Here is a 72,089-nt window from a genome sequence, read left to right on the forward strand (position 1 = left end):
ACTTATGGCAGTGGTTCTCAAACTTGTTCCGCCACTTGTTCAGGGAAAGCCCGTGGTGGGCCAGGCCGATTTGTTTACCTGCCGCGTCCGCAGGTTCGGCCGATCGCGGCTCCCAGTGGCCGCGGTTCGCTGCTCCAGGCCAATGGGAGCTGCTGGAAGCAGCGCGGGCTGAGGGACGTACTCACCACCGCTTCCAGCAGCTCTAGGAAAAGGTGAGGTGGAGAAAAATATATACTTAGAATTTATTATAAGTTGTTTTATTATCTTATTGTTTTTCCTGTTTGGTGCTTTGACCATATGTTATTAAGTGATCAGAATGAGTATTAAATTGTATGTATATGTACCTGGGGTGATTTAACTACAATCTGTTACCCTACTTCTGTGAAATGCTAACTACATAAACTATCTCAAAAGGTAAGAGGTAGAGTTGAGAAGAGGACAGAAATTACATTTCATGAAAGATTTTGGAATCTTGCTTTGTTCTGAATTTGGTAAGAAACCTGAACATTTTGAAATATATCACACACATACCTCCCCCCAAAATATTTTGGATTAGTCAAAACACTTTAAAATGTTATGTACAATTACAAAACTAAAAAAAATAAAGTCATTTCAAAACAAATTCTTAATTCTGAAAATGTCAAAGTGAGACATTTGAACATTGACAGAATTTGTATCCTCCCCCAGTTTTTCTTAACTAAAATTTTGGTAAATTGGCATGATTTCACAAAGCATTTTGATGGAATTGTATTTCCCACAGGAAATGGTTTTTCCAACCAGCTCTAACAAGAGGTAGAGATGTAGTAAGCGTTTGCACAAGTCTAACTCGAGAATTCATCACTTTCCTGCTAGGGTGAGCAGGTGGTTTTATTTGAGTTAAATTTCACAGCTGCCTCAGAAGTATGCTTATTCCATTTCCACAATCACTTCTTTGTATGCACAGAAATTTACATTTGTGCACGCAAAGAAGAAGAGTTTCTGTTAACATGGAGAGAGTAATTGTATGTAGCAATACATGTCTGGGGGCGTGTAGCAGGCATTTCTTTTCTTTTTGGGGGGAGTATACTCTTAAATCTAACTTCATTGTTCTAAGTAAATTACAGAAGCAAAAGGGGGAAGAAAACAGGAGGTGATACAATGTTTCTGTTTTCTGACAAAAAGTAACTTTCACAGGAAGAATTGAATAAGTTCCAAGCCAACTATACCGTATAAATATATTGTTCAAGCATGTGGTTTGAAGCAGGTGCCCACAAAGAAACGTATACTAATAATTAATCTGTGGGACATGTAGGAAGAGTAGACCAGTTTAGTAAATCAAATCTAAACTTTAAAAGAATGATTAATAAATAGATTTTGCTTTACCACTGTGACAAAGTTCCTGCTCTACCTTGGTGGGTCTTGCGCTTATTGGCGGATTTGCTCACCTTGGAGCTTCACGGCAGCCCTAAGCTTGGCCATTTTTCTGAATTCACAGTCCAGGTCGACTCCTCCTGTGTCTGACCAGGAGTTGGGAGGATTTGGGGGGAACCCAGGCCCGCCCTCTACTCCAGGTTCCAGCCCAGGACCCTGTGGAATGCAGCTGTCTAGAGTGCCTCCTGGAACAGCTGTGCGACAGCTACAACTCCCTGGGCTACTTCCCCATGGCCTCCTCCCAACACCTTCTTTATCCTCACCATAGGACCTTCCTCCTGGTGTCTGATAATGCTTGTACACCTCAGTCCTCCAACCGTCCGCGTTCTCACTCTCAGCTCCTAGTGCCTCTTGCTCCCAGCTCCTCACATGCACACCACAAACTGAAGTGAGCTCCTTTTTAAACCCAGGTGCCCTGATTAGCCTGCCTTAAGTGATTCTAGCAGCTTCTTGATTGGCTGCAGGTGTTCTAATCAGCCTGCCTTAATTGTCTCCAGAAGGTTCCTGATTGTTCTGGAACTTTCCCTGTTACCTTACCCAGGGAAAAGGGACCTACTTAGCCTGGGGCTTATATATCTGCCTTCTATTACTCTCCTACAGCCATCTGGTCCGACCCTGTCACACCACATTAATTGTTCTCTTTTTATATTAAAATAATGCTGATGAGAGGTGCCAAATCTACCATCCTAGAGACTGAAATCTTCTTTTTAGGCTCAGAAAATATCTAGCCTAGGCAACAGCAACACAAACTTCCCTGTATCCTACACTATGCCTCCACTCTCTTTGCTGCAACCATGCGTGATCATGGCATACTGGAGAGAGTTGTAGTTGGCTACAAACGGTGTCAAGCAATCAAGAAAATGAAACATTCCTACCAGCACCAAGTCATCCACCCGCAGGACTTAGTAGCCAAAGATTTCATCAAGGCCCAGTAAAAAAAAAAGGCTCTCAGAAGAAACTTTCACTTAACCCTAATATTTTATTTCAAATTAGTCACAGCTGAAGGAAACTTCTCTCCACAATTGGCAATCTGATCATTTGCAGGGACATCAACCTCCCTCACACTCATCTTTCTCATCTGGGTCAGATGTAGTGTACATGGTCCCAACCACACAACCTCAAGAGATAGTTCAGTCTCTCTTGCAACCTAGACCTTGCATTGTTTGCTCAGGGTTCCAATTAGTGCCAGTTATGATGGCAAATTTTGAATGTGCACATTTTCTAATTATTAAAGACAAATGAATCATCAACTCTTCATCCTTCTCCTCCTCTTTGATCTATTAGTGAAGTCACACTAATGCATTTGTGGCAATGTTTGTTTCCATAGAAATGCCTCATGATGTCACAGAGCACTGGAAAATTACTTCACTGTAAGATACTGCAGAAGAGGATGATTCATTTAGAGAGAATAGTCTTTTGTCAAAGCACACACACCTGAAATAGAAAACTGAATTCAGAAAAATGATTCACAAATCAAATACCTAGTGTGTAAATATTACTTGTCAAATTTTGCTCCATTATAAAAGTTCCCGTTAAAAATAAATGTTTGCCTAGATTAAACTATATTCTGTCATTTTACATAGCAGAACCTCAGCAGTATAATAATAATTTTTGCTATTATAATTGTTTTACGTAATTGTACAGAAACCTGCATTAATAAAAATGACAAATTGAAATATCAGCCCTTTTCATGTTTATTTGGTAGCCAAAACAAGTCAACACTTACTCAATTTCCTGTGTGACATTGGGCAAGTTACTTAGCATCTCCATGCCTTTGTTCCCATCTATTAAAATGGGGATAATAGCATTTCCCTATCTCACAGGACTGCTGTGGGGATATGTTAATGAAACACTGTGTGAGGTGCTCAGATACGACAGTGATGGGGGCTATGATAAGTAGGACCTTTATTAGGTGTCACGCTCAGGCAACTTCAAAGCCCTTTTCCCCATTCAAAAATCTTACTTTTAGTAAGTCTTTGTGGGCTGCGTAGGCTTGTCAGCTGTTTCCCTCTCAACTACTCTGTAACAAGAGTCAGCTCCTTCTTTACCCAGAGTTTTCAGAACCCTCAACAGGGGCAACATAACTATTTCACTCCAGGCAGTGTAAAGAATAAATCAACAGGAACACAGCACTTTGACAAGATTTATGCAAATAAGCATGCTCTAAAACTTTAAAAAGAGAAAAGCACACACAAACATAAGCAATAGGTTTAGAACACGCCAGGTATTTACCTAACATCTGGAACAGTACTGAGTAATTAACAGCAGGTTTGCAGTGGCTAGTTGCTCACCCACTGAGGAGAAAGGGTGTCAGGAAAAACGTCTTTCAAGATGGCTGCAGAGGACTGCTCCAAAGTACGCTCTATTAGCTAGTCTTTAATAACGAACATCTACAATACACATAGGTCATAATGACCCCTACTGGATCATCACTTTTCTAACTTTCAATAAACTTTTGATATCAGAGGCATCTATACTCAAGGTTTTCTAATCACCAAGGTTTTCAGTCGAAGTTGTTTACTTGTTTGTCCCCTCCTCCCATTCTGATTAACAGAAACTGCCAGCTAGATATGACCTTGCTTCTGAGAGACTATCTCCAAATTACGTGGTTTTCTATTTCATAAATTCATGGTGGCTGAAAGCACATAATTAACTTAATCACATATGGGGTAAATAGACCCCTCAAATCCAGGGCAACATTTCCAAGGCACAGATACTTTCCTCCTGGTTAGCACACCATCCTGTGACCAGTTCTCCTTTTTAAGCTTGCTTCCTGTAGCTTGCTTTATGCATATGATCAAGTCCATTATCATCTATGATAATGTGTAAAATTAAGCATATGTATAATTGTTTGCAGGATCAGAGACCAAGGAAATGGAAGAGCTTTAGCAGGAAAAAACAACTAACACAGCCTTTTCTGATCCCTTGGTGTACTGATTATAATCACATTTTATTGATTCACATGCATGCACATCAACATTTCCATAACTTCTAAATTTAGTCATCCGGATGTAATCTCAGGATCTCCAGAGACTGAAAAAATAAATTATGAACATGTAACCTCATCTCACTTACAGTAACTTTAGAAAGCTATTTTGTGAGACTCACATTTTTATCTAAAAACTGAAATGCTGAGGAAAAAAAGCTTCCGTTTGAGATTTTATTATGCATGTGGCCTGGCAGCTTTTGGATGTTTCTTCTAGCTGGACACAGCTTTAAAACAAACAAAACCCCAAAACCCTTTTGCAACAACTATTGCAAACTGCAGAGCATAGCAGCAAAGTGGAGGAATATGGCTATTGCACTGTCATGTGGTTGGTGCAAGTGCACCTGATCTTATTCTGTTATCTATTCTAATAATGGAATGTCTTAATAATCACATTGTTCTAAGCCTTCTGGAAAACTTCTTATTCTATTGCATTTTTATGCAGGGAGTAGTCTGCACCACTCCATGTGCTCTGAATGTTTCCTTAGTTCAGGTGGGTGAATGGCTGTATTCAGTTGAAAATGCTGCTAAAAGAAACCAACATAAATAAATGCAAATTAAATCCCCCATTTACAATTAAAAAACTAAAACCAACCACACCAAATCTATAGTCACCCTAATAATTGATTAAACTTTACAGTCACATCTTGATCTTGATAGTCATAGAGGTACCATTAACTCAGCTATCCAATAAATTAAAGCAACAGAGAAGCTTTTTTTCATATCCCACCGTCCAGGAACATATTCTTAATCTTCCCCCAATACCATCAAATAACTAGCTTTTGCAACATGCACAGAAGGTCATCAAGTTCAAGCTATTTCAGTCCAAGTTGGACAGCAAATTTCAGGCTCCTGGAACTCAGAGAACACTCTGCCTGAAGTCCCCTCTCTTATAATTAGTGGGATGCAGCAAGATCACCTCCACTGACTGCAATAGTAGCTATATGTCATGGAGAAAGATGAGGTCTCTCAGGCAGGCAGATTTCAGGTCATTTATGGCATTATAGGTCATGGCCAACATCTTAAATTCTGCCTAGAAGCCAACAGTCAGCCAGTACATATGCATTAGGCTATTTGGAAAAGACCACTGTTCCACTATACTCCCTGTAAATTAACCATGTTAATATACTGTACAAAGTAAAGTACAGGACACCGGCACCAAAGAGGACTAATTCAGTCCAAAGCCTTGTCAATACACAAAAGTTTTATCACTATCACTAAACCAGTTTAGAAACTAATTTAGTTAATTATGTGCAAACCTCTTGTTAAAAATGTCCACGCAAAGGAGTTTCTGTTAATTGACAAAATGAAGTTTTAAACAAGTTTAGTTAAACTGGTCCAACTCTGCTGTTTAGACAAGGTCTGAGTCACATCAGGGTTATTTATTCTCTGTAAGAGTAATATTGCACCACATTCATATTAAAAACTAGCACTTCAAAAATTAATATAACATATGAATCTTGATTAAAAATTGACTATTTGATATGCCTCAAAAAGTAATGGAAAATGGGGAATCATCCTACTACATCATCCAGTGGATTTTTTGGTGGGGATGGGGGAGCAGTGGGCTTTCCTCAGCGGATGGCCCATTGTTATTATATTTATCAATGGTCTAAAGAAATATAAAATGTTTGCTGATACAGTTTGTAGATGACACAAAGATTGGTGGAGAGATAAATAATGATAAAGACAAGTCAGTTCTACAGAGCAATCTGGATTACTTGGTAGACGGGCGTTGTTTGAAAAACCTATTTTAATACAGTCAAATGCAAGACGATACAACTGGGAACAAATAATGAAGGTCACGGGGTGGGGATCATATTTTGGAAATCACTGCCTTTGCAAAGGACTTGGGGTCATGGTTAAATAACTGAACAAGAGAGAATATGGACTATTGTTGTAGCCCTGTCGGCGTCATATTAGACAGATGAGTTTGGGGAGGGAATATCCTTTATTGGACCAACTTCTGTTGGTGAGCGAGACAAGCTTTTGACTTACAGTGTAAGCTCAAAAGCTTCTCTCTCACCAACAGAAGTTAGTCCAATAAAAGATATTCCCTCCCCCCACCTTGTCTCTCAAAGAGAGACAATATGATCCTTGTATGTATAAACAGACAAATCTCAGATAGAAGTGGTTATTACCAACTTCATAGCTAAAAGCTGTTTGTATACAGGCATATCCCTTATCTCATACAAATATATGCTTTTTATTCTTACACTCTTTTGCTTTATTCATCCTGCCTGCAGTCATTTATACCGGGATTTAAATTTAACTTCAACTTTAATACATCTTGTGCTATGTTGTCCTGTCTTGTTTAATGTAATCAGCAGGCATGGGTCTTTTATCATTGTCACTTCAACTCCAGCATCCAGGGAATGCTCAGCAAACAGGCTTCTGGAAACCTGCTTATTGTATGTCACCTCTGACTCTGACTTCTTATGAAGCAGAGAAACAATACAACATTCACAGTGGTTTTTTTCTTCATTTATTTATTTACTTACTCAATTGTGTCAAAATCACCATTTTCTTCAAATTTTTGATTTTCATATTTCCTGTATTTTATAGACTGATATCAGTTCATCAAACCACTTCTAATAACTGTGCCCCTTTAAGCCACATATTAGTATTCATGCTGGATAATTATTCCATCCCTACATCAGTCATATATGGAAATCCTATTTCTGAATGTTATGGCATACTGTTGCACCTCTTGGGAATTAAAACATATTCAGTACTTCTTTAGAGTTTAGACAAACTTCTGTAGACAATCAGTTTGTGTCATATTTTAAATTAATTTAAACACTGGCCCTAGATGGATGAAATACTGGCCCTAGTGGTGCCAATGGTAAAACTCCATTGACTTCAAGAGAGCCAGGGTTTCACCGTATATTACCACCTCTATTAGCTTTTGCCAACCAAAAGACAAACTATTAATAGATGCACAGGACAGTACATTGTCTGAAGCTGAGGTGGCAAGAAGTGGAAAAGAAATTACTCAAATACATTATTCAGCAAAAGTTACTGTTATCTTTTGAATTATGTATTCAATTAATTCACATTCAATCAACTATAGATCTGCTCAAATACTGCAAGAGACTATTTATTGAGTAATTTAGCCCATGTACAAGAGCAGCATTTGCTGCATAATGTGTTCAGTTAATAATATTCAATGAACAGCCAAAAGTATATTCTATGTAAATTGTTGTTATTGGGCACCTAGAATAATTTGTCTATGTTCATTTTGCTTTGATCTTCTGTGAATATCCAATGTGACCTAACGTTGTGTTACAATAAACTAATACTAACCTGCGGACTTAAAAAAAAAAGTTTTGATATTGCTTCAGCGTGTAGAATTTGTTAACTTTCATCTGCCCAAATGAAGTGATTCTATAAAAGTTTATGTAACACCAGTTCAAAAAAATCAGTTAATTGTAGGGCAAAAAACCCAAATTCCAAATTAGTTGGACCTTAGCTATATTGTCCCTTGTATGTTTTTATAATTTCTGCTGCAATGGTCTGTGGATTTTCATTTAAGATTTTTGGGGATTGTTTATGAATGTTCACTGTATTAAGTAAAGGAAATCAGCTTTCCTGTGCTCAGGGGGGAAACCATGATAGGCAAAAGAAGTGCATAAGTGAATGGCCAGTTTGTAACTACTACCACGTTCCTCAGTAAAAATTTGTTAGAGGAAAACTTAGCTTTGGTAAATTTGGGAAATGTTTGTCATTCTCTCTCATATACCTTCTATTTCTTCACCCACTTTAGCATTACCACAACTACCCCCATGCTATAATTCTTGCACTCAACCTTAAGTTTTCCTCCCCCGCAAGATATGACATCCGCCCACCAACCCCTTCTTTTGGCAGCCTCTTACCACACTACTAGCTCCCAGCACAATCAAATGGTACACCAAACTTCCAGAGCTACTCAAATTGGGGAAGGGTGTAATAATCTGGTAAAGGGCTGTGTGCATAAAAGTATAGTATATTTGGACATGTGATGTAGACAAAGTAACTATCCTTAAATCAAACCCAAATAAGTTCTCAAGCAACATTTTTCTTACTTTGCTTATCTGTAAATTTCAATCAACATTGACGGAAATATTTTGTTAGTTTCTGGGTGTATAGTGAAATCAATTATTACCAATTTTATATACACAAATCTTGTCCTTCCAAGCCTATTTATAGCAATTTGAAAAACAGAGGGGGAAATGGTGAAAGTTTCATTGACTTTTTTACTATTTATTTTGTGAAAATTTCAAAACTTTAACCAAGACTAAAATTTTCACAAAATGCCTAAGTCTCGTATAAAAAAAAAAGTGTCTTGGTGCTTAATTGTTTCTTCACACAGCATTACACCACCTGGCAGATTTAGGAATGTGTGCCTAAATCGTCTTTCACTTTCAATGAGACAGACTCGTAAATACTTAAGTCACAGTCTCTTAAGTCACCTTTTCAAATAAGTCACTTAGTAACTTTTGAAAAATTTACCTCAAGCACATTGAACTTTTTACTCAGAGGCCACAAAGCCATGTAAGTGATTTTGAAAAGGTCTAGTTAAGATTTTTAAAATGTCTCATTTCCTTCAAATACTATTTTTTTTCTTATACTAGACGGGTTTATTTTTGTATGTCTGTCAAGGTTCCACTGGCACTGCACTTACGCATTTATTGTGTAGGTGCATTAGAATATGCTCTGTGAGGTCATATACTGAATGAAGGCTGGTGCAGAATGGGCCCACTCTTATTCCATTAAGATACTGTGGTTTGTGTTGAAAGAGGAGGACTCCTGCCTCAGTCACTGCAGAAGCTGGAAGATCTATTGGATTACACAGTAGAGTGAGGCCGGGAACAATGCTTTAATCAGTGAGGATAAAAATGGATATTTAACAGAGGGACCTCATTCCCTGAGCACTGTCCAATGAGGCAAAGGTCCTGTGTATAAAAGAGGATTTTATAGAGGTATTAATTAATAATAAAGACTGTGTCACAATGCATATATACAAGGGGCAAAGTTACGGCTGCATGCAGTGTTTCCCAACCTTTTCCTGTGAGAGGCACATTTATTTCCATAAAATATTTGGGCAGCACCCTCCATCTCTGTGAAAAAAATACTAAAAAAAACTTGAAATTTCTCATTGAAAGGAACGTTTGTCTCACACACATACACCCAAAGAGAACAGCACAAAATACAATTTGGTTCTAACACTAATTAAAATAAATGAGATTCTTCCCCGCCCCTCCTCCACAAGTGACTTTTCCAAAATTCCACAGCACACCTGTTCATGCCTGATTTCACACTGGTTGGGAAACACTGGTTGCATGGGCAGTGATAATTGCAGTATTTCCAGACTTTTACATGCTTCTCTTTGGAACTGGAATTGTGTTTTTGTTATTGAATGGAATTTATTCTATTATGTCTTTCACAAATACTCATTTAACTTACTGTAATTAATTTGGAAAAGGCAAAAATGTAAATACCAAGGTATTTCATACTGCCAATAAACATATAGGTTATTTAGCAGCTGCTTTTTTATTCTTAAATTCCAGACACTATTACTGAAGTGATGCAACGACTTTAAATAGATCAGAAAATTCATGTAAAATAGAATATAATGTACTGTCACAGAAAAACTGCAATAGTGATACTATTGCTTAAATCCTTCCTTTTACACTGTGAATAACTTTCCATGTTGTATAGTCTTCTGGGACCTGCAGAAAAAATGAAATCTGCAGTTTGAAACTTTTTGTGTGTGTGTGTGCTGAGTTCTCTGATTGTATCCTGTATAGCTTCTGATAAGGTACTCCACAGAATTATTTTTTTTTTAAAAAATATATTATCTCAAATCTATAATTATAACTTTTGTATAATACCTAGGCTCATGTAGATTGTATAGCTTGGGGTATGGGGGGGAAGGTGAGAGGAAGAGTTGTATTTACAAAAGTGTACTGTTGAGAAATTTTTACACACAAAAAAGCCCTTAATTTAGGAAAAGCCAGTTTAATGACATCTGGGATTTTCATAGCATTAACCTCCTCTCATGTACAAGGAAAATAATGGGTTCAGTGAAATTAGATGCCAGTTTTAAAGATTTACTTTTTATGCATTTAAATAATTAGTTTAAAAAATCACAATACAAACAATACTAGTAAGTGATAATGGGTGTAAAGCCAAGTGATGACAGACAAATAGATTGAGAGATCTACTTGTGACAGGTTGGATCACAGAAACCCTCTTTAGGACTGCCACCTGGTGTACTGAGACTATCCCTGAGTCCATTTTCCCTGCCAGCTTGGGGGTTGAGTGCCCTGCCTGGTTGTGCCAGACATGCTTGCCAGCTACAGACACAGACCCAGGTCTGAACCATGTCCCACAAACTGCAGGGTTAACTGAAAACAGCTTAAGAAGTGTTCCTGTCTTTAACACTCAGATGCCCAACTCCCAATGGGGTCCAAACCCCAAATAAATATGTTTTACCCTGTATAAAGTTTATACAGGGTAAACTCATAAATTGTTCACCCTCTATAACACTGATAGAGAGATATGCACAGCTGTCCCCCCCCCCCCCCCCAGGTATTAATACATACTCTGGATTAAATAATAAGTAAAAAGTGATTTTATTAAATACTGAAAGTAGGATTTAAGTGGTTCCAAGTAGTAACTGACAGAACAAAATGAATTACCAAGCAAAATAAAACACAGAAGTCTAAACCTAATACAGTAAGAAGCTGAATACAGATAAAATCTCACCCTCAGAGATGTTCCAGTAAGCCTCTTTTACAGACTAGCCTCCTTCTAGTCTGGGTCCAGCAATCACTCACACCCCCATGGTTACTATCCTTTGTTCCAGTTTCTTTCAGGTATAACTTTGGGGATGGAGAGGCTATCTCTTGAGCCAGCTGAAGACAAAATGGAGGGGTCTCCCAGGGGTTTAAATAGACTTTCTCTTGTGGGTGGACACCCTTCCCTCCCCCTGTGTAGAATCCCAGCTACAAGATGGAGTTTTGGAGTCACATGGGAAAGTCATATGTCCATGCATGACTCAGAACTTACAGGTAGCAGCCATGGTTCACATGCTACCTTTAACGTCCTCAGGTAGACTTCTTATGTGGATTGGAGCCTTCCTACATGTTTCTTGATTGGGCACTTAACTTGCAAATTCCTTTCTAAAGCAGCTGCCCAAATGCCTTACTAAGGCTACTTAAAATCAAACCCGTATACAGCCAATATTCATAATTTTGAATATAAAAATGATACATGCATACAAATAGGATGAATAGATTCAGTAGATCATAACCTTTACAGAGATATGTAGCATAAAACATATTCCAGTTATGTCATATATACATTCATATGCATATTTACGTAAAGCCTTATGGGGTGCAAAATCATACTACTCATTTTCAATTTTAAATAAACTGATGGACTATTGTTCTGAGCCTATTATTCACTGTCACTTTGACTCTGTTTTTCACCTGAATTATGCTTTATGACTTGGTCAAAAGTTTTAGTTCAGTCCATTGGTAAATGTACATTTATGAGAAAAAGTATTTCAAATCTACTTATGATCTATCTATAGCTATATAATTTCAATGGATATCAATGTTTAAAGAGGTGTTTAGATTATCTATTTAAGTTTTCACAATTGTGCAAAATTAATGTTTAACATCAGTAGATATGAAGATTCAAAAAGTTAAAGCGTTATAAACCATTAAAACGCAACTTGTTAACATTACATATCAAAATATACTATGTAAGTATCCTTAAATCAACAAAATCATACTCTTTTTTCACTATTTGTTTGCTAATCCATTTATAACAAGCTTAAATCAAAAGTCTAAACCACTAGATTTTGACTCCAATGAGTTCCCAAGCAGTTCCCAAAATTTTTCCTATTTTGTCTAGCTGTAAATTGATTGCTATGGATGGTAATATCTTTTTGTTGGTTTTTGGTGTAGGATGAAATAGATGTTTACCAATATTTACCAATTAATATCTAATCCTACTACGAAGGTTGCCTGACACTTCCTATTATAAGGCCTTGTTTTCAATTATTTACAATTTTGCCAAACTTTAAATGTCTGGGCTGAAATTTTCCATGTTGGGTGTCTGCCTCACACTGAACATTTTTTTTGAAAATTTCATCCACTATTCAGCTGTTTCTTAAATTAATATTGTTTTGCTCATGTTAAAATAATTCTTTTGGCTTTTTCTTTGGGAAGCTCTAATGCACCCATGCTTTGGAGCTGGTACTTAACATTTGGCAGAGGGGCGAACAGTGTGTTGTGCCCTTTTGCTGTCCCCCTGAAAATCAGCCCAAACTTGGCCAAGTTACAAGCCTTTGAAAAATTGGGAATTTGTACATGCTCAGAACAGACCTGCTACGGCTTTTCACCTTGCCAGGGAGGGAAATGGGCGAGGGAAGCAAGTAGCTGTGGAGGAGACTGAAATCAAATGAGGAGCCTTGGGAGGAAGACTGGAACTAGGAGCCAGTAGATATGGGAATGAGTGATGGGGGGGGGGGGCAGGGAGAGAGAGAGAGAGGACAAGGAGCCTGGATAGGGAGTGGCTGTGCAAGGAGACAACAGACAAGGAACCAGATATGGCTAGGCAAGGAGACAGGGAGTGGAGGGGAAACTGGGGTGAGAAGTCTGGAGGGATTAGACTAGGACTTGCTGGGCAAGGAGACTTGGACTGCGATGAGGCGCCAGAGGAGTAGAGATTGGGATTGACCAGGTGAGAAGGATGGAACTGGAAAAAAGTCAGGGGTGCAGAAGAGATAGGACAGGTTAGAGGGAGAGGGGCAGAAGGGGGTCAAGCCTGGAGAGAATGGGCAGAAGAGTTTGTGCACACCAGAGTAGGTTGTCTCCAGAGCCTGGAATGGAACCTAAGATTCCTGAGTCTTATCATTCCTCTGTCAGAAAATCTTTGAAACCCTCTGACAAAACGTATCTTAACTTCCGCTAGTGCTAGTCCACATGGAGGATTACAACTTGCTACTGCTGTATTTTACTCTGTTAGCTCAAGGAAAAAATGTCTGACTGGTAGATCTAAAGGTTCCAACCCTGCCGATTACCCATGTAGGTATGAATATAATACCACCTGATGGATTTTTTTTCCAGTGCTCTTTCTTAAAAATCTAAGAAACTGTCCACAAAATCTATGTTAAGAACATTAGGGTTGCAAAGTCAAGTACTCTAAAGTTAGGGGAAAAGTCAGAATTAAGGTTGCCTGTGCAATCTTAATTCATTCTGCTTGTGGGCATGCATTATGATAGTTGATAATTACATGATCACATACTCTTTTTTCCCAAAAGACCCCTGCCTTATTCAACAGACAGAATGTACAGTAATTGCTTAATGATCAGCTATTCAATATTCAATAGCATTTTTCAAACTCTGCTCTGAAGAATTCATGGTTTCCATGTGGGCTTTTCTATGGCACTCATCTCTATAATATCTGAGTGCTTCAGAAAAAAATGATGAATTTGTTTTCACAACACCCCTCCAAATGAGGGAGATATTATCCCTATTTTATAGATGTGGAATTGAGACACATTAGTGGATAGATCTGATCTTAATCTCAATTGTGTGTGCCCAATTTGAGATCACTAGGACTTAATTTTTCAATGTACCTTATTTTCAAAGCACAGCTCCCACTGACTTGAGCTGCATTTGTAAGTGCTAAGCCTTTACATCAGACCTGAGTCTGAAGAGAGACACCCAGAAAATGAAGAACACAAACTTAGTGACCACCAGTGAAAAGTCTGGTTTAATGTCTTGACTAGCATTACATAGGAACGCTGTGAAAGACACAGGGATAGAATCGGATTCTTCAGACCACCATACAGACACATCTGTCTTACATCAACAAGTTTTTCTCCCTTAATAGAGATATTCTACTAAAGGTTAAAAAAAACAACCCTAAAATATTCATGGAAAGCAAACACAATTAGAGACTCAAAATTGGTTTTTGTCAAATAGCAATTCAACTTTTTAAACATTTCACCCAGCTCTAACGTTTATAACTTCAGTGCTGATTTTGTTTTGTTCTCATGTGTTGTATTATAATGTTCTTGTTGGCCCCATATATGCTTTTTCATATGTGAAGGCTAAATGTCTATAGTGTTTTTGTGGTTTGTATTGCACAAGATTCTATTTAATCAGAAGAATACATATTTTTCATTAGATTTTCAACCCCTAGATTTAAATTGAAAAAAAAAATCTTTTATGACACTCAAAAATAGTTTATAATCCCCTCCCCAATTTTTAGTAAAAGGTCCTAGGAACTGAAAACCCAAATTCTACTGATTCTCCCATGATCTAATACCATTTAGTGAATGGTCCTATCAGAGATACGAACAAGGGTGCAGAGTTAAAGTTTAAGCTTTAAACTTAATTTCTTGACTTAACAGAGTTAAATCTAAAAGTTTAGTTTCCTAACACAAATGCATGTCCTGGCTCCACTGAAGTCAACTGAAAAACTTTGACTTCAATATGGCATGATTTTGCCCTTCTTTGTTAAAAGAAGTTAATAGAAACTACTGTGGAAGTTCAATTTACTGGCCCACCACCTTCAGACATGTTTTTGTTAATGGTGGATCAAAATTTGGTAGTAGTGAAGCAGCCACAAAATAAATCATTTGTTCATCCCTCCATCAGGCAGTTACAGATGACAGTTTTCAAGTTTTTCCATGAATATTGAATAATACAAGATAAGTTTTAAACAAGTGGGGACTGGGGCAGAGAAAGAGAGAGAAAAGGACCTCTTTGGTACAGGTTAATATACCAAATATAATAATAAACTGAAGATCCTCCATAATATATGTATGCAGAACTAATGATGTGCATTCAAGTTTATGAAAGAACCTTGAAGTGGTACTTAGAACTTCCTTTTATCAAAGATGCTGGTCAATACTTTATAGCTACTCTGAGTTTATGCATTCTGATCAAACTATGGAATATAAAAGATTAAACTCCTGCGCTAATTACACGCCTGAAGGCACATTAACAATGCAAGTGTCAATGCTCTGTTAAAAATTCATTTTGCATTTTTAACACAGTACTGATAGCAGGGCTTTGAACACAACAAAGTGGAAAGACTTATATTCATTTCAGTAGCTTCTTTTAGAAGCTAGTGTAAAAGTCTTGGAACCTTAACAGCAAGGAACCTCATTATTCCATGGGGTAAAAAGGGGATAATATTCGAAGGTCCGCATATTCAAAGTGATAACCCTGCATGCTTAGCAGTTTAATTGGATAAAAAAAATATAATGTAACATTTAGAAATCTACAAATATTTGATGGAAAAATATGAATGTGAACAGAGAATTTAAAAAGCTTACTTTACTTGCCTGGGATAGGGTTCAACTCATCTTCTGATTTTAATACTTTTATTATAGTTTCTGTCATGCCTTTCAAGCCCCCTCCCCTCCCCATATTTCTACAATGCATCTGCTCCTTGTCTCCCACTGCAGCAGAAAGTCAATCATTTATCTTAACTTTCTTCTTGGGGGTAAATATGAAATGAAGGAATCTCAAAAGATTCCCTGAAAAGTTTTAGAATGTAATTTGCTTTCATGCAATTTGGATTTCTAAAGATCAGTCATGTTTTAAAGGCTTTTTTTTTTGCCTTTTTATTTACATACTGTCATAAATATAAAGGGAAGGGTAAACACCTTTAAAATCCCTCCTGGCCAGAGGAAAAATCCTTTCACCTGTAAAGGGTTAAGAAGCTAGGATAACCTCGCTGGCACCTGACCAAAATGACCAATGAGGAGACAAGATACTTTCAAAAGCTGGGAGGAGGGAGAAAAACAAAGGGTCTGTGTCTGTCTGTGTGATGCTTTTGCCGGGGACAGAACAGGAATGGAGCCTTAGAACTTAGTAAGTAATCTAGCTAGATATGCATTAGATTATGATTTCTTTAAATGGCTGAGAAATTAAGCTGTGCTGAATAGAATGAATATTCCTGTCTGTGTGTCTTTTTGTAACTTAAGGTTTTGCCTAGAGGGATTCTCGATGTTTTGAATCTAATTACCCTGTCAGGTATTTACCATCCTGATTTTACAGAGGTGATTTTTTACTTTTTACTTCTATTAAAATCCTTCTTTTCAGAAACTGAATGCTTTTTCATTGTTCTTAAGATCCAAGGGTTTGGGTCTGTGGTCACCTATGCAAATTGGTGAGGATTTTTACCAAACCTTCCCCAGAAAGTGGGGTGCAAGGGTTGGGAGGATTTTGGGGGGAAAGACGTTTCCAAACAATGCTTTCCTAATAAAAATAAACCTAGATAAACGTTTGGTGGTGGCAGTGGAAATCCAAGGACAAAGGGTAAAATAGTTTGTACCTTGGGGAATTTTTAACCTAAGCTGGTAAAAGTAAGCTTAGGAGGTTTTCATGCAGGTCCCCACATCTGTACCCTAGAGTTCAGAGTGGGGAAGGAACCTTGACACATACATATCTCGTTTATCATGCCTAAAGCCATTCCATTTAGTACCTGTAATCTTAACAGATTTCACAAACTGAAAAAGGCCACCAGGGCTTGTCATTGTTAGACTGAGCATCCCAGCTGCTGAAAGAAGTGGTGTTGGTGATTCAGTAGGTAGCACTAGTTCCTCTGAATCAGCATGAAACCAATGTTCCAATGCAATATTAGGGACAGTGTGTAGTTCGGTGTGTCGTCCTTTGGATCACCCATGAAACTGATATCCTGACCATTGGTGGTCATTATAACATCACAAGGCACTTTCATAACAGAAGCAGACATCAGACAAAGTGCCATGGTCAAATTCCTGTTTATTCAAAAATGTATTCTTCACTTCCTGTCCTAAGTGGTTCTGTATGGTTGTGCAGGAAGACCATTGTTAGTTGATTATGTTTTATTTCATTTCAGTGGGGACTAATTACTTATTTTTTAAAGTTTGTGAAGACTTTGGGATGTGAGGAGCTATATAAATATGAGATTATCATTCTCATTTTGGCTCATCTATACCTTTAAATCAGTTTGGTATTTGAGTCTGTGCTACAGCTCCTCCTTGAAAATTGCATGTGGTGTTGGGGGGTCACTGGATCTGAGTCAATAAGTATCCATGACCCATCTCCTGCCTACATCCTTAAAATTCTACTATGGCCTTTCACCCCGGCCTATGTGGGGCCAGTGTATAGGCTCTTTCATTGTCATATAGGTAGTATACTGGCACTCCTGTGCTGTGTTATGCCCATTCCCCCTTACCCCTTTCATTCCATGCAGTCATAACAGGCTAAGCCATGTGGATTCTAACACAGCATCTGGTTGATTCCCTCATGAATTCTGAGGCAGTCCCAGAGGCTGATGACTGCAATTTTTTCCTGATGCAGGAATTTTAGATAGATAGTCATATTTCAGGGAAGGGGTATTTTCCAGGGCCACCTCAGTAGCTGACCAGCTCACTCCGCTTGTAGAGCTGCCAGCCAACCCAGATACCAAGGAGCTGCTGGGATTGCCACTGGCAATGTACCCTGGGAAGACGGAGGACAACCTCGAGACATAGGTAGTACAGCAAGGGGAGTGGAGGAAGTAGCCCAGTGACACCAGACTATAATTGGTTAATGTTGCTGTCTGAATCGAAGTCAGTATGTTTCAGCTGGATCCTTCCTGACCCAGTGGTAGAACCATCCACTCGTCAGGGCCATGGAGTGGGACCCAGTGCATTTGGGTGGGCTCAGGTCCCCCTCATCCCTGCTGCCAACCCCATTCCTGGTGTGGCAGCCTCCCCATCTAGGGCCAGGCAGCTTGTTTCAGTCTGCCCTCCACCAGAGCCAGGACATCAGACTGTTTCGTACTCCACCTTGCCTGTGGGCCTGAGCCCTTAGACTGTATGTTTCTCTGCCCTGCTTGAGGACCCGAGCTTCTTATACTGCTTGTTGCTCTGTCCTGCCCAAGGCCAGAGCCCTGGACTACTTGCTGCCTGGCCCCACTTAGAGTGCCAGGACCTCATATTGTAATCCCGCAGTAACCCTTGTTTTGCCAGGGGCCCAAGAGTGAGACGGTGTGGCCTCCCTCAGAGAGACTGATGGGGAGGAATGGCTATGCACTGCTACACTGTGAAAACTCATGTCAAAGGAACATGGATACAGTATAGTAGATAACAATTACCTGCACATACTTATGTCAAATCCTTGACCCAACTGGCTCTGTGGACAAACCTTGCAATAGCTGACTATTTTAAGAAAGCAATAACTAGGAATAAAAGTTGTATCATTTTTTTCTTACCAGGAAAAGCATCATTTTGAATCCTCGACACCCTGGCATTCCTTATGTGAAGGAACAAGGGAGGAAGGGAAGAAAATCCAGAGCAGGAAAAATAAAGGTAGAATGTGTTCTTATTTAAGAGTTATGTACTAATGTTTCCTCAAGGGAATCACTAGTTCCCCCAGCTTTGCAACTGCTGTCAGAGATCCAAAGCACACCTCAGCATGTCTAAGCAGCCTGCAGCCTGGCAAACTGAGAAAATCATTTTACATGTTCCCTCCACAAATCCCTTCAGACGTGACAGCAAGTGGAGGCAGAAAGAGAAACCAAAGCAGTCAAGAACAGCAAAAGTGGTTCTGAACACTGACAAAGAAAAGATTACTTGTTTTTTTTTAAATTACTAATCTCCCCTTTCCTGAATTAGTTATATATAAACTCCTACTAAACTCTTTCTCAGTATTGCAGCAATAAAGACTGGATAGAGCTGTGACGTTACTGACTTGAACTGGAACCGTATAGATCATTGTTGCCAACCAAGGTCCTGTAGTGGCACCAAATATTGTACAAAGGTTGTTGTGTGAGGTGTCTATGGGAAGGTTATGATTGGCTGGTTATAATTATGCTATCTGTATATGTGTATCATTTTGAAGTTGAAGTTATGAATATTGGCTCTATGCTGTCTGTATTTCAAACTTATGCTATGCTTCTGGTGACACCCCTGACAAGTTGGTGTCAGCTCTGCCTAGCCTGCTTGATGGCCCATTAAGGACCATCAGCTATACAACTGACCCATTGAGAGAAGGCAGACACACCTTGTGACCCAGCAAGGCATGCAGGGACATGCCTATGGACAGAACTCTAAGGTTTTTCCAGGCCATGTGATGGACAGCTTGTCTTTGTAACAAAGAAAGACAGACCACATGGCAAGAGAATATAAAAAGCTGCTGCAGCTCCTCCGTCTTGTCTTCAATCCTGCTTCATACCTCTGGAGGAACTTTGCTACACTGAAGCTTTGAACCAAGGACTGAAAGACCCATCCAAGCTGTGGATGTACTCCAGAGACTTGATTTGAAGCTTTTTTTTTTTCTTTTACGGGGGTATTGGTTTTCATAACCATTCTTCCCCATAATGAGTGGCACTGGTGGTGATACTGAGAAACTAGAGTATCTAAGGGAATTGCTTGTATGACTTGTGATTAGCCAGTGGGGTAAAACCAAAGTCCTATCTGGCTGGCTGGTTTGGTTTGGTTTTCTTAGAGGTGGAAAAGCCCCAGCCTTCGGCTGTAACTGCCCTGCTTTAAGCAATTTGTCCTGAATTTGCACTCTCAGTTGGGTCCCATCAGAACCAGCATTGTTACAGGAGCACATAAGCAACAGAGCTGGACAAGAGCTATCAAGTAGAGCAGAATATCATAAAACAGATCTTTTTACAACTTACTACAAGTGAGGCTAGCATTTGAGTCATACTGACCAGATGCAGAAGGGGGAGTGGAGCCTCTCTGGACTACAGGCAAGCAGCCTGACCACACCCACATGCAACTGTCAATCATGGAGGCAGGCACTCACAGTTGCTACCGATAGGGAAAACAAGGCCTGCTATAAAAAACAAAAGAACTCAAAGAAGGAAAGGGGGCTCAAAGATCTGGGTAACACCTCTGCAGCAGGCGGACTCCAGAAACATCCCAAAGGGACTGAAGCAGACCACTAGGCCTAATTTGAGATCAGGGATCCATGAACTGTCCTGACCAGGGGTTAACCAAAGAAAGCCAGTCAGTGGGCAATAGGGTCTCTGAAAGAATGATGACATAAGGGACCAGTGACAACATCCCAGAACATATTTCCATTACACAGCAAAGAAGGGAGCAAAGCTAAGGTGGAGTAAGGGACTAGGATTTTGGGATATAGCAGTAGTGACTGATGTACATTCCAAATTGAAACAAGTTGTGCTTCTTCACTTAAAACCAACTGTGAGCTGAGATATTTGATATTTTGGTTCAGGCAGTCAAATCCAAATTAGGAACCAGTCCACAAAACGCACCTAATAATATTACAGAATGCCAGATTTTAACATTGGCTGATTCTGGATCCCAGTCTTACGTTTTGGCATTTGATTTTACTTTACAGTAAGTTACACTGTACAGTTGTTTAAACACAGTGGTCTAGTGAAAAGTCCTTTGTTTATCACACATTTACAGAATCTTCTACAAAACAATAGACTAAACTGGCGCTTTTTAGGGATGAGGGGTGAGCGGGTGAACAGTTGGGAAAAATAATGGCATGACCCCCCCCAAAACTCTCTCACTCCTTCAAGCTTAACTTGAGCCCTGTCTTTTTTAAGTTATGTAAATTTCAGACATATGTCCTTCCTCCAGCCCCATCCCTTGAAAATTTCTGCTTTCTGTCCAAAATTTGATCAAGTAGTATTGATATAATGGAAGAAAAACTGTTCTTGTGGCATTTTCAACTAGGATTGGAAACAGAATGCTGGAAATGTCACTAAATAGTTTTCATGCAAATTAGCAGATTTGAAAAGTTCACATAACTTGGCTAAGCTTTGGAAAAGCATCTGAACCACAAACCTTTAGGGCAATATCCCTATCTAGCATGTGGTCATTCCTGGTTTTGCTAAGTCTTGGGTTTAGCTTTACAGTCTCTTATGACAGTTCTTGAAAAAGCTTTGTCTATTTTTTACAAAAACATCATGCATGGATTAGAAAATATGTTAACAATAGTAAGTCCATAAGGCTTCATTTGGGATAATAAAGATGCAACTAAGAAACAATAAAAAAAGACAGCATCTTAGTTTTGATAAATCGCCAAGCACAAGTTCATGCTACAGATATCTGAGGCTTGCAAAGATGTTTTGGGCAGAGTATTATGAAGCTAACTTTGAAATAAACTATACACCTGTGTTAACTGCTGTGTTGATACATTTTCCCCCAATTTGCATACTGTTAATATTTTCAGCTTCAGAACAAAAAGTCTTCTTTATTATAAATTATGGCAATATTTTGCTGACTGCAAAAATAAAGACGACTATGATTGAACACTGCAATTGGCATTTCCTGCTCCTCCTGGTCTTTTATTTTAAAATTGCTTATGTACATACAAATTTAGTGTTTTTGCAATTAGTAGCAATGTGACAGCAAACCAAGATCTCTTTACTGAAATTAACATTGCTGTGACTTGCCAAGTCCCTGACCACAACAAAACTGTCTCCCAGTCACTGAGTCAGAGTGGGAAAAGGCCCACTCATCAGTTATCTTTTCCAGAACTATTCTCTATGTTTGGAAGGGATTCTCCTTTCCCTTACACTACTTTTATACCAATTTAACTCTATTGACCACAGTTGGGGATTACTGATTTACAGCTGATGAGAATCAAACCCCAAATGTTTCAGTGTTTTTCTGTTCATTAGGGTTCTGTATGACTAAGTCCATTTAGCTTCCACCAGTTTCACTAACTCAGCCATGTCACTCAGCAAGATACAAAACACTACCAAAACTTTATTGTTCAAATCATAATTTGGGACATCCCCACAAGCACCCCGAAAACCAACAACTAAATATGGGTCCCAGCCTTGCTCATTTAGATCAGATCCCACCCAAGTGTGGGTCTGTGTGTGCAAGAGGGGGAGGCAGATACCCTTAGCTCCTACCCCAAACAGCCAAAGTAAGGATTCAACGCTGCTGCTAAAATTCTAGCTACCTTTACTAAGCAAGAGGATTCAGCATCCAGGCGAGGGACATATATTGTTATGCAAAGCACCCCTACCCTATCACCTGTAGTTTATGGTTCATTTCCTATTGGTTCCATGGTCACACTTGCACAGGAAACTAACAGATTCATGACAAAGCTGAAATAAAATGGAAACTACCAACAGCTCAGTATGCCCACTACCAGGCCTCCAGACTTCTGAGAGACAGGTCACATATCCATGTTGCACCAGCCAGTTTGGCTGTGATGGTAAATTTGTTCCTTGCCTCAAAAGACAACTGGTATTATACAGAGTGTAGTAACACACATGGGATTTGGATGGAAGACCACAGGTAGTGTGAGAGAGGCAACTGGAGGAAGCACCAAGTAAGTAAGTCTATATGCACATGGTTAGAAGGCTAGAAGCAGTTGCAGCATCTCTGTATATAGTTATCTTAATAAAGAGCCTGTAGTAGAGAGGTCCTCAAGAGATTAACTGTGTTACTCAGAAGACGATGGGTTGGAGCCATGTTCTCTTACATCCTGTTGACTTAGTAGTTATTATCCTCCACTGGGTTTGTTGAATAAAGCAGCATGTTCCCACCCTACAGTACTGTAAGTAGAGTGTGTTTGTTATTCACTGAGAAGTCTCTTTATAAAAGAGCTGTTTTAGTTTTACAAGCTTGGAGTCCTTTCATGGTTATTACCCAGCATGTGATATATGAAATCCACAGCATACCTGGAAACCCAGTGTAACTACCTTACTAAACAACTGTTTAAAGGGAAAAGAGGCAAGAACTGGTAAGAGTGCTGAAAAGGCTGCCTACTCCAGGACGGGCCTTTTCTGCCTTCCTTAGGGTGGGAGGGAGTCAAAGGTCTCCCTCAACATCTCAAAGCGGCCAACCACCACGGAAGAGAAGGGGCTCTTGCTTGCCCTGCCCAGCTCCGAAGTCACAGGGAAGACAGTGGAGAGGCCCATAACTGCTGCCGGCCAAGGACCCTGGTGTATCTTCACCTCTTCCAATCCAGTAAAAGTCTTTCATTTCCAAACTGAGAAGGTAAAGGAGGGGTATTTGGCAACTCACTTTGCCATCTACAGCAGAGCTGACTGAATTATTCAATATTAATTTTTTTTTCTATTTGTGGATCATGCATTTTGCAAACATGTTCTTTGTTAGTAGTTGCCAAACAAGTTTTTTTGCAAACAAACTCCAGCCTATAGATTGATCATGAATGCTTTGGTTTGAGTATTGCCTATTTTTAGTGTATGGGTGTTCACCTGCATCACATAGCATTGTTTCTACTCACTGACTGGATGAAAAACATTAAAACAAAATAATAATAAATAATTCCTGTCCCATACGAATATGAATACCAATCCTACTAATATTAATCAAACCTCCTGGATTCATGAACAGTGCCACAAATACCTGGCAATTGTCCAAATGCAGGAAGAAGATGACCCGACAAATGACAAGCCAATCTGACTACCTTTATTTATGTATTATGCAACCATCTGTAGTCTACAGTAATAGACCTATGAAAAATGCTCCTGGTCTATAGCCCTGATTTCCCTTTGCTAGATTTTACTGCATCACTTCTAGTTACGGTGGAGTTGTTATAGAGTTCCTAGTCCTCCACAATTACCAAAGAGGACTAGGATGTGTTGCAGTGGGGAGCTTCCAAATTGCTGCACAGGGACCTTCTTGGTCAGAGAATTGTCTAGTTTCTGCTTAAAGCATGGCTTTTTGTGTCTGTGACTCCATACTACATGGCATTCAGCACATAGGCCTCTTGGCAAAGGGTTCTCTGTTCTTTTGCACCAGAGGTAACAAACTCATTACATCAAATGCATTGCTTACCCTTTATGGGCAAATACTCTATAACATGTAAAGGTCTCTCCCAAAACCTTGCAACTTATTTCTCATAATCACGGTGTGATGTGTATACAGGAAATATTTAAGGAAAAATATAATTATATTAAAGTTTATGCCCTCATGGTCTTAAAGTTAAAAGAAGTCATTAGTGAGAAATATTTCTCTGTGACAGCCTATGCATACAGAAGGACCCACCCTTCCCTTGTCTAGCTTTGCTCCTTCACTAAACAGTCAATGGCAAACCATAGAAACTTCTTAAAAAACACTATAATAGCAGCTGCATGGAAACATTTTAAAACCACCAGAGGCTCAAGCTTTATATATACATCCCAATTTAAAAGCGGGGGGGGGGGGGTAAACAGAGTAAAAGAGGCAGTTAGAGACAGACAGACTTCTTTTAAAAATTAGAAGTTTAATGCTACTTAGGATGAATCTACACTAGGAACTTTCATCAGCATAGCTACATCTCACCAGCAATGTGGATATTTTTCCATACCCTTGACAGACCAAACCCTCAATGTAGACAGTGCTAGGTTGACGCAAGAATTCTTCCATTGACCTAGCTACTGCCTTTCAGTAATGGATTACCTATGCTGATGAAAGAACCCCTGCTGTCATGAAGGTAATGTCTACACCGAAGTGCTTCAGCAGTGCAGCTGTAACTAAGCCACTGTAGTGATTTAAGTGTAGACATAACCTGAGGAAAATGGACTTGACAGAGTTTGTTCCTTTCAAGTCAAAAAAGATGAATTAGGCAGGCTAAAAAAGAAGTTAAAGAGAAAGTAGCAAAAGAAACTAAAGCACATATTTAAGAAAATTACATCAGAAGCAGGAAGCCTACCAAACAATCAGATAAGCAACTGAATGATTGAGGTACTAAAAGAGCACTCAAGGAAGACGAGGCCATTGTGGAGAAGATAAATGAATGCTTTGCATTGGTCTTCACTGGGAGGATGCAGGGAGATTCCCAAACCTGAGCCATTATTTTTAGGGGACAAACCTGATGAACTGTCCCAGATTGAGATGCCCATATCGGAGATTTTGGAAGCAATTGATAAATGTAAATAGTAATTCACCAGGACCAAATGGTATTCACCCAAGAGTTTTGAAGGAACTCCAATATGAAATTGCAGAATTACCAACTTTGATATGTAACCTTAAATTCCTTAAAATCACTATCTGTATTAGATGACTGAAGGATAACTAATGTAACACCAATTTTTGAAAAAGGCTCCACAGGCTATCGTGGCAATTACAGGCCAGTAAGCCTAACTTCAGTACCAGACAAACTGGTCAAAGTAAAAAAAAACCCCAAAACACAGAATTATTAGACACTAATGAACACAATATGTTGGGAAAGATTCAACACGGCTTTTTTAAAGGGAAATCATATCTCAGCAATCCATTAGAATTCTTTGAGGGTGTCAACAAACATGTAGATAAGGGTATGTGACAGGATCCCTGGGGTGCAGCCTGAGACTCTGGGACCACTGCACCCCCCTTAACTCTCCAGCCTGGGCTGTCTCACAATGCTTTGCTAGTGACAAGCAGCAAGCCCCTCCAGGTGCTGTGATCACTCAGCACAACTGCATGTGAAGCTAGATTACATGAATGCTGCCAGAGCCACTCATGAATCACACAGAGAAAGGCACCAGCCAACCACCTACAGCTCTCAGCCTTGTACCTCAGGAATATACCAATTTATTAATTGGTTCACCACTTCATCAATGAAAGTGGATATACGCCAGCCTTTGCAAACCTGAGCACATTTACCTTATATTTCAGGCAAACTCACTGGTAAAGATAAACAGTAAAAGTTTGACTACAAAAGATAGATTTAAGTGATTATAAGTGATAGACAGTCAGAGTTAGTTACCAAAAGAAAAGAAACTATAAGCATGCAGTCTAAAATCTCAACCCTATTAGACTGAGCAACATCTAGATTAAGCAGTTTCTCACCCTACTGGATATTGCAGTCCTTAATACACAGGTTCATCCCTGAAACCTGGTCCTTTGTTGGAGTCTTCAGGCTTCTGAGTGTCCTTATTGTTTACAGCATAAGTGGGGGCAGAAGCAAGGAGAAGCAGTGGGCCCCTGTGTTCTGTTTTATACCCTTAGTTCATGTGCTCAGAGAACACAAGTCCAGGCATGTCTGGTGGGCATTGCTGAGTGCCCAGGAAAGGTTGAGCAATTCCCCTGCTGTGGCCTTATGCAGGTGAGTCATTGAATTGGAACTCCCCTGCTGGACAATGGCTGTTGATGATTGTTTGACACCCACTCGGGTGCTGGTTACTTTCCTTGCTGTTATCTCTGGAGAGCTAATATCCGGCCAATTCCCCCTACTTACAGCACGTTTTACTGACAACCATAAAACTCAATCTCATATGCACCAATGATATACATATTTAGATAGAATGGAGACTTTCACCAGATCACAACCTTTCCCTGAATACCTTACATGGCATGCTTTATATGCAAGATCACAATTATATATAAATGAGGAATATGGGGGTTAAAGGGCACTCCCGCAAGGTAAAGAATATCACAGGGTGATCAGTGGATATAATGGATACCAGTGGCTATAGTGTACCTGGACTTTCTCAAAGTCTGAGACAAGACCCCACATAAGCAGTCATGGGATAAGAGTCCTCTCATGGATAAATTACTCATTAAAAGACAGGAATACATGTATTCAAAGTGGAGATAGCTAAATGGTAGGGTCCACCATGGATCTGTACAAGGACCAGGGCTGTTCAACATATTCATAAATGATCTGGAAAAAAGGGGAAAACAGTGAGGTGGAAAAGTTTGCAGAGGTTACAAAATTGTTCAAGATTGAAATCATCTTTTGACATAACTAAGAATTAAAAAAGGATCTTACAAAACTGGGTGAGTGGGAAACAAAATGGCCAGTGAAATTCATTGTTGATAAATGCAAAATAGTACACATCAGAAAACATAATCCCAACGATACATACAAAATAGTTTAATGTCACTCTATAAATTCATGTTATACTCACACCTTGAATACTGCATGCAGCTCTGGTCGCCCCATCTTAAATATATATATAAACTGGAAAAGGTACATAGAAGGGCAACAAAAAGGATTAGGGGTATGGAACAGCTTCCATATGAGAAGAGATTAAAAAGACTAGGCTGTTCATCTTAGAAACGAGATGAATAGGGGAGGGATAAGATAGAGGTCTAATAAATTATGAATGGTGTAGAAAAAGTGAATAAGGAAGTGCTCTTTACCTCTTCACATAACACAAGAGCCAAGGGTCATCTAATGAAGTTAATAGGCAGCAAATTTAAAACAAACATAAGAAAATACTTATTCACACAACGCACATCTCGAATATTGTTCAGGACTATTTAAATGCAATTGATAATGGAACAATAGTGTAAATAGTTAAGGAATTTGAAGTGTATTTAGAATTGCGTATATACACACACACAGGTTTATAATGTGTATATAAAACTGTTATTTTAAAATGTTATTATAAGAAAGGGAGATGTGCAGCAGTAAGAGAGTTCCTTATACTCCACAGTTACAAGTGAGGACCTATATGTGTTCCTGTGGGGAGCTTAATAAACGTGGTAACTTCCTGATGAGGGAGTTCTCTAGTTGCTGTTTTAAAGCAGTGGTGGGCAACCTGCGGCTCACATACGGCTCATCAGAGTAATCTGATTGTGGGCTGCAAGACATGTTGCCGATGTTGACCATCCACAGGCACGCCCCCTCCCCCCCCCACCGCGCAGCTCCTAGTGGCCACAGTTCACCGTTCCTAGCCATTGGGAGCTTTGGGAAGTGACAGGCTGCAGGGACGTGCTGGCCACTACTTCCCACAGCTCCCATTGGCCAGGAATGGCAAACTGTGGCCACTGGGAGCTGCAGAGGGCTGTGCCTGTGGATGGTCAATGTTAGCAAAATGTCTCGCAGCCTGCAATCAGTTTACCCTGATGGGCCACATGTGGCCTGCGGGTTGCAGGTTGCCCACCACTGCTTTAAAACATTGCTCTGTGGGTTTTTCATCATACTACAGTTACTCCTGATAGGACAAATTCTGAAGGAAAAAAAGAAGTCTTAGAAAATTGTGTGTAAACTCTTTCACTTCCTTTGACAGGTGGCATTAGAATGTACTGTACTTTTTAAAAAATCCGTGAAGTACAATAAAACTGTTCAGGTTGCTTCTTGAAAGGCTATAGTACAGCACTGCTTCAGAGCTAAGAGAGAGCTTTTTATACAGCTTGCAAATAAAATGAGATTTTGCCCCACAGAGTCACATCATAAGAACATAAGAGCGGCCATACTGGGTTAGACCAAAGGTCCATCCAGCCCAGTATCCTGTCTACCGACAGTGGCCAATGCCAGGTGACCCAGAGGGAGTGAACCTAACTGGTAATGATCAAGTGATCTTTCTAATGAAGATCTAACATCGCTAGAGGTTCTCTGTAAAGTCAAGTAACAAACTTCTTCTGGTTAAGTTCAATATTCACCTTTCCACTGTAATTCAGTGAGAAAGAGAGAGAGACAAATCAAATAGTGATCCTCCCCTTATTTTGTAGTAAAACGAATGTCCACTATAATGCAGCAGAGCATATTTAACACTTTAAAGAGTGAGATTATTTGCTGCTGTTATGAAGCCTGAAGCAAGCAACACCCTTGATTGCTGCAAACTTTTGCTCATGCACGTTTGGCTCATAATACTTCTTTGGTGTCTGACTGTCTAGAAGCAGCACAACATGACATTTTAACATGCATAGAGTCTGCTTTGAGCATTTTAATAGATTTTAAACTATTGGTAGCATCTTCTACTTTATTAAATTATTACTTCAGCTTTAGTCAACTGAAACCTTTGCCAGATGGCAATACAGCCACTGAATATTTAAGAGGAGACAGAAAATATTTATATGATGCAAATGTTTGCTCAGTCATTAAGTATTCATGAACTGGTTTTGCGTGATTCTTTATTAGCAGTTGTAGTGTAAAAGAAACCCAAATGTTCAGAATTACATCTCATAGTGCCATTATTATTGATAATCTAACATGTCTACTATGGTTAAAAAAAATTAGTTGCTTTGAAAATGCAACACTATATTCTCCATTCCCTCAGAAAAAAACAGAAGATGGGGGAAAGTGCTTCAGAGTTCCCAGGAGAGTTTTTGCTACACTTTCCCCTTAAGGGAGAGGGATTTCAGGTACTTATAGAATCATAGAATATCAGGATTGGAAGGGACCTCAGGAGGTGATAATCAAGGTGGGTCACCTCCAGCACTAATCCAGGTTTTCTCACCCCCCCCCCCCACACACCCCCTTTTCCAAAAACCACACACACAAACTCATTCTCCTGCTGGCAACAGCTCATCTTACAATGTGCACAGCAATAATCCAAGTTTAACCAGAGCGTCTTGGGGGGGGGGGTTTCAGGAAAAAAAACAAGGGGAGACAGGCTACCTTGCATAATGACTTAGCCACTCCCAGTCTCTATTCAAGCCCAAATTAATAGTATCCAATTTGCAAATGAATTCCAATTCAGCAGTTTCTCGCTGGAGTCTGGATTTGAAGTTTTTTTGCTTTAAGATAGCGACCCTCATGTCTGTGATTGCGTGACCAGAGAGATTGAAGTGTTCTCCGACTGGTTTATGAATGTTATAATTCTTGACATCTGATTTGTGTCCATTTATTCTTTTACGTAGAGACTGTCCAGTTTGACCAATGTACATGGCAGAGGGGCATTGCTGGCACATGATGGCATATATCACATTGGTGGATGTGCAGGTGAACGAGCCTCTGATAGTGTGGCTGATGTTGTTAGGCCCTGTGATGGTGTCCCCTGAATAGATATGTGGGCACAGTTGGCAACGGGCTTTGTTGCAAGGATAGGTTCCTGGGCTAGTGGTTCTGTTGTGTGGTATGTGGTTGTTGGTGAGTATTCGCTTCAGGTTGGGGGGCTGTCTGTAGGCAAGGACTGGCCTTTCTCCCAAGATTTGTGAGAGTGTTGGGTCATCCTTCAGGATAGGTTGTAGATCCTTAATAATGCGTTGGAGGGGTTTTAGTTGGGGGCTGAAGGTGACGGCTAGTGGCGTTCTGTTATTTTCTTTGTTAGGCCTGTCCTGTAGTAGGTGAGAAGCTGCTGTCCTATCTCGGGGTCTCTCCTTCTGCCCCTCCACCCCCTCGAACATGATACAGTTCTGTGGTGACCTAGAATCCTATTTTCGACGTCTCCGACTCAAGGAATATTTCCAAAATACCTCTGAACAACATAATGATCCACAGAGGCCTGCCTACCAACATTACAAAAAGAAGGATTCTAGGTGGACTCCTCCTGAAGGTCGAAACAGCAGACTGGACTTCTACATAGAGTGCTTCCGCCGACGTGCACGGGCTGAAATTGTGGAAAAGCAGCATCACTTGCCCCATAACCTCAGCCGTGCAGAACACAATGCCATCCACAGCCTCAGAAACAACTCTGACATCATAATCAAAAAGGCTGACAAAGGAGGTGCTGTTGTCATCATGAATAGGTCGGAATATGAACAAGAGGCTGCTCGGCAGCTCTCCAACACCACTTTCTACAAGCCATTACCCTCTGATCCCACTGAGAGGTACCAAAAGCATCTACAGCATTTGCTCAAGAAACTTCCTGAAAAAGCACAAGATCAAATCCGCACAGACACACCCCTGGAACCCAGACCTGGGATATTCTATCTACTACCCAAGATCCATAAACCTGGAAATCCTGGGCGCCCCATCATCTCAGGCATTGGCACCCTGACAGCAGGATTGTCCGGCTATGTAGACTCACTCCTCAGGCCCTACGCTACCAGCACTCCCAGCTACCTTCGAGACACCACTGACTTCCTGAGGAAACTACAATCCATTGGTGATCTTCCTGATAACACCATCCTGGCCACTATGGATGTAGAAGCCCTCTACACCAACATTCCACACAAAGATGGACTACAAGCCATCAAGAACACTATCCCCGATAATGTCACGGCTAACCTGGTGGCTGAACTTTGTGACTTTGTCCTTACCCATAACTATTTTACATTTGGGGACAATGTATACCTTCAGATCAGCGGCACTGCTATGGGTACCCGCATGGCCCCACAGTATGCCAACATTTTTATGGCTGATTTAGAACAACGCTTCCTCAGCTCTCGTCCCCTAACGCCCCTACTTTACTTGCGCTATATTGATGACATCTTCATCATCTGGACCCATGGAAAAGAAGCCCTTGAGGAATTCCACCATGATTTCAACAATTTCCATCCCACCATCAACCTCAGCCTGGTCCAGTCCACACAAGAGATCCACTTCCTGGACACTACAGTGCTAATAAACGATGGTCACATCAACACCACCCTATACCGGAAACCTACTGACCGCTATTCCTACCTACATGCCTCCAGCTTTCACCCTGACCACACCACACGATCCATCGTCTACAGCCAAGCTCTGCGATACAACCGCATTTGCTCCAACCCCTCAGACAGAGACAAACACCTACAAGATCTCTATCAAGCATTCTTACAACTACAATACCCACCTGCGGAAGTGAAGAAACAGATTGATAGAGCCAGAAGAGTTCCCAGAAGTCACCTACTACAGGACAGGCCTAACAAAGAAAATAACAGAACGCCACTAGCCGTCACCTTCAGCCCCCAACTAAAACCCCTCCAACGCATTATTAAGGATCTACAACCTATCCTGAAGGATGACCCAACACTCTCACAAATCTTGGGAGAAAGGCCAGTCCTTGCCTACAGACAGCCCCCCAACCTGAAGCGAATACTCACCAACAACCACATACCACACAACAGAACCACTAGCCCAGGAACCTATCCTTGCAACAAAGCCCGTTGCCAACTGTGCCCACATATCTATTCAGGGGACACCATCACAGGGCCTAACAACATCAGCCACACTATCAGAGGCTCGTTCACCTGCACATCCACCAATGTGATACATGCCATTATGTGCCAGCAATGCCCCTCTGCCATGTACATTGGTCAAACTGGACAGTCTCTACGTAAAAGAATAAATGGACACAAATCAGATGTCAAGAATTATAACATTCATAAACCAGTCGGAGAACACTTCAATCTCTCTGGTCACGCAATCACAGACATGAGGGTCGCTATCTTAAAGCAAAAAAACTTCAAATCCAGACTCCAGCGAGAAACTGCTGAATTGGAATTCATTTGCAAATTGGATACTATTAATTTGGGCTTGAATAGAGACTGGGAGTGGCTAAGTCATTATGCAAGGTAGCCTGTCTCCCCTTGTTTTTTTTCCTGAAACCCCCCCCCCCCAAGACGCTCTGGTTAAACTTGGATTATTGCTGTGCACATTGTAAGATGAGCTGTTGCCAGCAGGAGAATGAGTTTGTGTGTGTGGTTTTTGGAAAAGGGGGTGTGTGGGGGGGGGGGGGGGTGAGAAAACCTGGATTAGTGCTGGAGGTGACCCACCTTGATTATCATGCGCATTATAAAGAGGGGTTTCAAAGGGGGATGGGCTGTTGCCAGCAGGAGAGTGAATTTGTATGTGTGTGTCGGGGGGGGGGGGGGGGGAAGGGTGAGAAAACCTGGATTTGTGCTGGAAATGGCTCTACTTGAGGATCACTTTAGATAAGCTGTTGCCAGCGGGGGAGTGAGGTGGGAGGAAGTTTTGTTTCATGGTCTCTGTGTGTATATAATGTCTTCTGCAGTTTCCACGATATGCTATGCATCCGATGAAGTGAGCTGTAGCTCACGAAAGCTCATGCTCAAATAAACTGGTTAGTCTCTAAGGTGCCACAAGTACTCCTTTTCTTTTTACGAATACAGACTAACACGGCTGTTACTCTGAAATTGTAAAAGAACTGCTGCTAAAGGGGGAATTTCCAAAGTGACAGACGGTCAATGTTGCCCACCTTGACAAGCATTGGAGCATGTTGTTGGAGTTCACAATGGGTGATGTTCCCAATTTACCCAGAAGACCTCGAAGGAGTTGCCATAAAGTCGAGCATCTGGAATTCCAACCTTAACGGTTAGGGTGAATAGAGAAGATGGCATGTTCTCCATGTGTCACCACAACACCAAGAACCACAGCTACCCCTGCTTTCTGAGGTCTCATGGAAAGCAGAGACAAGGACAACCTCAGGCTATGCCAGTCTGAGTAGTGATAGTTCCCTAAAACACAGATCTGACTGATGACACAGGAGTTTGAAGATGAAGTTTGAACTTTTTTACTCTACATATTTTCCTTTTATTTCGAAAGGATGGAGATAAACTCACATCATACTCCTCCTCTCCCCCCTGCAATTCTTTTGACATATGAATGTTAGTGTGTGTGTTAGCATGTGCAGTCATATCTGGTAAGGCACCAGCAATAATTCCCTAAACCTCAACATCAAACAAGTCTTCTTTTAAAAACTTCTAACATCTCCTTGGTTTAGAAAAGAGTGTCAGCAAAATATAGTTGTACTCTAGAAGAGGAATTGAGAGCTGTTGACTACAGTTATATCAGAAGGCATGTATTCAGGGTGGGGGAAGGAAGCAGAGAGGATAGCCACTAATCATATGGGAACTGCAAGTTGATCTAAATTTACTTTGAGGATTGAGAGATAAAACCAAATTTAGTTTTGATTCCAGAATGTTCAACCAGTTCAGTTGATTTCCTTGCTTGGAAAGAGGGGGGAGAAGAGAGAAGATCCTGTAATTTGGGTTTAGAACTAAATGGACAACTGCCTCCTTAAGGTCACAGTGTAAGAATTAATTGACTGTTGCATTAAGATCATTTGATTATTGGCTGTATTAATTTGATTACCTGAGTAATGGGAGATTTAATTCCATATAATTATTGATCTACTGATGTATTGACTCAATTTCCATTATGAATTTGATTTAACTACTATTGTCATTTTTAAGTCAGTGCTGTGACCATTTACAATAGTTAGTCTTAACAATATGACTGTTGAATTTTAATGTTTGCTTGATTAGCCCTTTTAATAAAACCCATAAAGTGTATATAGGGGTGGTTTCTCTCTCCTATTAGGAACTTAGGCCAGAATCTTCAAGCATTTAGACAAATTGGTTGAATTGTTGAGCTACTGGGCTCGGTCTTTAAATTAAACTTGTTTCCACATTCTCTTCTGCAAGCTGACATCATGTATCCCACAAACCACCATTTAATTAGGAAATGCTTAATGTTTCCAAAGTTACATGAAGATGCCAGAGTTCTGTTCTGTAACATAAGTATCTTTTTTCTCTTCTGTTTCTTGGTTTGGGTTGAAAAGCAATCCTCTCTCTATAGTCTGCTTGGGGTCAGAGTATTCAAACATCTAACTGTCCCAGTGTTTTGGGAGTTATACGTGGCCATGTCTCTCTCAATCAGTCATTTTTTTCCCCAGAAGATAGCAACAAAGCTTTATCTTCATTTTCTGATCTTTATCTCTCATGGTCAGCTCTGGGGGGCATGGATCAGCATTTGTATCATACTACCTATCAGTACCCGATCCAAGCCAGGGAAGCTAGTGATCCAACCAGCAGATCAAATTCAGAGATTAATCCTGATCACATGCCACCTGAGGCACATTGTACATACACTAAGAGGAAGATGGTCAGCTCTCTATACAGACTGAATTCCACCACTCCCATTCTTGTATCAGGTTTTTGTTTTAAGTGTGGAAACCCCAGCATTCCTGTTTGTCTGAGTTCCTCTGTGCTTGCCTGTTGGTTCTGTTTCTAAGTGTTCCTTGTTTGCATGTTAATTACATGCACACTTCCTTGCTCTAGGTTTCCCTTGACGGGCCATTGCCACCATGTTTCATGTACATCCTATGGGGTAATGACATGAGAGGACTCCATACTTTTAAAACTAAAACTCAGATGCTTCAGCTAGAATTCTAGTCATGAGGATACAGATACTGACTTCATGGTGCCTCCTCCAAGCTCTTCTCTCTGGTGGCCTAAAATAATCTCTACGGGCTCCATGGAGGTTGCCACAGGGGATGAATGTCTCCTCAGGAAGGAGGGTGTGCCCGCAAGGGCTGGGAGGGAAGATACCAGCAAAAGGAGGACACTCAGGCCTAAGAATAGTAAACTATGCTTTATTGAAGGAAGGAAGGAAAGAAGAACTTAGGCTCCAATCTGCACAGGGAGCCCCTAGGACGCGCAGAGGGGCTGCAGGGGACTCTGGCCGTTTGGGACAGCTGACCAGGCAGGACTCTGCTTGCGGGGGGGAGGTGTAGTCCTCTGCGGTGCTATATTCGCCACACTTATCTCGGGGTTACATGGGATCAACAGCCGGTTACATTATTACATGTATGATTTATGCTCATTACATAAACTGACTTGTTTACAGGCAAAAATATGCTAAGCTATGCTACAATATCTTTTGGAAGGGTCTGTTGGACAAAGTTCATTGAAACTGCCTGCATCCTCCGCTTACATCCAGTCACATACTCAGTCCACTACTTAGCTCCTCGCCAATCTTCTGCAACCTTGCCCCTACAGAGGGTGAGGGATTTAATCATTTATTTTCTTCCATTTAAACAACTTTTCTCATAACCAAGGAAAGAGAACTGTCACTTGTCAGCACACTTACATTAAGGTGCATTTTGCTGAAAAGCTTTATATGTGGTCCTGAAAAAAGCCAACGACTGAACATATTGATAATACATTACAGTGTTCAACTCGTGAAATTTGAATTTATAAGAAATAGGCATGGTCTAGTCTATTCCAAAGGCAGACACATGGATTTTTTAAGAGGAGCTTAAGAGTCTTAGTGGTAAGATATTTCTGCATAATTAATGGTGATTAGTTACTAGAGTTCATCCTGAGGCAGGAAAATCATCTTAATCTTCCCTTCATTTTGCTAGCAGGATTTTAATGAGTGATCTGCAACCCCCCTCCATTACTTCTCTTCATTTCAATAGGTTAAAAGAATAAGTTAAAATTAGGCTTTAAAATCCACACCCTGCCTTTAACATATGCTCAACTCCTACTGCTGACTTCTTTGGAAGTGGCAAGTGCTGAATATTTGGAAAATTAGGCCACTTTCAGTTAGGATTTTAGTTGTCCTTGTGTGAAATAATAAAAAATTGTTACCCTTTTACTCTTTCCTGAACAGAACATTTGGATAGGAAGCTATCATTTTAAAATTCACTTTCTCCTACCACCAATAACTGGGAATAGGAGGATCTGTAAGTTACATCAGGACCTCATTCTAAATTGAATTGATTCTGTTCTATGCTTCAGAAAGATCTTATACTTCTATAATTACCTATGGCTGATTGATGGAAACAGAGACAACATCTTTATCTACCAGAAGAAAAAAAAATCCCGGAGTTAAAAAAAAAAAAATGCAATCTCAGGTACAATTAGTCATTTAAAAAAATTAACTGACACATAATTCAGACCACCACCCATTTTAACAAAATATTTGTAGCTTTAAAGCTCAAAAAAAGGTCTAGAAGCAATTTAAATGAAAGCTATTTTGCTACCACTTAGTATTAAAATGTGCATATTTTCTAAATTGTCACCTGGTATTAATGCCTTTTTCCAATCAAACGTGAAACATTTAAAGTTATCTTCCCCCAAAACATTTACATAGAGAGGTATGGTAAAAATCTTCATTTTTAAATTAAAAGACCAAATACTCAGGTGGTGTAAATTGCACCTCTCCATTGATTTTAAAGGAGCTACATTTATATCAGCTAAGGATTTGGTCCACAATATTGGCTTATATATTGTAGAGGTTTTTTTTTTTAAAAATAAGATTACATTTATATATTTTCATAATATAGCTATTCTTATAGGGCCAATTCAGACCAAAGTGTAAGCTCATGAAATGGCATCGGAACTGGACTCTGAATAGCCTAGTCAGAGTTGCACAGTGGAAGTCACAATAGACTTTTAAGTGGAAAAAAAAATCTTGATCGCTTTTGCTATTAACTGTTAAATACAAATTACAGGTAAAAAGTCTTAATATCCATTTCATAAAAGGAAGCCACTAAGCAATGCAAAGTTACTAGGCCATAGCCTCAGCATACTCTTATTCATCACAAAAATATTTTCTATTTTGGGTGAAAATGGTTTGTTTGCAACTAGCTTCTGCAGTGAAGTATTCCTTGCTGTTATACTCACTGTTTTGTTGTCATTACTGTTTTCCTTTACTTTCATTCTCATTTCTCTCAGCCATCTCACATTATGAAATGTTTTCTTCTCTGGTCATTTGGTAGGTAGAACACCCATATCAAAGCATATTCCAAAGCTTCTTGTAGTGTTTTGGGAATGATTGATAATAAAATGTTTGGTTCATCATAAATAAAGATTTTATAAATCAGTTTGAGATAAGATATCTTAGAGTTCCTTAGGGGCATACGGTTGTGCTTAATAGTCATTAAAAATTAGTGCATCTTAAATCAGTTCGAGCAGAAATGTTTCACTTCATCTAGTGTAATTCTTCAGCCCTGCAAATTCTGTTTGCTGTCCAGCTCCAAAATGATTGGTTAATGTAGCTACTGCTAATGGTTGATAACTCATGTCTTTTTCTGATAAATTGTTGAGCAAAATAGGTGAAGGTCCCTGTATATTGACAGCAAGAAGTAGTACTTTCTGAACATTCAGACATATGGTTCATTTGGCTTATTATTTCAAACTGGGCATAATAAGCTTCCCAAGATGATTTTTCTTCAAAGTTGACTGGTCTCTGAATTGGTCAATTAAACAAGTCATCTGTGTAAGAATTTGTATCAGGTTCTTGTAGCTGGAAACCTGGTGCTGGATTCTATATTCTAAAAGAATATTTGTAATTCTCTTGCCATGACAGGAATTTTTTTCTTAATGCTGTAGGGGATGTAAATTATAGCCCAAGTGCCACCAAGCCAACTATAAGCTCCATTTCCCATGTTCCCCTATGCATGGAAATTCCTTCCTGAGCTGGACTGCAAAGCCACTCCTCACCCATATTGCTCCTGAAGATCCACTGTGGTGCCTAAAACAATTTCTCTTACATTATATTCAGGCTGCAAAACCAAAAGTCTATTCAATGGTAGGGTGACCAGATGTCCCGATTTATAGGGACAGTCCTGATTTTTTGGTCTTTTTCTTATATAGGCTTCTATTACCCTCCCATCCTCTGTCCCGATTTTTCACATTTGCTGTCTGGTCACCCTAATTCTATGGTGACATGCACATTTATCTGAGTAGAGAGCTCCTGAGTTTTCCCATTTCTTCTCCATCCCATTCTCGTTGTCTCCTGCTCATGCTCTGCAGCTTTTACTTATTTATATCACAGTAGTACCTAGAGACTCCAACCAGAGTCAGGGCCCAAATGTGCTAGGCACTGTACAAACACAGACCAGACCCTACAAATGGTTCCATTCAGTTGAACTCCTGTGCCTCCTTAAGCCTTAATCCATTTACATGATCTAGACTGTAAAGTAAGAGACGGTCCACCCTAAAGAGTACAGTCTAAATAAACAAGACAGACATGGGGTGTGAGAAAGGGTTAATATACAAGCAGAATGAACTTGGTCTCTCTTTGGGTCAGGGTCTCATTACATGTATGTGGCTTGCAAACCATTAAAAAGTGGGTGGGTTTTCATTTATTTTACCATATGAAACCATAGTCTCCTTAGGGCATATGCCTTGGCTTCTTATCTGCATTATGAGACACATACTACCCCTCTAGGAAGTTGAAGGTTGGACATATGACCAGGGAAGAGTATAAAAATATTGCTCGGGCATGTAGGAATGAAATCAGGAGGGCCAAATCGCACCTGGAGCTGCAGCTAGCAAGAGATGTCAAGAGTAACAAGAAGGGTTTCTTCAGGTATGTTGGCAACAAGAAGAAAGCCAAGGAAAGTGTGGGCCCCTTACTGAATGAGGGAGGCAACCTTGTGACAGAGGATGTGGAAAAAGCTAATGTGCTCAATGCTTTTTTTGCCTCTGTCTTCACTAACAAGGACAGCTCCCAGACTGCTGCACTGGGCATCGCAACATGGGGAGTAGATGGCCAGCCCTCTGTGGAGAAAGCGGTGGTTAGGGACTATTTAGAAAAGCTGGACGTGCACAAGTCTATGGGGCCGGACGAGTTGCATCCGAGAGTGCTAAAGGAATTGGCGGATGTGATTGCAGAGCCATTGGCCATTATCTTTGAAAACTCGTGGCGAACGGGGGAAGTCCCAGATGACTGGAAAAAGGCTAATGTAGTGCCAATCTTTAAAAAAGGGAAGAAGGAGGATCCTGGGAACTACAGGCCAGTCAGCCTCACCTCAGTCCCTGGAAAAATCATGGAGCAGGTCCTCAAGGACTCAATCCTGAAACACTTACACGAGAGGAAAGTGATCAGGAACAGTCAGCATGGATTCACCAAGGGTAGGTCATGCCTGACTAATCTAATCGCCTTCTAGGATGAGATTACTGGTTCTGTGGATGAAGGGAAAGCAGTGGATGTATTGTTTCTTGACTTTAGCAAAGCTTTTGACACGGTCTCCCACAGTATTCTTGTCAGCAAGTTAAAGAAGTATGGGCTGGATGAATGCACTATAAGGTGGGTAGAAAGTTGGCTAGATTGTCGGGCTCAACGGGTAGTGATCAATGGCTCCGTGTCTAGTTGGCAGCCGGTGTCAAGTGGAGTGCCCCAAGGGTCGGTCCTGGGGCCGGTTTTGTTCAATATCTTCATAAATGATCTGGAGGATGGTGTGGATTGCACTCTCAGCAAATTTGCAGATGATACTAAACTGGAAGGAGTGGTAGATACGCTGGAGGGCAGGGATAGGATACAGAGGGACCTAGACAAATTGGAGGATTGGGCCAAAAGAAACCTGATGCGGTTCAATAAGGATAAGTGCAGAGTCCTGCGCTTAGGACGGAAGAACCCAATGCACAGCTACAGACTAGGGACCGAATGGCTAGGCAGCAGTTCTGCGGAAAAGGACCTAGGGGTTACAGTGGACGAGAAGCTGGATATGAGTCAGCAGTGTGCCCTTGTTGCCAAGAAGGCCAATGGCATTTTGGGATGTATAAGTAGGGGCATAGCGAGCAGATCGAGGGACGTGATCGTTCCCCTCTATTCGACATTGGTGAGGCCTCATCTGGAGTACTGTGTCCAGTTTTGGGCCCCACACTACAAGAAGGATGTGGAAAAATAGGAAAGAGTCCATCGGAGGGCAACAAATGATTAGGGGACTGGAACACATGACTTATGAGGAGAGTCTGAGGGAACTGGGATTGTTCAGTCCGCAGAAGAGAAGAATGAGGGGGGATTTGATAGCTGCTTTCAACTACCTGAAAGGGGGTTCCAAAGAGGATGGATCTAGACTGTTCTCAGTGGTAGCGGATGACAGAACAAGGAGTAATGGTCTCAAGTTGCAGTGGGGGAGGTTTAGGTTGTATATTAGAAAAAACTTTTTCACTAGGAGGGCAGTGAAACACTGGAATGCGTTACCTAGGGAGGTGGTGGAATCTCCTTCCTTAGATATTTTTAGGGTCAGGCTTGACAAAGCCCTGGCTGGGATGATTTGATTGGGGATTGGTCCTGCTTTGAGCAGGGGGTTGGACTAGATGACCTCCTGAGGTCCCTTCCAACCCTGATATTCTATGATTCTATGATTCTAGGTGCAGTAAATTAATAAACCGAAACAGCTGTGTGAATAATGGATTTTTCAGTTTGCTGTCAATTGCAAAAAAAATATGCTGTCAAACCAAACCACTTATTTTATTTTATTGGGGGTGGGGGGATGGGGAATTGTTCACAAATGAAGACGTTGAATACAAATTAATTTTGGGTCAAAGTTACTTTCAACCCAAATGATGTTTTGATTTTAAGCATAAGATTCTTTTTAAAAAAATATTGAAAATTTTATAAAAAATTGAAGGAAATTTCAAGAGTCATTTTGAATAGCAATTTAATAAAATGAACAATCCTGCAAATCTGACAAATGTGTGAAACATAAATCTGCATTTTTTCCCACTGAAAATTTCTCCCCAAGTCAATCTTGAATTGATTCTGCTTCGTTCGAGCTTTTCTTTCAGTCCTTGTTGATTCACAGTAATTTCAGATGAATCCTGTTGAAGTCAGTCCTTCTCTAGCATTGCTGATTTATTGACAAGCATCATTTCAACATTTTGTAGAATTTTCCATGTGCCTCTGCCTCTTTAATTAAAGCATTTCTTGGAGGATCTTGTTTGCCATTTTAAGTTTGGTTTTTGAATAGTCTTCCTTGTTTTATTTGGTTAACTTTGATCTGTTATTTTCTCTAATGCTGGCTTCCCTTAGATGTAGAATTTCTGTGATGCAATCACCAGGTAAAAAGCTATTTTTGAAATATTTGTGCTCTTTGGAATCCTAATTTAAACTACAAATTCCTAAAACAGCCCTGGAAATGCTTGAGACCACCACCCCTCCATAGACAGTCTTTCTCCATCTATATCCCTCTCTAATTGCTAAACTCTGTAAGTTCCAGGGGACTGATTCTATTTGTTTTTTTTGTTTGGATATCATGGAACATATTTTCACTGAAAAATGTCAGAAGATCTAGGTGCAGTAATTCTATTACTTTTTAGTATGTATGCTATATATCAGTGGCTCTCAACCTTTCTAGGCTACTGTACCCCCTTTTGGGAGTCTGGTTTGTCTTGCATACCCCCAAGTTCTACCTCACTTAAAAACTACCTCCTTAGAGAATCAGACAAAAATCCAAAAAGGTGTCAAAGCACACTGTTACTGATAAATTGCTTACATTCTCATTTTATCATAGAATTATAAAATAACTGGAATATTGTACTTACATTTCAGTGTATAGTATATAGAGCAGTATAAAAAGTCATTGTATTCATTTTTAGTTTTTACTAACTTTGCCAGTGCTTTTTCTGTAGTCAGTTGTAAAACTAAGCAAATATCTAGATGAGTCGTATGGACTTTGCCTGCCCCTAGGGGTACATGTACCTGGTTGACAACCACTGCTATACACAAGTCAACAGTCCAGTATTTCATATTCAATTAGCTCTAAAATGTAATGACAAGAACATCTCTATTAATCTCTAGTATTAAATTTTCAAAAGTGCCTTAGGAACCTAAATCTCATTGAAAGCCAGTGGGACTTAAGATACTACTTGCATAAGTCACTTCAAAAACCATTTTCAGAAAGTTTTGTCCATTGTCTTAAGATGCACCTATTAATGTTCCTTTAATTTGATGAATTAATTTAATGAATTTAATTTGATGAATTTGATGTCTGTTTTGTGTGTTGTTAGACTCACTAGTTAATCCAACACCTCCCTGTCTGGAAAATATGAGACTTAGTTCACATCCACATACCGTCAAGCACCCTTAAACCACAATTGTTCCTGAAAATAAAAAAAAACACCCAAAACACGAATGTGACAAGAAGATCAATACTGATTAGCTGGGAATATTGGGTTTGTTTTAAGCCCTTTTCAAATAGTATATTTGGTTTGCTAAAAAAATCCATGAAATTAAACTAGACTAGGTTACTAACATTATGGAGTAAATTTTTAGAGTACATACAAGTTTAAAGCTGAGTCACATTGAATTCAACAGATTGACAGTCAGATTGACAGAGCTAGAGTACCCAGAAGTTACCTACTACAGGACAGGCCCAACAAAGAAAATAACAGAACACCACTAGCCATCACCTTCAGCCCCCACCTAAAACCTCTCCAACGCATCATCAAGGATCTACAACCTATCCTGAAGGATGACCCATCACTCTCAAAGATCTTGGGAGACAGGCCAGTCCTTGCTTACAGACAGCTCCCCAACCTGAAGCAAATACTCACCAACAACCACACACTACACAACAAAAACACTAACCCAGGAACCTATCCTTGCAACAAAGCCCGTTGCCAACTGTGTCCACATATCTATTCAGGGGACACCATCATAGGACCTAATCACATCAGTCATGCTATCAGAGGCTCATTCACCTGCATATCTACCAATGTGATATATGCCATCATGTGCCAGCAATATCCCTCTGCCATGTACATTGGTCAAACTGGACAGTTTCTACGTAAAAGAATAAATGGACACAAATCAGACGTCAGGAATTATAACATTCAAAGGCCAGTCGGAGAACACTTCAATCTCTTTGGTCACTCGATTACAGACTTAAAAGTGGCAATTCTTCAACAAAAAAACTTCAAAAACAGACTCCAACAATAGACTGCTAAATTGGAATTAATTTGCAAACTGGACACAATTAACTTAGGCTTGAATAAAGACTGGGAGGGGATGTGTCATTACACAAAGTAAAACTATTTCCCTATGTTTATCCCCGCCCCCCACTGTTCCTCAGACGTTCTTGTCAACTGCTGGAAATGGCCCACCTTGATTATCACTACAAAAGGTTTCCACCCCCCACTAATAATAGCTCACCTTACTTGATCACTCTCGTTACAGTGTGTATGGTAACACCCATTGTTTCATGTTCTCTGTGTATATAAAATCTCCCCACTGTATTTTCCACTGCATGCATCCGATGAAGTGAGCTGTAGCCCATGAAAGCTTATGCTCAAATAAATGTGTTAGTCTAAGGTGTCACAAGTACTCCTTTTCTTTTTATTGAATTCAATGGGAGTTATGTGGCTGAATCCCTATGCAACTCTGAAAACATCTCTCTAAGGCCCAGGGTCTAATAATGGTAATGATGTACTGTAAAACAGGTAATTCCTGTTTACAGTATATTTCATTCTTCTAGAGTCTTGGGCAGATTATCACAAATTAAATTTCACTCTAATCCACTGGAGGCTGGGAGTGCTCCATTAAGCTTCATTGAATTCAGATAATTTGCAAAAGTAGTGAAAATATTTTAATAGCAATTATAATTAATTTTACAGAATAAGATGCTAAGAGACATTTTATCTACAGAAAAAAATATTAAAGCATTAATCAAGACTGAAAACAGCAATGTAAATTCATGCCAGAATAATTAAAAGGTCTTTCTTCCAACAATTCAATGTCTAGCTATCTTCAATGAAGCCACTGGTAATGAAGTTCCAAACTACCACTATCTTGGGTGAAAAGGGTAAGATTTTATCCAATATAATTGTACAAAAGAAAGTAATGACAAAGAATAATTCTTGCTTCTAAGACTGTAGCAACAGCAATAGTATTTGCATAATATTTGTTTAATTAGAAGTTGGCATATAAAAATATACACTGACCAACCTGAGCAATGAGCTGTCAGAATGATTGCCTGGTCTGTGATTTGTTAATAAACCTTTAATGAACACACTATCAAGTAAACAGTCTTCATACTGGAATTAAGATGAGATACTGAAGAAAATGTCAAAAGAAACTGATTTTATATACATAGATAATTCAGAAACATTTGAGAATTTAGAATACAAAGTACTTGTTTTAAATTCATTTTTCGCCCATATAGTGATATTGTTTATCTTATTAACTGATGAGAAAACAGATGGTGCATGTTGTTTTAAACTGGAACAAATCTAATCATTCATTTTATTTTCATAGGTAAAATAATAAACATGCATATTTTAAAATCTGTGTTCCTATGGACTCAAAAATATTGTGGTATACAGTTTTCAGCGGAAGAAGGGGAAGAGTTTCTCAGAGCCCATGGCAGTCCTGATTGTAGTCTAACAGATACTGTGATTTCTTTTTTTTCCAGTGGGGAACCTCCTCCAGTCAATATTATAGACACCTGAGTAATAATGACACTTGTCATTCAGTAGTTAAAACACACAGTACTGCAAGTTGCTGAGAACCCTTTACCCCAATATCAGTGGATTGAAGGCATTGCTGACTTTCAGGTTTTTCAGCATCTTACATGATACGGACCTTTGGCTCTAACCAGTTTTCTACTGTAAGGCCCTTATCTTTTCCTCCGCCCACACACACAAAAATAGTTCCTAAAAAATCCTTTATATTTGGAAGTTAATATGGAGTTTGTAATCAGAGGACTTTTTCGGGGGGCAGGTTTTTGAAAAGTTTGAGACAACTAAGGTAAGGTGTTTGAGATATGGAACTGAAAATGGAGGTACATTTTGAGAGGTTTTAGAAATTTATTGTAAAACCATATCTAAAAAAAGGGCTTGTTCTAGTAATTTCAAAAGTATCTTATTCCTTAACACACTACAGGTTATTTAAGGTAAGATTCCATACTCAGCAGATATTTGTTTATGTCTATTTATATATTTATTTTAAAAGAACTAGAAAGCTAAAAATTATGAACATAATGTGTCCATCTGATTATATTTCCCTTACAGCTATTCTAAATTAAGGTTTGGTGATCCAAGGTGCTGAGTCAATGCAACTACCCATGAGAAGTAAATGCTAACTGCTTACCTGGATCAGGAACAGCACTGAATAGGAACAAGCCCTTAGTTTATATCTATATGTAACCTTAAAAGTACGGTAGCAATTTTAATGGGGCTAAAGCTACAGTTCAGATGCCTTGAACTAAAACCGAGCAAATGACTGATGTTTCTGAAGATCAGAGCAAAGAGATTATCTGGAGGAGCCTGAACCAAAAAAATGACAAAGGACAGCCCAAAATGGTGCCTATGGGTTAGAAAGAATTTGGTGAGGCTGAAGAAGATAGCGAATAGTTACTAGGCAAGGAATCTAGAGGAAAGCCATGAAAACCAGTCACAAGCCCAATAAAGACTGTAGTCTGGCTGGTCCCATGCAGAAAGTACTTAAGTACCCTGATAAGTACACTTTAAGAAGAAGGAAAAAAATAGAAATTATAGGGTTAGAAGGGACCACAAGGGTCATTGGACTCCACTGCAGGAGAAGGGTATGTATCTCTTCTAGCTCTGTGCAGGAGGAAAGCAGCCTAGCTAGTCAAAGTCTACCAGCTTCACATCTCAGCCTATGTCGGTCTTTGAAAAGATGCCCAATGTGGTCCAGCAGATCAGGAACAAGCCTGGCATGTAAGAGAGGTGGGCTCTACCTGAAGTCCTAGCTCTGCTACTGAGCAGCTATGTGGACTTTGGCAAGTCACTTCACCTCTCACTTTGTCCCTGTATCTCTAACCTTTGCTTATTTATATTGTAAGCTCTTTGGCACAGGTACTGTCATATATTATATGTATGTACAGTGTCTAGCATAATGGAGGACCTGACTTCAGTTGGAACATCTAGGTATTACTTGTAATACAGATATCATCATCAAAAGAATACCAAGAAGAGAGGCACCAGATACCTCCAAATACCAGCACTATTACCACTCTGTCACCTAGCCAAAAGTCAGAAGCATTAGGGGGTCGGACTGTAGAAAACTGGGGATCCTTGCCTCTCCAACCTTGTGGAATCCACTAGAAGGAGAAAACTGAACGCAGTCACAGCTGTTTGGCCTCCCTTGCACTGAGGAAAACAAGGATGTTGTTCACTTTAGGACAAGTTCTATGCTTAAATAGGGTAGGAAAGATTTCTGGGGTAACTAAAGACTTAGGGTACATCCTCCCTAGAGATGGAGTGTAGTTTCCACCTTGAGTAGACATATCATTGTTAATGCACTAAAATATAAAAGTGAAGCAATGGCAGCATGAGTAGCAGGAAGCACTAGCCTCCCTCGTGTGTACTTAGGTCTTAGATGGGCTAGTACTCAGGCTTTTAGGTTTGAAGGGATGCATCAACTCCACCAAGTATCTAAGTGATGATTGGGATTGCCATGACTATCTGAATCTCCAGTACCAATTTCTGCTATCCAGTCACTCAAGAATTGCAGTGTAGCATATATATTTACAGGATCAGGGCTTAAAACTAAGTTTTTGGGGGGCAGGGAAGAATTTTGGGTTTGGGATATGGCTAATGTTTTCAGGCATTCGTGAATAACTGAATTAATGAAATTAAATACAGAAAAAATTGATGCAAAGTTCTTGAAGGAACACTATAAAGTCAATATTGTAACTCAACTTATTTTAATAGTTACCTTTAACTATGGGAGAAAAATCCGTTTGATTGTTGGCTAAAATAGGGATCATAGCTTTAGCTGCCAGTCTTTTGTATCACTATTCCCAAATAGAAGTGGGCTTCCATATTTTTGGATAAAACTAATATAACAGGAATTTCCTTTCTGATACGCATCCCATTTGTTAATCACAAACAAATGTTTAGATTCTCTAACCAAAGAACAAAAAATACTGTAAACATTGCAACCTGTTAATGTGCACATGAAAACTACTGATTTCCAGATTCTTGTTCATTTACAGTGTGTTATAACACACTTGGTGCACCAAATTCTCATGGTATAACTCAACAAGATGTTTGATAATGTGGTGCAAGATGTTTTAATTTAAAAACAAAAAATGGAAGGAAAAATGTTCCTTAGACTACAGAATTCCTACAAGCATCTTCAACGTCAATTCAAGAGTACACTAAAACTATCCAAATAACTATTCATGCCTTTATAACTTGTGCACCTCTAAGCTAAAGCCTATTACAATCCTTACAAGTAAACCCATGAGAGCTCCAAGGTAAGCAGGTGACTCATTCAGGCGAAATACTCATTTAATCATTCCCTCTCACCCATGTTTTTTATACAACATTACTAATACTATTTTATTATTGTCCCAAAGTTTGCCAAACCTTTTCAGGCAAATAAGAAAAGGTGAATGGATTTCACCAGTCAGTCAGTCAATACATGATTTTTGTTGGAGTTTATCACACCAGTGAAAAGCGCTATATGAGAGCTAGTTACCATTTTATTGTATTAATGTTAGTTCCACATGTTTGTTTTGAAGTTGCTTGTTTTGCTTTCTCCTATAATTCTATAGGATACGTACTTAAACCGGTTGCTACTTATGGCAAACTAAGAAGGATATCCGATATGGCTGGAAACCTTTTCCTATAGCACTACTCTTCAGAGACTCTTGAATACAATGCCTATTTCACTTACTAAAACTGAAAGAGTGAGACCAACACACTCGTCTTCATCTTTCCCTAGAATGTTACTCCAGACATCAGCACTTTATCATATCAATTGACCATTCACCTACGCCTTTACATATACCTATAATAATTTGATGCTGTGAAGTCAAAAGTTATGTCCCTACAACTTAAAACAAAAATGCTGGACTGGAGAAGGGATCTGCCCATTGGAATAAAAGAATGCCATATATTCCAATAATTCTATTTGTATGCAATATAATGCCATGTTATCTTATGGGGTGCAATTAATTACATTTTTTTCTTCTAAAAATATGTGATATCATCCACCATATTCAAAGACCGTGGTTTCTTAGCATTTATATTGCATTTCATTCAGAAAGGCTTCAATAGCAAAGTAAACCTAGGAATATAAAATACATTACCCTGAAGTGAACTAATGGAATAAAAGACATGTTAATCTTTGCTGCCACCTAAGGCTAAGGAGTTCCTTTCATTCTAATCTCTCCTTAGAATGGCAATGCTATTCTAGATAGACATTCTAGAAAATCAGAGTTTCTGCTATAGCTATACTGATTATGTGCTACAGTCAAATATAGTCCCCTGAGCCACTGTACTGCTCAGAAAAATCAGTGCACTTAATTCTATTTCTGTCCATCTGGGAAATGGCTTGTGTGGTTGAATATCAATAAAAGTATATTACAGAAATGTATCTCTCTCTTCAATTTGGTCTGGTAGCCCACAGAGAGTATCTGATTTATAGTTTTGTGTGAAAAAACAAAGCCTGGGAAGACACTAGTACATGTTAAACTACGTGCCTTCATCCATCACTTCTACAAGACAAGCAATACAAAAATCTTATGAGAGGGCATCTATAGATGCCGCTTATCTCTGTAAAGACATACACCGCTAGCATCTGTAATTTTCCTTCACTGCACAGCAGCTAACAAATGCTCGTTTGACCCCTCACAACAGGTAACTTTACTTGTTTTGCTTCATGGTACATTGAATTTTATACAATTTTAGTGTGGTGAAAGCAAATGTTAAATACACAGATATCCATGGCTGCAGGTCAGAAGTGAGATCATTGGCCAGATACACATAGAGATGCTCACTTTGTGGTTGTTCAGTGTACTTGACTAGTTGCCAGAGAAATGTCTAATGCTGACAATCTTAGTCTTCACCAAACAATAAGCCACTTTCTGTTCTCATGTACTTCCATGCATAGATGTTCCTGAGAATTTGGCTGCCTCTACTGTAAAGGCACATCAAAGGAATCTACCTGATGTACTCAGACAAATTAGGCCTAGTACACCTAGTTAATACATAGAATTCTTTATGTGAGCACTGAAGCTAAGTTTGGAATTCATCTGTGACTGTCACAGTTAAGCAATTGAAAAGCTAAATAAGATCACTTGGTAGAAGAAAAGACATAAATCCCTTAGTCTGTACATTCAGTTGAGAAAATAACCTGAACTTCTTTAGACCTCTTCAAAGGGACTCTGAGAATGCTGCTCTAAGCAAAGCCCTATTTGCTTCTTAATATTTCAGTTAAGGACCATTGGTACCAGAGTTGCTACATTTCAAATAAAGCAGACAACATGCTATATCAATAGTACAAACTTCTTTTCTGCGTTACAATTAAATTTACTGATTTATTTGTATTTCATTTAGATTAGAGATATCTTGCTGTCAGGTTCTGCAGGGACAGACTTGTTCTAGAATTAGAACTGTTCCTAAACAAAAAGACCTTGATCTAAGTTCAGATTCCAAGTTTGCTGAAAGTGCAGAGGGTATCTAGGTCCAGGGTTTTGTTTCAGATCAATCGTTATGGAACTCAAAGCATGAAACCTCTAGACCCCATCACGGGGTCCACTTACCACAGTGGCACCTCCTGCTGGCCATCCTCAGGGTTAGCTCTACCAGCTTACGCTCTCCCTCCAACATGGTCTCTCTCATCTCATCTCACTCTGCTGGTCTGCAGCTTCCTCTCTGTGGCTTAACCTTCTGAGCAGCTTATTAAAGTTCTCCCCTCAGGCAAATTCAGAGTCTTTCAAAACCTGAAAGATGGCAGTTATCTCCAATGCCTTTTGCCATTCCCCAGTGGCTGGTTGCGGAACCCAGCCCCACCCTCTACACTGGGCTCCAGCCCAAAGACCCTATCACAAGTAGCCAAGGTCTCTGGACTGTCCCACCCCTTGCTGCTGGTTTCCCAGAGCTTCTTCCTACCTATCTGGCTTCCCCACTCCCTGGCTTTGCAAGCCTCCAACTCCCTCCACTCAGGAAGTGGCTACAACCTACTTCCCCACAGCCTTTCCCAACATCAGCAAGCTTTCCTCTCTATAGCCAGCTACCTGGCTTTATACAGGCCCTGCCTGTTCCTGCACAGGTGAGCCTGTTTCTAATTAACTGCCTCCAGCCTAAATCTCCCCTGCTTTTAGCATAATTAGCTGACTAGGCCCACCTGACCTAATGCATCTCTTGCTGGGCTACTGTCGGGAGCACACCCCATCACAACCCCATATACCAAAGTAATATTTTTCTTCCAAACAGACCAAAAAGTTATGATCAAACATAAGTACAAAATAGAAATAAATCTGAACTACTGAGAGTCTCAAGTGTTCAATACTCACTCTGTATTACAGCACACAATGGGTTTCTGTACTAACTCACTTTCATGTGTTAAAGGGAATAAGGAAAATTGTTCATGTAAGATAAACAGATGCTATTTTAAAAATTAATATCATATGCCTCCCATGTGTAATATCGCCCCATGTATAATTTTCAGAGAGGTTTACATCATAGGCATTTTGTGTCAAGTAAAGTTTTGTTTGCAGAAAATAAAGAGGACCTGGGAAGGGAAATATGATGCTGCAGATCACAGGAGACATTTGTTTATCTACTCAGTAGATCCAGATAAAATATGAGATATTACTCAAGTCCTCCTCCAGAAATACATTCTCTACAACCTATACATCCAGATTCTTCGCCTCACCTATATTTTGAAATCACTCAGATCATCATGAGAAGTTAAATGGTATAGTTAGAAGCAATTAGCAGATATTATTGATAGCTCAAGACATAGCAAAATTGTACTTTGTAATTAACAGAACTGTGGGCTGTCTTTTCTTGGATTATTTCCAAAAAGTGCAGATTTCATATAAATCTAGAGCAATTTGCAAATGTCACTAATTTACAAAAAACTTCATTACAATAAAATCTTTACTATGAACAATGCCTGTATTCCTAATTTCATTTGCTATCCATACATGACACTAAGTCTTTGCTCTATTTTTTTTTCTTTAACCTTACACTGATCTTTGTTTTGTTTATATTTACAGCCTGTTTAGAACGGTTTTACATTCTAACTATTTTATTAAGGATATATATCATTGCAGATATACCAATAATGAAATATCCACTGTTGGAAGATACTTTACATACAAACTGTGTATACAAACTGTGTATATTTGCATGCTTTCATATCCTGGTTTTCTGTAGGCGAGTTCTGATCATATTGTAGATGTAATTATTTGGATGTTTATCCAAAAGTTCTCTCACAAGATTTGGCAGGGTTACCTACTGAGAGACAGGAAAAGGAGTTAGAAAATAGACCCCATATGCAAAGAGACATTACCATATGTTTCACACTACATTTCATAAAATGTTTCATGCATTTATACATAATATGTATATTGCCACAACATATAGCATAACTATTAAAGAAGCAAAAAGAACAGGAGTACTTGTGGCAACTTAGAGACTAACAAATTTATTAGAGCATAGGTTTTCGTGGGCTACAGACTACTCTGAAACCTATTAAAGAAGCAGAGATGAATGGATGGCTGAACTTGGAAATGCAGTTTTTTTGGGCTTTAGCTTCTTTGGCTCCTTGTCATCCAAATCATACTGCTGTTGTCACGTGAAGAAAATTTCACCTCAGTACTAGCATATTTGTGGTACTCTGTACATGCTTTGTGGAATGTCCTGACATCTCAAGAATCTGTCTGCTATATATAATGCAAGATAACTGAGATGTGCCAATATGGTAATAAGGGAGTAGCTGTGGTACATAATATGTTTAATGGGACTGAAAATGATTTTCCCCTTGAAGAATATGGATTAGCCGCTACAACTCACAGAACCTCCGGTCCAGTAACCACAAAGGATCGTTTCTCTGCCAGATTTGGCACTTGAGTTTAAAATTCTTTTGTTTTTTAATATTTGTAAAATATACCTATGGGGAAAATAGTAGTTTAATTCTGAAGGCCTTTGCCCGACTTCTGTTGGATTGTTGATGGAGTGCAAAGGGGAGACCTACATTGGCCATACTTAGACATATGTAAAGTATAACTATGATTTTTTGCTGGTCTTTGATGCACGTGTTAAGAGCATGCAAGGAATTTTTTGTAGCACAAGAAGGCAAACAGAGGCAGGGTGGGAGTGGGTGAAGTTATCGTCCTACCCACTCTGCAGCAGCCCACACGGCTGGCCAGGGATGCCCTGTGCAGGCTTCACAGGGGTGAGGTACATCCGCCTTTCCCTGCATGTTCAAGAGCCAGAGGAAGTCTTGTAAGTGTGGCAGAATATCTCCCATTCTGATAGTGCCCCAGAGGTCATACAATTCTGCATTACCCCCAACACATACAAATTCAAAGTACCCAATCTGGCCCTGTGTTGGTACATTTAGGAACTTCCACGTACACCTGATAGTTGTATTCTGTACTTTAGAAAAGTGACTTTGGGAATATTTTTTCATTTCTAGGGGCATTTTAATTTGCTTCAGTGTTTACTTATAGTATCAGTACTTCTATTATTTATCATTAAGAAAGTTTGTCTGCATGGTATGTACCACAGGCTTCACCACAAAGTACTTCATTCTAGCAGACAAATTTCATCATGACTATTTCATTACATGTTGTTCATCAATTTTTATAGTTTTATTAAGCTATGAGAAGTGGTCTCATTGCTTTTTGTCTTCATTATTGGCAGTAATAAGCACTCATTTTATTGGAGAAAAAACAAAATGGGATGAACAAAGAGTTTTTGCTAAAAATGCATTTCTTACTTGCTGTTTCTCTATTATTACTTTCCCAAACTACAAACAACATCAGTCACTGAAGACTAACTGCTGCGCTATGACGGAAAATGTATGCTTGCCTTACAGTCATGTTTTCCTTCCTTTATAATAGACATTATTCAGAATGGAAATCGTAAATCTTAACTGATTTCAGAGTGTTTGGCATCAGACAAACTACTATTTTATGCTGTGTTTTAAGAATTGTGCTGAAGAAAAACCAAAGAAACAAAATTAGTGCCGCAAATCTCATCTCACCAAAAAGATGTAATAATACAGATTCATGGATTCTAAGGCCAGAAGGGACCATTTTGATGGTGTAAAATGACTGCCTGCTTATTACAGGCCATAGAACTTCCTGGAATTAATCCCTGATTTGAGTCCAGTAGCTATAGTTGAACATCATCATCATTTAGGGAAAGAAAACATTCAATCTTGATTAAAAGTTTCTACTGATGGATAATCCACCACTCTCCTTGTTAAGTTGTTCCAATGGTCAAATTACCCTCCCCATTAAAAAAGGTTCACCTTACTTTTAGTCTGAATTTGCCTACTTTCAACTTTCAGCCACTGGATTTTGTTATACCTTTCTCTTCTAGATTCAAGTACTCGCTTCTCAAATTTCTGTTTCCCATGTAGGTACTTAAGGACTGCTCAAGTCACCTGTTAATTTTCTCATTGCAAAACTGAACACATTAAGCTCCTGGAGTCTACCACTATAAGGTATGTTTTCATCATTATCATGATTCTTTTTGGAATCCTCTCCAAATTTTTTTACATCCTTCTTGAATTTCAGACACCAGAACTGGAGACCAGTATTCCAGTACCAGTCACACCAATGCCAATTAGAAACTATAACCTCTCTATTCTTACACAAGATTCCCCTGTCTATACAGTCAAGAATTGCATCAGCCCTTTTGGCCACAGCATTGCACTGGGAGCTCATGTTCATCTGATTATCCACCATGAATCTTTTTCAGAGTTTCTATTTCCCATGATAGAGTCCCCCCTCCTGTTAGCATGAACTGTATTCTTCATTCATAGATGTATAACTTTACATGCAGCTATATGAAATCTATATGTTTCCTTAAGCCTAGTTTAGCAAGTGGTACAGATTGCTCTATGCCAGTGACTTGACCTCTTCATTGTTTACCACCACTCCACTTTCTGTGCCATTTGATAAAAAATATTAAATAGCAGAGGGCCAAGAATTTATCTCTGTGGGACCCTACTAGAAACACACATTCAATGGTGATTCCCTATTTACTGTTACATTTAAGATCTATCTGTTAGCAATCTATTTAGTGTGGCCAGGTTAATTTTGAATCATTCTAGTTTTTTAATCAAAATGCTGTGCTGAACCAAGTGAAATGTCTGAATATATTACATCACCACTATTACCTTTATCAACCAAACTTGTAATGTAATAAAAAAAACACATCTAGTTTGAGAAGATCTATTTTCTATAAGCCCATGTTGATTGGCATTACTTATATTACCAACCTTTAATTCTTTATTGATTGAGACCAAATCAGTCATTTCATTATTTTCCTTGGGATTGATGTTAGGCTTACAGAGTGTGATGGGGTTGATAGACCTCACACTAAACCAGAGCAACACATGGAGCAATTCTGGGCTAGCAGGGCATGTGCTATGTGGAGCGACAGTTTAAAAGGGCACTGACAGCCCAAGGGAAAGGAGTTACAAACTTCACAAGGAAGTGAGGTTAAAATCCAGAGCTGCTGGCACCATGATTATGGCACTGGTAAAACCACTCCAGAAGCAGTGATCCAGACCCTCCCCTCATCCCCTTTTGGAGGTGAGAACCCATGAAAGGCCCTGAAGAGCAGGACGTTACCCCGAGGGCAGACTAAACTACTAAGACTGATCATGCCCCAAAGGGAGAAGTTGCAGCCCTGTAGCAAGAGCCTTGGGGAGGAGAGGAAGTGGAACTTGGAATAAAACAGTGGGTGGTCTGGACACTGCAACACCCCTTTAGGGTCCTGGGTTGGGACCCAACAGAGTGGGAGAGTCTGAGTTCCCCTACCTTGCCCCCTCCACCTTCTGTTGTGACAGAGCCCTGATGCAAGAAGAGGGAACACAGGAGGGACTGAGGGCCACAATATATAACCCAGCAGGCCACTCCTTCCAGAACAGACAGACAGAAAAAGACTGTTGAGCCATTGCATGGCCAGTAGGCATTATAACTGACCTACTTATTATTACTCGAGTAATCTGATTTACCCTTTTTAGCTATGATCATGTGAACTCATGTGATCATATCATATCAGCTCATCTGAACTAATCTGTTACACAGCAATAGTTCAGTTGCACTACATGCTATCATATGGTAGTGTAATGCCGACAGACCCCAATTGTCAGTGGGTGGGATTGAATGTGGAACCTCTGGAGCTTAGTGCAAGAGCCTCTATAGCATGAGATAAAAGCCAACTGGCTCCTAGCTAAAGGCTGCAGAGCAAACTCATTTAACTCTAAGTGGTCTCGGTGCCACTAGATGGGACAGAACACCGCGCCCAGAAGGTGCGGGGAGTACAGTAGCACAATATTATAGTCCTCAATACTAGACGGTAAGTTTATTTCCTCCAGAGGATAAGAGGTTCAAGTAGCTGTGTTATTGCTTCATCCCTTTAAGGCTCCTTGTCCTCTAGTCCTAGCCAGAAGGAAATAGACTGACAGGCCAGTTATATGGAATTGTAAAGCTCTTTGATGCAGGGATTTTGTCTTATTTTTGTATGTCTTATGTTTGTAGCACCTAGCACAAAGTGAAGCCTTGGAGAGACCTTGTCAAAGAGAGGTGCAGTAGCCAAACCTAAGATCCTATCCCTTCCACATGCTTACTAAAACTAGATTGAGGCTTGATGAGATATACTAATCATTTTTACAAAGATTCTGCCTGTGGGAAGCACTTCAGAGAGCCACCAATATGTTTTGCTTGGCATCGGAATGCTAAAAATAGAAACCAAATAATGAGGTACTAAATAAAAGCTGCATTCATTTTGTTATGCAATGTCTCCTGGAGTAATGGACAAACATTCAGAAGTTCAGTTCAGATAATTCCTGAAAGTTCTTATGAGAAAATGTGTCATGTCATATATAAACTGAAGTTTATCTGAAGGTACGGTTTTATTTACAATTGATGGGGATACAGCAGCAAAATGAGAACAGACATATGCACGGAATTAAGTGGCAGGCCGCAACTTTTACTAAACTTTAAATACAGGGGAGGGGGGCTACCCTTCCATCATTTGCACGTATCATCTCCTATACCAGGTGGAATTGGTTCTAGTGTAGGGGTTAAGGGAACCTTACCATACAACTTGTAACAGAGAGTGTCTCTCCTGAGCCTACACCCTAGGACTCACTTCTCTCTGAATCCTCAGACACTTCCCCCCCATGAGGGGGGACAGAGGGTGCAGAATGCTGGGAACCTCAGCTCACAAGGACCACATGGTCTTTCTTGGCCTGCAAAGGCCACAAGGTCTGACCCTATCATATAAGCGCAAGGCCCATCACCAGGACTTTTACCTCTAGGAACCATTCATTTTATTCTCTTAACCACACTGGAAAGCATCTGCAAGTTGAGATGAATAAACATCACCTTGTTAGCTCAGTTAGGTACTAAGCATATTCCTATGTAACCCACTGTTTCACTTGAGAGTGGGAAAAAAAACCTCCCTGGTCCTCTGCCAATTGGCCTAATTTCTTCCCAACACCCTAAACAGGTGATCAGCTGGATCCACAGACTCTGTCAGGCCAGGTTCCCATTCCTAGTTTGGGTGAGTAGGATGGGCTGCTGGAATGAAGCTGAAAAAAGACTCCACTTGGCCCCTGCAGTGGGCTAAATCCCAGGAGCTGGGGAATTCTGGCCAATCAGCACCCCTCTCTCCCAACTAGGCATTGGGTGCCAGAGACTCCCAGGGGAAGGAGCTCCCTGTTGTCCTTTGGCAATTGTCTTTCTCCCTTGCTACTGAGACTATCCCCCTTTCACTGTTGGTCCCATCAATTTCCCGCACCTGTTGATGAAGGTGAGTGGCATTTTTGCTTGCTGATGAAGACCTTGCTGAAAACTCATCTGTGAAAGTCATGGGAGCTCAATGGTGAGACTGTCCAACAGTATCCATCCAGATTTAATATTGATTTTTCATACAGAAGGAATGTTTTCAGAAAAGAACATGTGATTTACACAGCATTGTAAATCAAGGCTCTCAGCAAGTAGATTTGTGTAAACTACTGTTAATGTCAAGGTTTTTTTAATTCCCATTTATATTAAACATATAAATTAAAATAATTCTTTACTATATTACATGAGATTTTTAAATCCTTGTTAACTTTAAACAAATTTGCATAGAAAATAGTAATTACTAGTGTTAAACACTTACATATCATGGATGAATCATAGAATCATAGACTTTACGGTCAGAAGGGACCATTATGATCATCTAGTCTGACCTGCTGCACACGTAGGCCATAGAATCTCAGCCACCCACTCCTGTAACAGATCTCTAACCTAGGTTTGAGCTACTGAAGTCTTCAAATCATGGTTTAAAGACTTCAAGGTGCAGAGAATCCTCCAGCAAGTGACCCATGCCCCACGCTGCAGAGGAAGGTGAAAAAACCCCAGGGCCTCTTCCAATCTGCCCTGGAGGAAAATTCCTTCCCGACCCCAAATATGGTGATCAGCTAAACCCTGAGCATGTGGGCAAGACTCACCAGCCAAACACCCAGGAAAGAATTACCTGTAGTAACTCAGATCCCACCCCATCTAACATCCCATCACAGGCTATTGGACATATCTACCGCGAATAATTGAAGATCAGTTAATTGCCAAAATTAGTTTATCCCATCATATCATCCCCTCCATAAACTTATCAAGCTTAGTCTTGAAGCCAGATATGTCTTTTGCCCCCCACTGCTTCCCTTGGAAGGCTGTTCCAGAACTTCACTCCTCTGATGGTTAGAAACCTTCATCTAATTTCAAGTCGAAACTTCCTGATGGCCAGTTTATATCCATTTGTTCTTGTGTCCACATTGGTACTGAACTTAAATAATTTGTCTCCCTCTCTGGTATTTATCCCTCTGACACATTTATAGAGAGCAATCATATCTCCTCTCAGCCTTCTTTTAGTTAGGCTAAACAAGCCAAGCTCTCTGAATCTCCTTTCAGAAGACAGATTTTCCATTCCTCGGATCATCCTAGTAGCCCTTCTCGGTACCTGTTCCAGTTCGAATTCATCTTTCTTAAACATGGGAGACCAGAACTGCACACAATATTCCAGATGAGGTCTCACCAGTGCCTTGTATAACGGTATTAAAACCTCCTTATCTCTACTGGAAATACCTCGCCTGATGCATCCCAAGACTGCATTAGCCTTTTTCATTAGCCAACGGCCATACCACATTGGTGGCTCATAGTCATTCTGTGATCAACCAATACTCCGAGGTCCCTCTTCTCCTCTGTTACTTCCAAGTGATGCGTCCCCAGTTTATAACAAATATTCTTGTTATTAATCCCTAAATGCATGACCTTGCATTTTTCACTATTAAATTTCATCCTTTTACTATTAATCCAGTTTACAAGTTCATCCAGATCTTCCTGTATGATATCCCGGTCCTTCTCTGTATTGGCAATACCTCCCAGCTTTGTCATCCGCAAGTTTTATTAGCACATTCCCGCTTTTTGTGCCAAAGTCAGTAATAAAAAGATTAAATAAGATTGGTCCCAAAACTGATCCCTGAGGAACTCCACTAGTAACCTCCTTCCAGCCTGACAGCTCACCATTCAGTGTGACCCAATTTAGTCTCCCCTTTAACCAGTTCCTTATCCACCTTTCAATTTGCATATTGATCCCCCTCTTTTCCAATTTAGCTAACAATTCCTCATATGGACCTGTATCAAATGTCTTACTGAAATTGAGGTAAATTAGATTCACTGAATTTCCTTTGTCTAAAAAAATCTGTTACCTTCTCAAAGAAGATCAAGTTGGTTTGACACAATCTACCTTTTGTAAAACCATGTTGTATTTTGTCCAAGTTACCATTGACCTCAATGTCCTTAGCTACTTTCTCCTTCAAAATTTTTTCCAAGACCTTGCATACTACAGATGTCAAACTAACAGGCCTGTAGTTACCCAGATCACTATTTTTACCATTCTTAAAAATAGTCACTATGTTAGCAATTCTCCAGTTATACGGTACAACCCCTGAGTTTACAGATTCATTAAAAATGTTTGCTATTGGGCTTGCAATTTCATGTGCCAGTTCCTTTAATATTCTTGGATGAAGATTATCTGGGCCCCCCAATTTTGTCCCATTAAGATGTTCAAGTTTGGCTTCTACCTCGGATGTGGTAATATCTACCTCCATATCCTCCTTCCCATTTGTTGTCCTACCATTATCCTTAAGTTCCTCATTAGCCTCATTAAAGACTGAGGCAAAGTATTTGTTTAGATATTGGGCCATGCCTAGATTATCCTTAACCTCCACTCCATCCTCAGGGTTTAGCGTTCCCACTTCTTTCTTTGTTTTCTTCTTATTTATATGGCTATAGAATCTTTTACTATTGCTTTTAATTCCCTTTGCAAGGTCCAATTCTACATGGCTTTTGGCCTTTCTCACTTTATCCCGACATGTTCTGACCTCAATAAGGTAGCTTTCCTTGCTGACCCCTCCGGTCTTCTACTCCTTGTAGGCTTTCTGCTTTTTTTTAATCACCTCTCTAAGATGCATACTCATCCAGCTTGGTCTACAGCTCCTGCCTGTGAATTTTTTCCCATTTCTTGGGATGCAGGCTTCTGATAGTTTCTGCAACTTTGACTTGAAGTAATTCCAGGTCTCCTCTGCCTTTAGATCCACAAGTTGTTCAATCCAATACACTTCCCTATCTAGTTTCCTTAATTTTTTAAAGTTAACTCTTTTGAAATCAAAACCCTAGTCACAGATCTATTTTTGTTTATCCTTCCATTTAGTCTGAACTGAATTACCTCATGATCGCTCGAATCAAGGTTGTCCCCTACAACTATTTCTTCTATGAGGTCCTCACTACTCACCAAAACCAAATCTAAAATGGCATCCCCCAGGGTGACCAGACATCCCGATAAAATCGGGACTGTCCCGATATTGAGCAGTTTGTCCTGCATCCCGACCGAAGTACGGTCGGGACACCATTTGTCCCGATATTTTGTTTCAGGTGCGTCTTTTTTTTTTCTTCTTCCTTCGGTGGCGGTGACGGCAGGGGGAGCGCTTTTTCAATTGTTACACTCACCCGGCACGTCCGGGTCTTCGGCGGCACTTCGGTGGCGAGTACTCCAGTTGCTGATGGGCTTCAGCAGCATTTCGGCAGCGGGTACTTCTTTCTTCATTGGCAAGATTTATTTCCCGCCACCGAATGTGCCGGGTGAGCATAACAATTGAAAAGGCGTTCCCCCTGCGGCGGTCCCGATATTTTGTATTTAGCATCTGGTCACCCTAGCATCCCCTCTTGTTGGTTCAGCAACTACTTGGTGAAGGAATCCATCAGCTATCACATCCAGAAAAATCTGAGCCCTATTATTATTACTAGCACTTGTCCTCCTGTCTATATCTGGGAACTTAAAGTCTCCCATGATCACACAATTCCCATTAGTATTTACTTCATTAAAAACATTAAAGAGGTATCTATCCATATCCAGATCAGATCCTGGTGGTCTATAGCACAACCCAAGCACTATCCCAGGGGAGGCTCTAGTAGCTTTCTTCACCAATGTGATTTTTGCCCAGATAGACTCTGTCTTATCCATTCCATCACTTCTTATTTCTTTACAGTCTACCTCATCATTGATATACAATGCTACTCCACCACCTTTGCCTTTATTTCTGTCTTTCCTAAACAGCACATACCCTTCAATACCTGTAGTGCAGTCATGACTACTATTCCACCATGTTTCTGTTATTCCTATAATATCTGGTTTCACTTCCTGCACCAGTAGCTCTAGTTCCTCCATTTTGTTACCTAGGCTCCTCACATTAGTGTACAAACATTTTAATTTTTGCTGTTTGGCCTCGCTCACATTCTTTACCTGATTAGGCACAGACATTCTACCACCAGTATGATCTATTAGACTGGTATGTACACTATCCTTCCTCGTTATGTCCATTCTCCTACCCACGGCTGTATCCAAGCTCTACTGAAGTCCATGAGAGTTTTGCCACCAACTTCTGTAGAGCTTGGATTTGACGTGAAGAGTCTGATCCTACAACTCTCATGCATGAACAACTCACTTAGAAGTCAATGGGCAAAACTTACTGGATCAGCCCCTGAGTTTGTAAGGCCCTGCTAAATGCCCTGCTTTAAGAGCCAAAGTAAAAGATATGCTGTACAAAAAATGTACTATTTGCCTGATTTAAACAGGCACCCTATATTCTTGCAGGCATAACTCTCCCCTCCTTCCCCCCATACACAGAAGTAGAAGATTTGCTGAGCTTTGGCTGTACTGTTAGCATGCTACGAGATCTGTGTCTTAACAGGGCTTTTCAATCATATTCAACTAATTTGATAGAACTATTTTAACAGACACACAACCCCATTTGGCCCATCAAGACATGACCAAAATGACAGGGAAGATCATGAGAGGGGTCAGTGGCAGCAGATAAAAAGGAAAAAAAAATGTTGCTTTGGAGGGTGGGGTAAACCTTTCACTTAATTGAACACATCTATTTTGTAACAGGAAAAGGAAACCGGGGAAAGTTCTATACATATCCAGCTATGTATGATATTTATGAACATGGAAAATATCATTTTCAGGATGTCAAACTGGGCTTTTATGAACACAAGCTTGCTGAAGGGTGTTCAAGCAGTGAAGAAAAAGACAATCATTCTAATTAATAGACTTGAGATGAGTACTTTCACTTATACACTTTTCTTTCTATTTCTTCATTTCATTCTTGCGATTGAAAATATTTGTGTGGCACTTTTTATAATGGGGCTAAGTGAAATAACTTTAACCTGGTATAATGCTTGCTCCAGGATCTCTGCACTGGGATATGAATGATATATAGCAAGTTAATAGATCTGCAACCCTACTTATGTTAGAATCTCATTGAAAGAATGCAGAACTAGGCCTTTTATTTTATACAAGTAACCAGAAACTGCTGGAAAGTAAAAATGATTAGCAATTTGAACCTGAAACAAAGTAACTATAGATAAGTGATCTTTTTAGTGAAACCTAAATATAATTGAGATGGGGGTGGTAACCAAAAACTCATCACACTAATGAAATCAAGAAACTTCAGCACAATTATCTAGAGAAGAGAAAGCAATGTTTTTTAAAAAATTCTTCCATCTACTTCTGCTGTCTAATTAATGCTTAATTCTTGATATTATAGGTAAATAAGTGCGTATTTGATTAACTGTGGCCTGAAATCATCTAGTGCTTGGATTCCTTGCATCAGAGATCATCTCATCTTACATAAAATTGCATTTAAAATTAAATGTCTGATTGTACTGAGATATTCTAGTGAGGTGGCTGAGCTCAAACAAACAAACAAACAAAAACTTAGCTTGATCCCAAACAATATGGAACTGAAAACAAATATTTAGTATAGTTATTTGACCACTTGAGCCACAATAGTTTTCATATACAAAGGTTGATTCTGATCTCGCACCAGTGAGAAACTGGGGTGAAATTAGAATCAGGGCCACAATATACAGCAACTAGTGCAACAGCATCCTGATCTATAACCAGGGGTCATGGGCACTTTAGTAACAAACACATAACTACACTTTTCTACATAGTATTTAATATTTTATATTTAATTGATCCTTGTATCTGTCTCACATATTTTCTAAGATGCCTTTGTTTGTGAATCGGCTGAACCTCAGAAATGAGCAAGAAATTGCTTCCTGGAAGCATGCACATAAACCAAACTTGGATGAAAGTTCCAAAATAGGAACTAAAAGGGTTGAGAACATGGTTGGACCACAGCTCTGCTCAGAAGTTATCCAAATATTCACAGATAATTTCTCACAGTTTTCCAAGTTCAAGTTAAGACCAATAATTTTAAATATGAGTTCATATAATATATTTCAACTATGCTGTCTACTAATTTACTTAAGGTTCAGTAAACATGTGCCTGTTAAACATTAATTATAGAATCATAGAACTGGAAGGGACCTTGAGAGTTCATCTAGTCCAGTCCCCTGCACCCAAGGCAGGACTAAGTATTATCTGGACCATCCTTTACAGGTGTTTGTCCAACCTGCCTTTAAAAATCCCCAGTGATGGAGATTCCACAATCTCCCTAGGCAATTTATTCCAGTGCTTAACCACTCTGACAGTTAGGAAGTTTTTCCTAATGTCCAACCTAAACCACCCTTGTTGCAATTTCAGCCCATTGCCTCTTGTCCTATCCTCAGAGGTTAAGAAGAACAATTTTTCTCCCTCCTCATTGTGACAACCTTTTATGTACTTGAATAATATTTAAATTATGTTAATTTACATTGTTTAAGTCAAATCTGACCTTCAACCGTGGTTTTAAAGTATTTATACGTCCAGGATGTGTGTAAGTAAGTGTCATTTCAAAAACACTAGTTTTTAATGATCCTGAAACTTCACTGGCCAAATTTTCTGCTGGTGTAAATGAGCAAACTTCCACTGAAGTCAATAGATCCTCATCTGTTTAAGCCAGAAGAGAATTTGATCTCATGTTTTTTCATACATTGAAAGTTTACATGTGGTGAGAAGCACTTGTAACCATGAGTACTTCCAAATTGCTATAACAAGCAAAATAACAACATTTATCTTTTGGCAATATCTTAATTCTGTTAAGCATGTTAAGCTGTCAACATTTATAACAGATGACAGAAAAGTACACAGTACCGTAGTTTGAACAACAGAACAGTTCAGGAAAGGAATTTTTAGCCTTTTCATCACATTAATCTAAACACGAAATAGTTGTTACCTGTAGTCTCATTAGTCCATCAAATATATTTACTGGCAACATTAAATACTGATAAAATTAAAGATACAAAACAACAATGACAAGGCGCTAAAAACACAGGCACACTAACTTTTGTAACAGAATTTACAACTGTGTTTCAAAATATATTTCTCCTGAACATCAATTCTCTGGCAGATTTTGAAGTGTTTATATATTAGGCAAAGGTCCCTGCAGTGCTTAACAATGCTGCAAAGATTTTGGGACCACAGAGAGTCCTTGGGGTGGAATCTCATCCCCATCAAGAACTGCAGAAAATAGAAATTAATTTTGAAAATAGAGAGATCAAACATCCCCTCCCTTAAATCAACAAATGAAACAGCAAAACAATCAGCATCCATACAAAACTCTCTCAGTCTTTATCACCAGAAGAGCAGAGGAAGCCTGCGGGATTACTGATGACCACCTCAGGCTTGGCAGACCAGCAGGAAACTTCGCCCAGTTTTCTACCCAGCAGGAAAACTACATTTCATACTTTAGCAACTATCGTGTTTAACTCTGAGCGAATTGTTCTGTGTGAAAATAGCTGCTAGTGCTAGAAGTGAAGTAACAAAAGGCTGTTCAACCTTACTTATATTTAACCACACCCATTGACAATTCCTGAATTTTTCCTTCTTCTTTTAAACGACCCAAGACATTTTGCAAACACATATAGGATTTTATAATAAAGCATACTTTTCTTACATACATTTAGCAGCCATTACATCTTTTCATATATATTTTTGATAGTGTGTTTCTGGTTATGGTATGGGGTTTTATATCAATGATTTGGGACCCGGGTACCCCTGATGCTGTACTTTTCTTTTCCCCATGCGGTGTTATCTGAGGCACCTGTGCTAACCTCCACTTAAAAAACAAAAAAGGCCCAGGGTTAAGTGTTCTAAGTGAAGTGCAGTGGAATTTACTCCTGCATTAATCTATTGGGTATTTTATCTGTTTGCTTTTTAAACTTTCATAGCTCCTTTGCAAGGCCTATTTATTCACTCAAGCATTCTGTTTAGGATTACATTGAATCGGTTAACGGAGGGATAATTTAATTTGTGTTGAGTTGGAGCTGGATGCTGCAAAGTACTCAGAGCCTTTTTGAAAATTCAAAACCATAAATTATCTTTGATGAGATAGGCAATCATAGGTATGCTATAATCCTGCCATCTTTAAATCTAATGGCTTTGGCTGAAGGCAGGTTTTACGATGCTTTTCCTCTAGCCTCTTTGTAACTGAAGTTTACCCATTTTAGTTTTAAAATGCATATAAAAAAAGATGTTATCAGCTGATGCTGTTCAGTGACATGTGAAATTAACTGATGTCTCTAACATTTCATGGATGTCTAGCCACCAGCTCAAGCTAAGTGTGGCTAAACCAAAGATCCTAATCTCCCCGCTCTTGCCCCCAAGACTTCCCTGCTATCTTTTTTGTTTTAATCATTGTGAACAGTACCACCATCCTGTCTGTCACTCTGGCCCATAATCTGGGTGTCATCTTCAACTCAGACCTCTCTCTAGGTCTTCACATCTGGGCTGTTTCTAAATCTTGCTAATTCTTTCTGGCATATCTTAAATGTTATGTATTCCTATCCAACCACACAAGTAAAACTCTCTCATCTCATCTTCAATACCGCAATATTATCCTTTCTGGCCACAACAAATTCAATCTGGCCCTGCTTATATCCAGACAGCATGCTGCTGCAAAGATCACTTTGATCATGTCACTGTGCTCTGTGAATCATGGACTCCAAGTCCAAACGGGACCACTGTAGTCAACCAATCTTGATTTTAAAATTGTCAGTGATGGAGAATCTACTGGGACCCATGGTAAATTGTTCCAATGGTTATTTACCCTCTGTCAAAACTCACATCTTATTTCCAGTCTGAATTTACCTAGCTTTGACTTCCAGCCATTGGATCATGTTATGCCTTTCTCTGCTAGATTGAAGAGCTGATCATCAAATGTTTGTCCCCCATGTGGTTACCTATGGGGCTAATCAAGTCACCCCTTAACCTCCTTTGTTAAACTAAATAGATTGAGCACTCTGAGTTTATCACTCAGAGACATGTTTTCTATCCTATAGACATTCTCATGGCTCTTCTCTGAACTCTCTCCAATCATTCAACATCCTTCTTGAATTGTTGACACTAGAACTGGACACAGGATTCCAACAGCAGTTGCACTAGTGCAAATAAAGATGAAATAAGCTCTCTGCTTCTACCCAAGGCTCCCTTGATTATGCATGCAAGGATAGCACTAGCCCTTTTGACCACAGCGTTGCATCGGGAGTACATGTTAAACTGTTTATCCATCACTGATAATCCCTCTTCTGCCTCCCATTCTGTATCACATCAGAAACAAGGTGCTTGTATTCACTTTCAGGGTCCTGCACAGACAGTCCCCATCCTATCTATCATTTTATTTGCTAGTGAGTGGTCAGTGCTCACCTCTAATCAGCCAATGATGCCAGATTCCACTGCCCACCTGTTACATTTTCAAACAAGCACTTTTGTGCTTTCTCCTATGCTGCCCGACCAGCTAAGGAGGCACTCCCTGTAAATATCTACACAGCTGCCTCATTATCCAGCTTCAAATCCCTCCTCAGAACTCTCCTTTTCCAGGATACCTATATAAAATTTAGCTGTTAAGCGGCTAGTATGTAGAGACCACTGCCTACTCATGCTGACCAATATTGTCTTATTGTTACTAGTCCTCTCCCATCCATCTGTTGTCTCTTGCCTTATACTTAGATTGTAAATCACTTGGGGCAGGGACCATTCTTTTGTTCTTTGTTTGTACAGCACCTAGCATAATGGGGTCCTGATCCATGACTTGGGCTGCTAGGTGTCAAAATAATACAATTCTTTTGGACAATTGTCACAAAAAAGAAATTACTACCACAACTGGAAACCTTTGCAGATGGGACAAGGATTCAAGTCACAAGACAAACAAACTATGTCACCCCTAGAGATGAGCCTTCCAGATAAGATCTGTGAGCCATTGAGAAGTACATCTGTCAATTTGGTGCCTGCTCCATGATAACCTCACCCACCAAAACTCTCAACTAGCGATTTTCACAAGTGCTAAATTCATGCAGGAGTGTATGAGTGACGTATTCGTACACACAAACACACACAAGTTTAGAAAGTGCAGGTGTATCTAGAAAGCTTAAATATGGACAGACTGAATACTACCACTCAAGATAAAAAAATGGTTTCAGGAATCATTACAGCCCCTGGAGTAAGCAGAGCTGACCTGTATAACTCTCCATTTAATGTGTTTAGTTTATTTGTTTTAAATTAAAAACAGAAGGATAAGTATACAAATGTACATATCATTAATGTATGGCAAAAAAATTGTGTAAACCAGACAAACTGAAATTAGGACGGACATTCCATATTTTACTTATTTCTCACAGTGCAAAAAGCCGGGGATTGAATTTTGGATTTCCTGCGTGTGGGGTTTTTTTTTGGTTATAAACTTTATGTGGTTTAAACACTGAGTTTTGCACTTAATAGCCATTGTTTTGACTGGAACACTGCCAGGAAGCCCTAAACAAAGTAGCAGCTTCCAAAATATTAATGCAAGAATATTCTTAGCCTCACCATCAAGACTGTTCAGGAAACAACAGCTTATAGTACTGGCATAGTAGGAAACGGTGCTTTACCATGCTGTGCAGTGTGAAGTGGAGATGAGGAGCAGTAAGTTCAGTGCTGCCTAATACACATAGCCATCTCAATGATGCTATACAATTAATATGTAGATATTTAATTGCACATCATATGAATCGTGAGATAAGGAAATACCTTTTACTGTTACCACCCACATGCCACTAAGTAGATCATTAGTATGCCGTGAGTGCTTCCAGGATACAGTGCCGGTGTTTAGCAAGCAAATAGAGGAGATCATTGCACTTCTCACCTTTAAATAATAAACAATTCTTCTCTTAAATCGCTATTTCTAGATTTAGAGATTACACTGAGGGGGGGAATGATGTATAGAGATTAATATCTTGCTGATTTGGAAAAAAATCATCTGAGAAATTATGACAGAACAAACTAGAATTGTTGAAACTATTTAATTATTCTTCAGTGTAAAACCATGAGTCTGAACAACAAGAGTGATGCTAGAAGTCTGAAATTAGGATGGGCGAGGAAAACAGAAGATGAAGAAAATTTCCTGAATTACTAGAGAACTATGTTTAAGTGGCACAATGGAATGAACATCCTAATTTAATGAGATACAAATGTAATCATTCTCTTCCTGCCTCTCTCATTGCATTTTGATTGTATTCTCAAAATTGTGGTGTACTTCTATGGTCTAACTATGAAACAATTTTATATACAATGGAAAAATGCAGTGGGTTAGAGTAACAAAAAGAGGACCCTCTAACCCACTAAAATGACTTACTCTTGTTCTCTTTTCTAAGCCTCCATCCTCGCCTAACTAGACAAGTCTATGAAAGCAGTTGTGCTTTACAGCATGCTCTGAACTCATCAGATCTGGCACTCTTGTGCCAAATGAGGAAGTGATTTAGTTAAGGACCCTCCCCTGAAGGTGTCCGGTGTCACACGCACTCAGGTTTAAACCAGAGTGCTAACTGCTCAAAAACCTTGGGCTGACTGAAATGAGGCTGGTATAACAAGAAAGAGAGTCTCACACTAGCCCAAACCAAAACCACACTGAACTTTCTGAATCAACAGCTGTATTTTAATCTTCTCTCAAATCAACTGGCAGCCAATGCAGATCAAGGAACACAGGTATGTGTGAAACACCAGTTAATAGTTGAGAGAGTGGTCAGTCTGCTCCAGCTGCCTTACAGCATTGACTCCAACCTGATATTTTCAATTAGCTGTTAACACCAAAAACTAAATTGTCAAGTAAACAAAGGCTGACTATTCTTAAATATACGAATTCCAAAACTAAAAAAAAAAAAAGGTTTAAACTCCAGCATTTTTGGTCTTTTCCTTCTTTTCATTAATTTAAATCCCTAGAACTTTGTTACCTACCTCTTACATGGTCAAAGCTATAGCTTCCGGCTTAACAACTGTTGGAAATAGATACTGGGTGAATCTCCAGTCCCATTGAAGTCCCTGGTAAAACTCTCTACCTTCCTTGGGCCAGGGTTTCAACCATTATTCTTATAGTGTGTCCAGAAGATTTAATATTTGTAAAGGGGGTAGCAGGAAACCTACATTTCAATATGACCTAATGAGAGAAAATGCCAGGTTTATTAGACCTACCTATATTATATTTTCCCAGCTGTTCTCTGTCTTCTCTAATTCGAAAGCAAGCTTTTGAGGGAAGGGATCATCTCTTACTAGGTGTGTGTTTGTTTTTTAATAGTGCCTAGCACAATCCCACCTCTGACGCAGTTGGGACCTCTAAAACTGTAATAATTATTTCCATTCCAGGCTGGGATTTTTTCAGGTTCCTAATGAAGTTAGGGACCCAAATCAATCCTTATGCTCCTTTGACTGTTTATTGGCTAGAATTTTCAATGTACATACAGGATGTCAAAGGACATTTGAAGGGAGATGGACAAATCTTCAGTATTGTGTATCTAGGTGAAAGGCAACAGCCACACATGCATTATTATCAGGAAGCATGAATAAGTGGTCAGAAGTTTCAAAACTAGAGCACATTCACCAAATAATTGCACTGCCTATTCATTTATTCTCAGTGATTCTATGGTATATTAGCATAGATTATGCTTTAGGCTTTTAAATTAAATGACCATGTTTTGCTTCACTTTTTTAAAATAAAGCCTTTTCCATAGTTTATCCTTTTCCCCCTTCTGTGACAAAAGGTACTGCTAGGCAGAAAGAAAATGAATTACAGTTTATAATATGCAGTGAGTGGGCTTCAAAAGACTCCAGTCTGAAGCAATAAAAACAAAACTTCAGAAAGCTTTACACATAACAAGAAGGCAATCAAACAAGATGAAGACTATCTTGTTAAAACTACAGGAAATGGAATAAATACTTAGTGGGTGAGGTAGAGCTATCATATGTGCAGATTTAAAAGAAAACAGAAAAAAATCACAACCCCAGGTATTGGAAGATTTATGTTTTGTCTTTTTTTCAGAGAGAGAACATACCTGGTTAGAGTCAATATAAGATAATGATGCTTATCCCTTGCCATTGCTAATCACCCCCCACCTCTCTAAAATTTAATGATGAACTATCTTGAAAATGCTTGTTGCCTTAAGATAGCAAGAAACTTGGATATTTTGAGCTGTTAGAGGTTATATACTGCCACTCCTAATGTTGCAACCTCTGAAAGGTAATGACCACCACTAAAGGTACATGAAATTCAGTAGTTTTGATTCATGAGGATTCTTGCATTATTCACTTTCAGGGCATGTTTCATATCCCCTAGGTTTCACTTTGAGTTTCAGATTAGTCAAAAATCTTAAATGAAAACCTTGGAGTTTCACTTGGTTTTGCTCAAAAGTTACAAAAGTTTGTCAAAAGCTGTTGAAAATATCAGAACATAGGACCTGGATTATTTAGTCCAATCCTCTATCATTACATCCAACCCTGCCCAATGTTTCTGTTTCTAAGCTTATCAAGCTCCATTTCTTTCCCCTACCACTCCTATTGGAAGGCTATTCCAGAGTCTCCCTCCTCTCTTGGTTAGAAAGCTTCTAATTTCTAACTTAAATTTACTCATGACCATTTGTTGCATAAGTTATTTTATCAGCTAGTCTGTATACTAAGTTACTGTTTAAAAAAATGAGTAATTTTAACAAAGTATTGTGACATTTGTTATGTAAATTTGATGTTATATACATTTGATGTTTTGATCCTTGTTACAGATCATTTTGATTGAAAAATTAGTTGTCCCATATTTGTTTATATTTGGTCCAAGTTAGCCAAAAGGTCTGCACATATCCTGATGATTCTGTTGTGTGTGTCACGTTTGCAACATAACAAAAAAAACAGGAAAGCGTACCTGGTGGCAGGTTTTAGGATTATGTTTAGGGAAGGAAGGGCTCTTCTGCTGACTCACAGAGATTACTGATTCTAGTGTCCTATACAGAAATGCAGGGCTATTTCTGCGGAGTCACTCTGAAGTCACATCAAGTGTCAACTCAGAGTGTAAGAGTGTCTTTCTATATTGCAGCCACAGGTGTAATTTGCAGCTCAAGTAGACATCCCCAGGCTAGCTGTACGCCAGACAGTTTGCTAAAAATAGAAGTGAAGACGCCATCGCATGGCCTACAGTGTGGGCTTCAGATGCCTGCATGACCCCATTGGGTACATACTCGCAGGTACAACTGACACCAAAGCCAGTGCTGCATACTGCTTTATGGCTGCAATGTAGGGCCCAGAAAGAAACACTAGGAACAGCAAAGCAGACGAGAGAGGTCAGGCTAAGGTTTAAGCTTTGTTAGGTCTCTAATTTAGCAATTCTAGCAAATTCTGGCAAATTCCAAGACAGGATAAGTTTGGATCGTAACCAAATTCTATAAACTCTTCACAAACGGCAGAGAAAAATTGAGTTTATAGGGAGACACTATTCTAACTAGTATTTTACAGCGTTCTAATAAACACTTGAAGAAAAGATAATATGGAGCAAGTCAGCTTTTTTCTGCTGACACCAGCATTTCAAGAAATACCATTTTGTGGTCAAAGGGAAATTATTTTTTTTCAGAAACCATAGCAGGATCATGGCAGTACCCACAGCTATTGCGACCTGTTGTGGCTCACCTTGATATGCTGTGGTCACATGCTAGTTACCTCCGTAGTACCGCAGCTTGAGGGCTAGATTTTGTCTCACCATTGCATGGGGAAGAAAGGGAGAGTGAAATGAGCGTTCACTGCTGCTTCTATCACCTGCACAATCACAATCCCTATACTCAGAAAACAAGGATTGCTCCATCTTAGTCCCCAGGCTTCCAAGACACCTCAAAGGAGGCATGGAATATGTGAGGACATACTCTCTCCTTTCCC

This window comes from Chelonia mydas, chromosome 4, assembly GCF_015237465.2.
Source record: "Chelonia mydas isolate rCheMyd1 chromosome 4, rCheMyd1.pri.v2, whole genome shotgun sequence".
Classification (NCBI taxonomy): Eukaryota; Metazoa; Chordata; order Testudines; family Cheloniidae; genus Chelonia; species Chelonia mydas.